We start from the raw sequence: 72,089 nt of genomic DNA, 5'->3' as shown, positions 1-72,089 counted from the left end.
CTTTCCTTTCACCTACTTCATCCCAAAAAAGAGGAGAACGACATCCCCTGTCATATAATGTCTCGTAAGGTGTCATGCCGATGCTAGCCTAATAACTATTACTATAAGCAAACTCAACTAATAGCATAAACTGAATCTAACTGCCTCCAAAATCAAGCACATAAGAACGAAGCATATCCTCTAGTGTCGGAATCGTCTTCTTAGTCTGACCATCTGTCTGGGGATGGAAAGGAGTACTAAAAGCTAACTGTGTACCCATAGCCTCCTAAAAATGTTTCCAAAATCGTGACATAAACCGAGGATCTCAGTCTAAGACTATGGATATCGACACAATATGGACGCGAACTATCTCCTGAACATAAATTTCTCTTAACCTGTCCATGGAATAACCAGCTTTAATAGGGATGAAATGAGTGGTCTTCGTCAAATGATCAACCACCACCCAAATTGCATTCAATCCCTGTTGCACTGGTGGTAACCCCATAACAAAATCCATAGAAATATGGTCCCACTTCCACTCTGGAATAAACAGCGGCCTGTAACTACCCTGCTGGCCTCTAGTGCTCAACTTTAACATGCTGACACGTCAAGCACTGCTGTACAAATTCATCTATTTCTCTCTTCATCCCACTCCACCAGAAGTATTCTTGTAGATCTCGGTACATTTTAGTGCTACTTGTATGTACGGCGTATAGGGACCTGTGAGCCTCCTCCAGTATAGTTCTTTTGATCTCAGTATTGGCAGGAACAAAAAGCCTAGTACAGAATCGTCGGGCTCCGTTATCTGATATGCTGAACTCTTCTCCTTGTCCACCCCGCACTCCAACTATCACCTCTGCAACCTTCGCATCATCACCCTAGGCTGCTTTAATCCTCTCGTATAGCGTTGGCTGAACCACTAGACTGGCAACAAACGCCTGAGGACTATCTTCAACCAATTCTATACTAAGTCTCTCTAAATCAATTAGAATTGAGTGCTAAAGCTTCATAACTGCTAGTATGGGTCCCCCTGATTTCCTACTCAGAGTATCTGCCATTACTTTCATTTTTCCTAGGTGGTAACAAATCGTATAATCATAGTCTTTAATAAGTTCTAGCCACCTTCTTTGCCTCATATTCAACTCTTTCTAGGTAAAGAAATAATTCAGGCTCTTGTGATCCGTGAAAATCTTGCACTTCCCACCATATAAGTAATGCCTCCAAATCTTAAGAGCATACACCACCGCAGCAAGCTCTAAGTCCTGGATAGGATAATTCTTCTCATATTCTTTAAGTTGTCTAGACGCATATGCAATAACCCTGTCATGCCGCATCAACACGCATCCAAGACCCTTCAAAGAGGCATCACTGTATATTACAAACCCATCCTCCCTTGATGGAATAGCTAACATCGGAGCTGATACTAACCGCCGCTTTAACTCTTGAAAACTCTGCTCACGGTCATCAGTCCATTCAAATTTTACATTTTTCCTCGTAAGTCGTGTTAATGGACCTGATAGCCTGAAGAAACCATCCACAAAGCGTCGATAATAACCTTCTATCTTACTCGGATCAACTGATATTCCTATTTCTGAGATCACATGGTCGAGAAAAGTAACCTTCCTTTGTAACGACCTCAAAAATATTAATATAAAATGAAATATACTAAGTAGAATAGTCAACCTGGACCCGTGGGTAATGGGGACACTTGTCAATCACAGCGGAAAGCAGTAAATATAAATCATATTCTCAAACCCATAGAATACATAATACCAGAGTCTACTGTAATTCCATATACTGTGTTTATATATAATCTCCAAAAATGCCAAAATAAACCTAGGATCATATAATAAAAATCTCCTGATCCTAGTACAAGACTTACCCTCCTAACGGGGTAACTCAATAAACTCAACGGCGGTCACGCCCGACCAGTCTCTCAAGGTCTCTTGAAAATTTTATTAAATTCGAGGGTGAGACACTTCTCAATAAAAGAAAATAAATTAAATACAGTTGTGTGGCAACATGAACATTTAAGGCAATTATACATGTACAGTACATTTCATATTTTTGTAAACGTTCATCATATCGTACTGAATAATCATATACTTTCATATTTGCTAATAAATCATATCATACATAAAACATCTATTATAACTGATAATACTAAAAACATATACAGTATTAATAGCTAGCCAATGTCATGTACTACCCCCCATGACGGGTTGTGCAGCCCGAAAGCAGGACCCGACAATGGCTGGCCGACCACTACCGAGTCAAAAATGTTTGTAAGTACGATGGACCCGCCACACCCTGGTCCGGACTTCCAGGTGGCTACTGAAAGCCACATCGACTATTCATCTCCCACCCCCTCGTGGGGTGGTTAGCACCAATCTGATCATAGATATCTGATCTATAAGCTACGGTACCGTGCTCCTAAACTGAACTAAACTAACATCCGGGTTTTGATAACATATAATACATGATTTTATAGCATTTTTCATCATTTCATAAATACTGCCTCCGCCAAAAATCATTTCATAAATATGGCCTTGCACCAAAATCTTTCCATATATATGGCCTCGCACCGAACATTTCATAAATACGGCCTCGCGCTGAACATTTCATATATATATCATTCTGAAAATAAATCAATTATCATGTATTTTCAACATCATTTGTACTGTAATATTTCATATTCCTGAAAACATGCTTCATTCGTAACAAAGTCACACCGTAATACATTTCACGTAAAATAATATTCATGCCACACATTTACTGTATAAATCCATACATTGTATTCTAAAAATCATAATTTCTAGCATCTCATACATATATATACATTTCAATATAATAGCAGTATCTTCCCAAACGTGCATTTCCTTTGTAATATTCAGATATAATACATGCTTTCCTGAAAATAAGTTTACTCATACATAATAATAAATTTGCATGAAAAATAACTGTTTTAATTTATTCCCTTACCTGGCTACTGAGAAAAGCCCCTATAAATTCTGGACTCACACCCCTAGGATTTCTTGATCAATACCCTGAAAATGAAAACTCACATTACTAAACTTCAGTATTTTCATGCGAATATCATTTCCTATAACTATAGTAGGATCAAATTCGGCATAAAAAGCCTTACCTCAACTCAGGGATGATTTCCAACGGAGCTCCACCGACGATCCGCTCTGGAAGATTTGGAGAGAACTTCCCCAGACGCGTCGTGGTGGCTTCAGTCCTCGAACCAGCAGAAATTCGGCCCGAAATCGAAGGGAGAAGAGGAGGGAGCCGAACGGAGAGAGAGAGAGTGAGAGATTTCTTAATTTTGAAGTTTATATCCAGGTTTTTGATATTTATAGGACTGGATTCGTTAACGAGACACGTTACCTCGTCGACGAGTCCTATAGAAAGTTCGTTGACAAACCTGCACCTTCGTCGATGAATTTTAGGCTTCCCAAAAACCCTCTCTCGGTATCTTCTCGTTGACGAGTCTTGTCTTGGTCAATGAGGTCCTCTTATACCCTCGTCGACAAATCCCCTGTGTTCGTCGACGAGGCCCTGATAATTTCCCTTGATTATTCCTTCCAAAGTGCAATGTCATCGACTTCCTCCTTCTGTTATTGTTTCCATTTCCCTTCCTCTTTATTATTTAAATCTCATTATTATTCGGGTTGTCACATTCTCTCCTCCTTATAAAATTTTGTCCTCGAAATTTACTTTTCATGTAATTCATCATCTCTTATTAGGCTAAATGGTTTACTTATTTTATTACTTACCCACATTTATGACGGAGGAATACCGTGGTTACATTTCAAGTGTTGGGAGATCACATATACCAAAAGAAAATTTCCCCCAAACTAAAATACCTCTTACTACTAGAATATTACATGTACCTGTAAAAGAAGCATTACATATTTACTCACATTTCTTAATCACATATGGACTTCTTGGAATAATTGCGGGTATTTCTGTCTGATCTGTTCCTCGAGCTCCCAAGAAGCCTCTTCTATTGCATGATTCCTCTATAGAACTTTTACCAATGGAATCTTCTTATTACGTAGTTCCTAATCCTTTCGGTCCATAATCTACACTGGTACCTCCTCATTGACTAGCGAATCACTGAGTTCTAACTCACCATAAGTGATAATATGAGAAGGATCTGGGACGTATATCCTCAACATAGATACGTGGAATACATCGTGCATCCTCGATAGTGTAGGTGGCAAAGCTAGCTTGTAGGCCACTAGTCCCACTTTCTTTAGAATCTCAAATGGACCGATAAACCTAGGGCTAAGTTTACTCTTCCTACCAAACCTCATAACTCCTTTTAATGGAGCTATCTTCAAAAATACATGATCACCTATATCAAACTTCAAATTCCTACGGCGATTGTTGACATAACTCTTCTTTCGGCTCTGAGCTGCACTGATTCTATCCCTGATGAGCCGAACTTTATCATATGTCTGTTATCCCAGCTCTGGCCCCATAACTCGCCGCTCACCCATCTCATCCCAATACAAAGGAGGTCGACATCTCCTACCGTACAAAGCCTCAAACGGTGTCATGCCAATACTGGACTGGTAACTGTTATTATACGCGAACTCTACCAGCGACATGAACTGAGTCTAACTACCCCCAAAGTCTAATACACATGCTCGGAGCATATCTTCTAGTATCTGTATCGTCCTCTCAGTCTGTCTGTCTGACTGAGGATGGAATACCGTGCTGAAAGATAGTTGAGACCCTAAAGCTTCCTGTAAGCTTCTCCAGAACCGTGATGTGAAACTCGGGTCTTGATCTGACACTATAGATACTGGCACCCCATGAGAACAAATTATCTCATGGATGTAAATCTCCGCTAAACGGCTGAGGGGATAGCTGATCTTGACAGGGAGAAAATGGGCGATCTTAGTCGACCGGTCTACTATCACCCAAATCGCATTCTGGCCATGCGATGTCGACGGCAGCCCTGAAACGAAGTCCATGGATATATGATCCCACTTCCACTTTGGGATAAATAACGGTTGCAACTAACCTACTGGCCTCTGGTGCTCAGCTTTTAGCTGCTGGCACGTCAAGCACTGGGCTACATATTCAGCAATCTCTCTCTTCATACCACTCCACCAATAAAACTCTTGCAGATCCCTGTACATTTTCGTACTGCCGAGATGAACCGTATACAAGGATCTGTGAGCCTTCTCTAAAATAGTCCTCCTAATGTCAGCATCAGCAGAAACACACAGTCTGGAATGGAACCGCAAAGCTCCGTCATCTAAAATACAGAATTCCTCTCCCTGACCACCTACACTCTGTCCATTACCTCTATCAATTCTGGATCTTCTTTCTGGGCTGCTTTAATTCTTTCCCATAGAGTAGGTTGTACCACTAGGCTGGCAATACATACTGGAGTATTACTCTCTATCAATTCAATGTGAAGAAATACTTCAAACTCTTGTGGTCAAAGAAAATCTTGCACTGCTCACCGTGCAGGTAATGCCTCTAAATTTTCAATGCATGTACCACTGTAGCCAATTCAAGATCATGGGTAGGGTAGTTCTTTTCATAATCTTTCAACTGTCTGAATGCATACGCCACCACCCTGTCATGCTGCATCATCACACAGCCAAGTCCTTTCAAGGACGCTTACTGTAGATAGTATAGCCCTTACCCTATAACGGGATGACTAATATTGGCGTTGTGACTAGCCTCTGCTTCAATTCCTGAAAACTTTGCTCACAACTATCGTCCCATTCAAATCTGGCATTCTTTCTAGTCAGTCGTGTCAGAGGCCCTGATAAAGTTGAGAATTCCTCGACAAAACGGCAGTAATATCCAGTTAACCCCAAGAAACTCCTGATCTCTTAGACATTCCTCGGTCTAGCTCAATTCACTACCGCCTTAATCTTACTAGGATCTACAAAAGTTCCGTCTCCTAAGATAACATACCCCAAAAACACAACTTTCTCGAGCCAGAAGTCACATTTGCTAAACTTGGCATACACTTTCTTTTCCCTGAGCATCTGCAAAACCTGCCTCAAATATATCTCGTGCTCCTCATAGCTCCTCGAATAGACCAGTACATCATCAATAAAAGCAATCACAAACTGATCTAAATATGGATGAAAAATCCTATTCATCAAATCCATAACTATCGCAGGAGCATTCATCAGACCAAATGGCCTAACAAGAAACTCGTAATACCCATATCTGGTTCTGAAAGTCGTCTTCAATACATCTTCTGCTTTCACCTTTACCTGATGATAATCTGACCTGAGGTCAATCTTAGAATATACCCGTATACCCTGGAGCTGGTCAAATAAGTTATCTATACGGGGTAGAGGATACTTGTTCATGATAGTCACTTTGTCAATCTCCCTATAATCTATGCACATCCTCACAGACTCGTCATTCTTCTTCACAAATAGCACTGGAGCTCCCCATGAAGATACACTAGGTCGTATGAAGCCCTTATCAAGAAAATCTTGCAACTAATCTTTCAATTCTACCAATTCTACTGGTACCATTTGGTATGGTGCTTTAGAGATCGGCGTTGTACCTGGAAGTAGATCAATAGGAAAATCTACCTCACGATCAGGTGGCAAACCTGGTAATTCATCTAGGAACACATTCGTAAATTCTTTCACCACAGGCGTATTGATAAGCTTCAAATCATTTTCTGACATTTCCTTCACAAAAGCCACGAATCCCTGACAGGCACTCTGGAGCAGTCTCCTCGCCTGAACAGATGAGACCATCTGAGGTAAAGATTGCACTCGTGACCCTATAAATCTGAATTCTGGTTTCCTTGGAGGTCTGAATATCACTTCCCTTACACGACAGTCTATAATAGTAGAATTAGCTGCTAGCCAATCTATGCCGAAGATGATGTCAAACCTGTGCATATCGAGCATCACCAAATCAGCAGATAAAATTCTCCCCTGAACATCAATTGGACAACCATGAAGCATCCTACTACATCTCACCGCTAACCCGGTCGATGTAGCCACTAATAACTCGACATCTAATGATTGTGTTTCAACCCCACATAATTTAACACACCTTAAGGACACAAACGAATGTGTGGCACCAGAATCAAAAAGTGCAATAACTTTATATGAAAACATATTAATCGTACCTGTCACCACGTCACCGGCTGCCTAAGCATCACCCGACGTCAAAGCGAAAGCCCTGGCTAGGGCCATATTCCTCTGCTGGCCTTCACGTGGCGCCTAATAGACTTCTTGAGCAGGTCTAGGAGCAGGAGCAGCACCAATCTGTGTCGGACACTCCCTCATCATATGTCCTAACTCTTTGCACCTGTAGCAAACACCTCGCCCGGCACGACACTCCGCCAGGTGTCTCTTCCCACAAGATTGGCAAGCTAAAGATGACTGCACACCCTGGAAACCGCGATTCCCGGTCTCTTGTCTCTAGTCTCTATAATAGCCACTTTTCTTCTACGAAGCACAGTCGATTCCCTGCTGGGAACCGGAAGGTGCGAATCTCTTCTTCTGCCTCTGCTCTTCAGCCTCCAACCACTCCCCAATCTTCGCTATAGTGGCCCTATCCACCACCTCTATAAAATAATGCAACTTCAATATCGATACTTGCTTATATATTTCTCTCCTCAAGCCTCTCTCAAACTGTCGTACCTTCTTTACTTCATCTGATATAATGTTCGAGGCGAAGCGAGATAATTCGATAAACCTCATCGCGTATCGTTGTACGGTTTGTTGTTCCTGCTTCAGATTCAGGAACTCCTCAATTTTAGCTTCCCTGGACGAGGCTGGAAAATTCCTGTCGAAGAATGCCTCCTTAAACCACTCCCATGTCATCTCCACAGGTACAGTCCTCTATTGCTCTAATAATCTCACCACCGACCACCATCTTTTAGCCTCCCCAGTTAATCTATAGGTGGCAAACAGCACCCTCTGCTCCTCTGAACACTGCAACACTGCAAATATTTTCTCTATCTCCTACACCTAGTTTTCAGCAACTACAGGATCCGTTCCCCCTGAGAAAGCTGGAGGATTCATCTTTATTAACTTGTCTATTAAACTACCATGGCCTACTAATGGACCACACTGTTCCTTCGAACTCCTGGCAATTTCTATCATAACTTGTTGTGCCACGCTGCGTAAGACAGCATCTAAATCACTACCCGCAGCACTTGAGGGTCCAGCACCCTCACTCCCACTAGCGTGGGTACTACTACCACCAGGGTCCATCCTGAAAAACAAAGAACTTAACTCAGAACCCCCTTCTCTATACATATCATCCAACTCATATAATATATTCTCCTAATTAATTTATCCCTCCTGATCTTAATTCAAGGTTCAATCCTACAACCTAGATACCCAACCCGGCGATAATTTACCATGAATTTCCTGATATCATCACCCCAGGAAAATCACACAAATTACAACGGAAGTCCTGCATCTAGGCTACAAAACCAGACCTCAAATCCCCTTATCCTATACTCTGGTATTATTACTGCTGCACTCTAAAGTTTAGGTAAAGAAATATTTCAGGCTCTAGTGATCCGGGAAAATATCGCACTTCCCACCATATAAGTAATGCCTCCAAATCTTAAGAGCATACACCACCGCAGCAAGCTCTAAGTCATGGACAGGATAATTCTTCTCATATTCTTTAAGTTGCCTATACGCATATGCAATAACCCTGCCATGCTGCATCAACACGCATCCAAGACCCTTCAAAGAGGCATCACTGTATATTACAAACCCATCCTCCCTTGATGGAATAGCTAACATCGGAGATGATACTAACCGCCGCTTTAACTCTTGAAAACTCTACTCACAGTCATCAGTCCATTCAGATTTTACATTTTTCCTCGTAAATCGTGTTAATGGACCTGATAGCCTCGAGAAACCATCCACAAAGCGCCGATAATAACCTTCTAATCCCAAAAAACTCCTGAGTTCTTGAATACTTCTCGGCCTTTCTCAACTCACCACAGCTTCTATCTTACTCGGATCAACTGATATTCTTGTTTCTGAGATCATATGGCCGAGAAAAGTAACCTTCCTTTGTAACGACCTCAAAAATATTAATATAAAATGAAACATACTAAATAGAATAGTCAACCCGGACCCGTGGGTAATAGGGATACCTGCCAATCACAGCGGAAACCTAAGCAGCAGTAAATATAAATCACATTCTCAAAGCCATAGAATACATAATACCAGAGTCTACTATAATTCCATATACTATGTTTATATTCAATCTCCAAAAATGCCAAAATAACCCTAGGATTATACAATAAAAATCTCCTGATCCTAGTACAAAACTTACCCTCCTAACGGGGTAAGTCAATAAACTCAACGACGGCCACGCCTCGCCAGTCTCTTAGGGTCTCCTGAAAATTTTATTAAATTCGAGGGTGAGACACTTCTCAGTAAGGGAAAATAAACTAAATACAGTTGTGTGGCAACATGAACATTTGAGGCAATTATACATGTACAGTACATTTCCTATTTCTGTAAATGTTCATCGTATTGTACTGAATAATCATATACTTTCATATTTACTAATAAATCATATCATACATAAAACATCTATTATAACTGATAATATTGAAAACATACCTAGGATGAATAGTTAGCTGATGTCATGTACTACCCCCAATGACGGGTTGTGCAGCCCGAAGGAAGGACCTGACAATGGCTGGCCGACCACTGCCGAATAAAAAATGTCTATAAGTACGATAGGCCCGCCACACCCTGATCCGGACTGTCAGGTGGCTACTGAAAGCCACATTGACTATCCATCTCCCACCCCTTCATGGGGTGGTTAGCAACAATCTAATTATAGATATCTGATCTATAAGCTACGGTACCGTGCTCCTGAACTGAACTAAACTAACATCCGGGTTTTGATTACATATAATACATGATATTATAGCATTTTTCATCATTTCATAAATATGGCCTCGCGCCGAAAATCATTTCATAAATATGGCCTTACGCCGAAATCTTTTCATGTATACGGCCTCATGCCGAACATTTCATAAATATGGCCTCGCGCCGAAATCGTTCCATATATACGGCCTCACGCCGAACATTTCATAAATACGGCCTCGCGCCAAAATCATTTCATATATACGGCCTTGCGCCGAACATTTCATACATATAGCATTCTGAAAATAAATCAATTATCATGTATTTTCAACATCATTTGTATTGTAACATTTCATATTCCTGAAAACATGCTTCATTCGTAACAAAGTCACATCGTAATACATTTCATGTAAAATAATATTTATGCCACACATTTACTGTATAAAGCCATACATTGTATTCTAAAAATCATAATTTCTGACATCTCATACATATATATATATTTCAATATAATAGCAGTATCTTCCCAAACGTGCATTTCCTTTGTAATATTCAGATATAATACATGTTTTCCTGAAAATAAGTTTACTCATACATAATAATAAATTTGCATGGAAAATAACTGCTTTATTCCTTTACCTGGCTACTGAGAAAAGCCCCTATAAATTCTGGACTCACACCCCTAGGATTTCCTTATCAATACCCTGAAAATGAAAACTCACAGTACTAAACTTCAGTATTTTCATGCGAATATCATTTCCTATAACTATAGTAGGATCAAATTCGACATAAAAAGTCTTACCTCAACTCAGGGATGATTTCCAATAAAGTTCCACCGATGATCCGCTCCAGTAGATTTGGAAAGAACTTCCCTAGGCACGTCGTGGTGGCTTCAAATCCTCGAACAGGCAGAAATTCAGCCCGAAATCGAAGGGAGAAGAAGAGGGAGCCGAAGAGAGAGAGAGTGAGAGATTTCTTAATTTTGAAGTTTAAATCTGGATTTTTGATATTTATAGGACTGGATTTGTCGACGAGACACGTCACCTCGTCAACGAGTCCTATAGAAAGTTCGTCGACGAACCTGCACCTTCATCGACAAACTTTAGGCATCCCCAAGACCCTCTCTTGGTATCTTCTCGTCGACGAATCTTGTCTTTGTCGACGAGGTCCTCTTATACCCTCGTCGACAAATCCCCTGTGTTCGTTGACAAGGCCCTGATAATTTCCCTTGATTATTCCTTCCAAAGTGCAATGTCGTCGACTTCCTCCTTCTGTTACTATTTCTATTTCCCTTCCTCTTTATTATTTAAATCTCATTATTATTCGGGTTGTCACAGCCTTAACCAGAACTTACATTTTTTGAATTTTGCATATAATTTCTTTTCCTTTAATACCTGCAACACCAGTCTCAAATGATGCTCGTGCTCCTCAAAACTCCTCAAATAGAACAATATATCATCAATAAACACAACCACAAACTTATTAAATACTAGTGAAACACCCGATTCATCAAATCCATGAATACTGCTGGCCAAATGGCATTCCTAAAAACTCGTAATGCCCATATCTGGTTTGAAATGCGGTCTTCGAAATGTCCTCTGTTCCAACTTTCACCTGATGGTAACCTGACCACAGGTCAATTTTAGAGTAAACCTGGGTCCCCTGGAGCTGATCAAATAAATCATCGATCCTAGGGAGAGGATATTTATTCTTGACTGTCAGTTTATTTATCTCCCTATAATCGATGCCCAACCTCATGGTTCCATCTTTCTTTTTTACGAACAGAACTGGTGCTCCCCAAGGCGACACATTGGGCCTGAAAAAACCCTTGTCCAGCAATTCATGTAGTTGATCTTTTAACTCTCTCAACTCAACTGGAGTCATACGGTATGGTGCTTTAGATCTGGCGCAGATCCCGATAAGAGGTCTATAGTGAACTCAATCTCATGATCAAGTGGAAAACTAGGTAATTCTTCTGGAAATACACCTGGAAACTCTTTCACTACTGGTATGTCAGCTTGTCTCAATTCTTTTCTTGGCAAATCTTTTTATGTATGCGACATACCCTCAGCAACCATCCTGTAGCAGTCTCCTCACCAGAATAACCGACACCAGCTGTGGTGAGGCACGCACGCGTGAACCCACAAATCTAAATTTTGGCTCACCCGAGGGTTTAAAAATCACTTCTTTTTTATGGCAATCAATGCTAGCATGATAAATAGCTAACCAGTCCATGCCTAGTATCACATCAAATCCCTGCATATTCAGAACCACAAGATCGGCTAAGACTCGGCTAATAACTCGAGGGCGTAGTCCTCTTCCTTGGACTCTATGTCTCTGTCTCTCTGGAAAAGCTTTCCTTTGCTATAATAGCCTTGACAACCCCCTCTCCAAGGGCCTCGGCTAGGACTCCACCTGATAACTCGAGGGCGCTGTCCTCTTCCTCTAACTCTGTGTCTCCGTCTCTCTAGGAAAACTTTCCTCTGCTATAATAGCCCTGACAACCAACTCTGAGAAGGCCTAGATCCTCAGTACTGCCACCTGCCGGTAAATATCACTCCTTAAGTTTCTCTCAAACATTCTACCCTTCTTCGCTTCTTCTAAGACAATATAAGGACAAAAACGCGATAGCTTGATAAATTTCGCGGCATACTGCTGGAAAGTCAATTACCCCTGGGACAGACTTAGAAACTCTTGTACTCAAGCATCTCTGACTGAAACAGGATAATATCTATCAAAGAACATGTCCCTGAATCAAGGCCAAGGTCATCGGCACTGGTATCACCCTCTGCTTCTCCAACAGTCTAGTGCCTAACCACCATCTCTCGGCCTCCCCCGCCAGCCTATATGTAGCATATAAGACCCTCTGTTCATCGGTGCAGTGAAGTACTATCAGAATCTTCTCCATCTCCTGTATCTAATTCTCAGCAACTGCAGGATCAGCCGCTTCAGAAAAGGTCGGCCGAGTCATCTTCACAAATTTCTCTATGGTAAATCCTTAAACTAGAGATGGACCTTCCTGCTCTCTAGAGCTCCGTGCTATCTCAGCCATAACTTGTTGAGCCACACTACGTAACACAACATCAGAATCTCCACCTCCTACCCCAGAAGGTCCAGCTCCATCATCCCCACTAGCATGAGCGCTACTGCCTTCTGGGTCAATCCTGTAAACATATAGAACACCGTTTTCATATTCCTATTTCCCACACAGATCTAGCTTATTTCCTTTAACTAAAACCTTAAATTCATTATCAACTTTTCCCCTTGATCCTATCCCACAATCTAATCCTGCAACTTAAACACATGACTCATCGATAGTTTACTATGATTTTCCTAGAATCGTCACTCCAGGAAAAACACAGAACAATCACGAAATCCCGTATCCAGATCAAAGAACAAAACCTTATCTTTTTACTATATTTTGGTATTGTTTTCGCTGCACTCTAGAGTCTACAGAACCTAACAACCTATGTTCTGATACAAAATTGTAACATCCTCAAACTTCTCACCATTTTTTTTTTATTTAATAACAAATTACTCCAATATTTGAATATAATGAGCACCCTTACGCAGCAGAAAACATAAATCACATAACCACATATACATACATATATATACAATACCAGAATTCAGTATTTTCAACCATAGCTACATAATACCTTTCTCTCTCTCCAATGTTAACTATCCCAAAATACAAAACCATACACCAAACTTACCCTATAACTAGGGTGACCAAGTGATCTCTATCCGCAAGCTTAATTTGCTCGCCTAACTGGCTCACTTGAAAAATGTTAAAGTAATGGGGTGAGTCAATGTTCAATAAGTGGAAATATGCTATTACTAGTGTGTGGCGACTAAGTTATAAAAATTATAACATTAAAATATATAAAACTGTATGATCTGGAAAATTTGCAAAACACATGTATCGTAGCTTAAAACATTTGCATCATCTGAACTTTTATCATTCATATTGCTATATCATACTATATACAACAAAAATGGTAAAATTGTATACATATAAATAACTGTACTCTTTCCCTGGGACTCTGTATGTCATGATTTGATCCCTCATGATAGGGTTGTGCGGCTCGTAGGCGGCACTTAACCTGGTCAACCCTCTAGGTAAGTCATTATACTATACACTACCTCACCTCAGCCAAACTACATACTCTCCTAAGCGTGAGACTAGCTACTACCTCGTCAAATCAGCCTCCTCAACCCAGCGAACTGGGGAGCTGCATACTTTCCGAGCACAGTTGACGTTACCCACACACTATCTGAGATATATGATTGCACTCTATCTGCATTAGCAACGGTACTATGCTTTGTATTCTATATCGGTACTGTATCTGTCTGTAATCTTTCCACAGGGATCTATACTATATATATACATACTATACTCTTTATACTATTTTCATTATATTTCAAAAATAACCATAACACTATATTGTTGTACTGTAATATCTGTAGCACCTTGATGCTATAACTAGGGGTGTACAAAATTTACCGAAAAACTATAAACCGGACCGAAATCGAACCGTTTGAATCTTCGGTTTGGTTTGTCGATTTCGATTTTGAATTTATAAAAAATAGATTTTCGGTTTCACTCAAAAACCAAACCGTAAAAACCGAAAACTGATTATAATTTTAAAATAGTTATTTTTAATACTACATATATATGTCTTGTAAAATATATTATTTTTTTAATTTAAATTGTTGCCTTCGTCTTGTACTTTCTCACGGAGGGCCGGGAGGGGGGAAGGATTTTATATAGGAGGCATGAGATTCATGCCTCCCATTTTGGCCATGTGGGATGACTGGATGAGTGTGGAAGAAGACTGAAGCGGCGAAGCCTGAAGAGACGCTCAATCCTCCTGGTTCCTAGTCTTGGAATCCTGGTAAGTGGTAACCTGTGAGCTGTGACTGCCATGCCCTCCGACGCTCATGCCCAGACCAACGCGAGTCGCCCAAACCGTCCGTCCTCGACTCCTCATAGCACCTCGCCACCTCCTGCTTCCTCCCAAGTCCCACCCCATGCTGATGCAGTGACGCTCATGCCCACGCCAGTCGCCAACGCCCACATCTCCACACTGACACAGTCACACACAGGCACACAGCAACGCAGCTCATCTCTGCAATGCAATCACATGCAGCTCATCTCTATCCTTCTTTCTTCACTTTTGGAAAACAAAATTAGCTTTATGAACCTATTTTAGCAACCACTATGCAATTCCTTAATCTGCCTCGTAAGAATGTTTGGGTGCCAAATAGCTCCTCAGTTCCAGAGTGTATACCAAAAAGTGAAGATGATGCTGAGAACACCAGAAATTGATCAAGCCATCAGTGCCTCAGGCCTCAATGAACAAGGAAAGGGTTAAGCATGCTGCCCCACACCAGAAATTGATCAAGCCATTGGCAACGCAGCTCACACCCACTGGTGCGAAATGTGTTTCTAGGCTTCTAGCCATCCCACATCGGTTGGAAATGGGAAGAAAAAAATCTCCCCACCCTATTTATTGAAGTTGGATCTGTTCCCCTTCCGTGCTGGGCTTTGGAGTCAAAGCCTTCGCCCAGTTAAAATAACATTGGAGGCTATGGGTTGTGGGCTGTGGCCTATGGCCTGACTTTAAATAATGTTTTTTTTTTTTGTTAATTTAAAATTTGGTAAAATCGAATCAACCGAACCGAACCGTAAAATAAACGGTTTGGTTTGGTTTGGTTGTAAACCGATGGTATACAGTTCAATTACGGTTCAGCAATTTTAAAAACCGAGAGGTTCTGTTCGGTTAACGGTTTTGGCAATAACCAAACCAAATCGAACCGTGTACACCCCTAGCTGTAACTGTGTAATATGTCTGTATTTTCTTTCTATATAATCTGTCTGTACTTCCTTCCTGTATAATCTAAGTGTTATGGCATTTAGGAAAACATAACTTTCTATATACATTGTATATACTATTCTGAATAAATATCTGTATACTGATATATATATATATATATATATATATATAATTGTCTATGTAATCATCTGAAATAAACTGTATATGTATACAAATTCTGTCTGTATAAAATCTGCAATTATCTAACTATATATGCATAACTTGAAATACTGAAAAACTACATAAAACTCCATATCAATATCATATACTCAGACCACACATGCTTTAAAAATTCATATCCTGTATAATATCTGGTATACATGCATACATATATAAAATTTCTGATAGCGTAAGTAAATCTCCTGGCATAGCATATTTCCCTTAGTTTATCTCTGAAAAGCCCCTACTGTACTCTAGCCTGATACCTACAGGGTTCTCCACTCAATACCCTGAAAATCAAATCCCCCAAAACAAAAGATCAGTATTTCTTTGTGTATTGTATTTCTCATTACTGAGGGAAAGACAAATACTGAATAAAATGTCTTACCCTACGATTGGGACGAAATCCAAACCAACGATCAGCACCAGCAGATTTGCGGAGAACTTCACCAGGAGCGTCGTGGTGGTTTCAGATCGTCGATCCGATGTAAAACGGACCCGAAATCGAAGAGAGAAGGGGTGGAAGACGTTTTAGAGAGAGAGGAGTTTCTTGAGCTGATTTTTCATCAAAATCCGGATTTTCACTATTTATAGAGTTGGATTCGTCGACGAGATACGTCACCTCGTCAATGATTCCTTTAATAATTTTGTCAACGAACTTCCCCCCTCGTTGATGAATTTCAGACTGTCCAAAAACCCTTCTCGGTATCTTCCCGTCGACGAGGTGTGGCTTCGTCGACGAGGTCCCCTTATGCACTCGTCGATGAATTCCCTGTGTTCGTCAACGAGGCCCTATGTAAGAATTCTGAGTTATTATCTCCAAAGTGCAATGTCATCAACGAACGCTTCGCGTTCTTCAACGAAGCTTACTATCTCCTTCTATTCCTTTTTCCATTTCCCTTTCTCTTTATTATTTAAATACCATTATTTTTCGAGTCGTTACATTCTCCCCTCCTTATAAAATTTCGTCCTCAAAATTTATTATCTATATCTCCATCTATACACTCCATCATCCCATATAGGAAAAGGGTCTCCCCTGCTTTAATCCTCTCGTATAGCATAGGCTGAACCACTAGACTGGCAACAAACGCCTGAGAACTATCTTCCACCAATTCTATACTAAGTCTCTCTAAATCCATTAAAATTGAGTACTGAATCTCCATAGCTACTAGTATGCGTCCCTCTGATTTCCTGCTCAGAGCATCTTCCACTACATTTGCTTTTCTTGGGCGGTAACTAATTGTGCAATCATAGTCTTTAATAAGTTCTAGCCACCTTCTTTGCCTCATATTCAACTCTTTCTGGGTAAAGAAATATTTTAGGCTCTTGTGATCCATGAAAATCTCACACTTTCCACCATAAAAGTAATGCCTACAAATCTTAAGAGCATACACCACCGCAACAAACTCTAAGTCATGGACAGGATAATTCTTCTCATATTCTTTAAGCTTCCTAAACGCATATGCAATGACCCTACCGTGCTGTATTAACATGCATCCAAGACCCTTCAAAGAGGCATCACTGTATATTACAAACTCGTCCTCCCCTGATGGAATAACTAACACCGGAACTAGTACTAACTGCCGCTTTAACTCTTGAAAACTCTGCTCACAGTCATCAGTTTATTCAAATTTTATATTTTTTCTCGTAAGTCGTGTTAATGGACCTGATAGCCTGGAGAAACCATTCACAAAGCGCCGGTAATATCCCTAATCCCAGGAAACTCCTGACTTCTTGAATACTTCTCGACCTTTCCTAACTCACCACAGCTTCTATCTTACTCGGATCAACTGATATTCCTGTTTCTGAGATCACATGGCCGAGAAAAGTAACCTGCCTTAACCAGAACTCACATTTCTTGAATTTTACAAATTTTTTCCTTTCTTTTAATGCCTGCAACACCAGTCCCAAATGATACTCATGCTCCTCAAAACTCCTCGAATAGACCAGTATATCATCAATAAATACAACCACAAACTGATCCAAATACTAATGAAACACTCGATTCATTAAATCCATGAATACTGTTGGCGCATTAGTCAACCCAAATGGCATCACTAAAAACTCGTAATGCCCATATCTAGTTCGAAATGTGGTTTTCGAAATGTTCTCTACTCTAACTTTCACCTGATGGTAACCCGACTGCAGGTCAATTTTAGAGTAAACCTAGGTCCCCTGGAGCTGATCAAATAAATCATCGATCATAGGAAAAAGGATATTTATTCTTGACTGTCAGTTTATTTATCTCCCTATAATCAATGCACAACCACATGGTTCCATATTTCTTTTTTACAAACAGAACTGGCGCTCCCCAGGGCGACACACTGGGTCTGATAAAACCATTGTCCAGCAATTCATGTAGCTGATCTTTTAATTCTCTCAACTTAACTGGAGCCATACGGTATGGTGCTTTAGATACTGGCGCAGACCCCGGTAAGAGGTCTATAGTGAACTCAATCTCATGATCAAATGGCAAACTAGGTAATTCTTTTGGAAATACATCTGGAAACTTTCTCACTACTGGTATGTCAGCTTGTCTCAATTCTTCTCTTGGAAAATCTTTTATGTTTGTGACATACCCCCGGTAACCACCCTGTAGCAGTCTCCTCACCTGAATAACAGACACTAGCTGTAGTGAGGCATGCACGCATGAACCCACAAATCTAAATTCTGACTCACCCGGTGGTCTGAAAATCACTTCTTTCTGATAATAATCAATGCTAGCGTCATAAATAGCTAACTAATCCATGCCCAGTATCACATCAAATCCTTATATATCTAGGACCACAAGATCGGCTAATAGCACTTTCTCCTAAATATTTACTGGAAAATTCCGAAGTACCCTCCTACATCTAACCACAGATCCTATCGGCGTACCCACTAACAGTTCTATATCTAATGGTTGTGTATCTATTCCAGTTTTTTTCACATATCTCACCGATATAAAAGAGTGGGTGACATTTGTATAAAAAAAAAAATCATTTTATATGGTAAAGCAGTAAGAGTACCTATGACCACGTCTCCAACCGTCTCAGCCTCTCCCAGTGTCAACGCATAGACCCTCGCCGGCGCAGTATTCTTCTGCTAACCATTGTGGGGCACCTGATATCCACCTCGAAATGGTCTAGGAGCCTTTGAATAATTTGACGGCATCTGACACGATCAAGCCATATGATTAGGCCTCTCGCATCAATAACAAACATTTTCTCCCAGTTAACACTCACCAGGATGTCTCCGCCCGCATCTAGGACAAATGGCAGGAAGCTGTCCGCCCTGAAATCCTTCATGCTCTACCATCTGTCTCTGGCCTCCGCCAAATCTACCCCCTCTCCAAAGGCCTCGACTAGGACCCGCCTGATAACTTGCAAGTGAAGTCCTCTAACTCTGTGTCTCTGTCTCTCTGGACAAACTTTCCTCTGCTATAATAGCCTTGACAACCAATTTTAAGAAGTCATGGATCCTCAGTACTGCCACCTGCTGGTAAATATCACACCTCAAGTTTCTCTCAAACTTTCTAGCCTTCTTCGCTTCGTCTGGGACAATATGGGAGCAGAAACGCGATAGTTTGATAAATTTCATGGCGTACTGCTAGACATTCAATGACCGCTGAGACAGACTCAGAAACTCCTTTACTCTAGCATCTCTGACTGAAACAGGATAATATCTATCAAAGAACATGTCCCTGAATCGGGCCCAGGTCATCGGCACTGGTATCGCCCTCTGCTCCTCCAACAGTCTAGTGGCTGACCACCATCTCTTGGCCTCCCCCGCTAGCCTATATGTAGCATATAAGACCCTATGCTCATCGGTGCAGTGAAGTACTGTCAGAATCTTCTTCATCTCCTGTATCCAATTCTTAGCAACTGTAGGATCAGCCGCTCCTGAAAAGGCCAGCGGATTCATCTTCACAAATTTCTCTATGGTACATCCCTAAACTAAATATGGACCTTCCTACTCTCTAGAGTTCCATGCTATCTCAGTTATAACCTGCTGAGCCATGCTACGTAGCACAGCATCAGAATCTCCACCTCCTGCGCTAGAAGGTCCAGCTCTATCATCCCCACTGGCATGAGCGCTACTGCCTCCTGGGTCCATCCTGCAAACATATAGAACACCATTTTCGAATTCCTATTTCCCACACAGATCTAGCTTATTTCCTTTAACTAAAACCTCAAATTCATTATCAACTTTTCCCCTTGATCTTATCCCACAATCCAATCCTGCAACCTAAACACATGACTCGTCAACAGTTTACTATGATTTTCCTGGAATCGTCATCCCAGGAAAAACATAGAAACAATCATGAAATCCCGTATCCAGATCACATAAAAAAACCTTAAATCTTTTTTCCTATATTCTGGTATTGTTTCCGCAGCACTCTAGAGTATACAGAACCTAACAACCTAGGCTTTGATAGCAAATTGTAACATCCACAAACTTCTCACCATATATATATAAAATAAAAAATTACTCAAATATTTGAATATAATGAGCACCCCTACGTAGCGGAAAACATAAATCACATAACCACATATACATATATATACAATACCAGAATTTAGTATTTTCAACCATAGCTACATAATGCCTCTCTCTCTCTCTCCAGTGTCAACTACCCCAAAATACAAAACCCTTGTAGTGACCTGAAGAATAATAATATTTTAATAATAAAGAGGAAAATGGAAAAAAAAACAGAAGGAGTCAATAGACTTCATCGACGAGGGTTCTTCAAGACCTCGTTGACGAGGTCCCGTCTTGTCGACGAGAAAATACTAAAAGAAGAATTTGGGCTACTATGAATTTCGTCGACGAAGGGTAAGGTTTGTCGACAAAATTACTTAAGGACTTGTCGACGAGATGATGTGGCTTGTCAACAAAGCCCGCAGTATAAATAGCCCTAGACTCATTTTAATCATAAAAAATCAGTGCCGCTCTCTTCTCTCTCTCTCTCTCTCTCTCTCTCTCTCTCTCTCTCTCTCTCTCTCTCTCTCTCTCTCCTATGGCCTCTCCCTTTTTTCTCTTTGATTCTGGCCTCGTCAGTCGCTAGATCGATGATCTGAGGCCACCACGACGCTCCTGGCGGAGTTCTCTTCAAGTCTGCCGAAGCGGATCGTTGGTAGGGCAAAGTTGGAATTCATCCTAATTCCAAGATAAGTTCTTTTATTCAAAATTTTGCTTTCTAGAAGTTATAGAAAATGTCGTAGATGTAGAAATAGTGACATTTTGTTCTGGCGAAAATTATTTTCAGGGTGTCGAGTAGGAAACCCTGCGAGTGTAGGACCCGTCTTAGTAGGGGATTTTAGCAGGAGTCAGGTAAGGGAAATATGCTATGCTAGGGTTTTAAGAATATTAACAGAGTTTTCATAGATACATATATACCAATTGTTATGCAGTTTTCACAAAACGAATGTTTTAATGTTGTGTGACCTGAATAGATATTTACCTGATGTAAAATTTATACAGTACTTTGGCATATCATGTTATATAGCATGTATATACAATTATCCATAGATGATTAACAGACAGATTTATATAGATTTTATTCAGTTCAGTATATCATAGTTTTTATAGATTGCTATGTTTTCCTGAATACCATAACACACAGTTTATAAAGACAGATTATACAGTTATAGCATCGAGATGCTACAGTTACTTAGATTTTACAGTATTTACAGCACAGAATTATAGAGTTATGATTATTTTGGAAACATAATGAAAACAGTAAAGGTATATATATATATATATATATATATATATATATATATATATATAGATGTACTTATATAGTATCAGATCCCTGTAGAGATATTACAGACAGATATAGTTTACAGAGTACGGTATCGTTGCTATATACAGATAGAGTGCAACCACATATCTCAGATAGTGTATGGGTACCGTCTAACCGTGCTCGGAGAGGATGCAGCTCCCCAATGCATTGGGTAGAGGGGGCCAGTTAGATGAGGTAGCAGTCAGTCCCATGCTTAGGAGTGGATGCAGTTTGACCAGGCTGAGGTAATGTAGAGTATGATGACTTACTTGGAGGGCCGACCAGGTTAAGTCTCGTCTATGGGCCGCACAATCCTGTCATGAGGGGTTAAATCATGACATACAGAGTACCAGGGATAGAACACAGTTATATATATATATATATATACAGATTTATAGTTTTTATTGTATGTAGTATGTTATAGCAGTATGAATGATAGAAAGCTCAGATGATACAAATGTTTTAAGCTGTTATACATATGGTTTATAGATTTTCCAAATCATGCAATTTTAAGTATTATTATTATAATTTTATGACTCAGTTGTCATACACTAGTAATAACATATTTCCACTTACTGAGCGTCGACTCACCCCATTACTTTAACATTTTTTCAGGTGAGCCAGTTAGACAAGCAGATCAGGCTCACGAATAGAGATCACTTGGTCACCCTAGTTATAAGGTAAGTCTTGTGTAAGGTTTTGTATTTTTGGGTAGTTGACATTGGAGAGAGAGATGTATTATGTAGCTATGGTTGAAAATACTGAATTCTGGTATTGTATATATACATGTCTAAGTGCTTATGTGATTTATGTTTTTTCGTTGCATAGGGGGGCCCATTACATGCAGGTATTGGAGAAATTTATTATAAATAAATAAAAACCAGTTAAATAACATGTCATTACAACCTTACACGAAACTTACCCTATAACTAGGGTGACTAAGTGATCTCTATCCGTGAGCTTGATCTGCTCGCCTAACTGACTCACTTGAAAAATGTTAAAGTAATGGGGTGAGTCAACGCTCAATAAGTGGAAATATGCTATTACTAGTGTGTGGCGACCGAGTTATAAAAATTATAACATTAAAATATATAAAACTGCATGATCTGGAAAATCTGCAAAACACATGTATAGTAGCTTAAAACATTTGCATCATCTGAACTTTTATCATTCATACTACTATATCATAATATATATATATATATATATATATATATATAAACGGTAAACTATATACATATAAATAACTGTGTTCTTTCCCTAGGACTACATGTCATGATTTGACCTCTCATGATAGGATTGTGCGGCCCGTGGGCGGGACTTAACCTAGTCGGCCCTCCAGGTAAGTCACTATACTCTACACTACCTCAGTCCGGCCAAACTGCATACTCTCCTAAACGCGAGACTGGCTACTACCTTGTCAAATCGGCCCCCTCAACCCAGCGAATTGGGGAGCTGCATACTTTTCGAGCACGGTTGATGGTACCCACACACTATCTGAAATATGTGGTTGCACTCTATCTATATTAGCAATGGTATCATGCTCTGTATTCTATATCTGCATTGTATCTGTCTGTGATTTTTCCACAGGGATCTGATACTATATATATACATACCATACTCTTTATACTGTTTTCATTATATTTCCAAAATAACCATAACACTATATTGTTGTACTATAAATACTGTAATATCTATAGCATCTTGATGCTATAACTGTGTAATCTGTCTGTACTTTTTTTTGTATAATTTTTCTGTACTTCCTTCTTATATAATTTAAGTGTTATGGCATTTAGGAAAACATAACTTTCTATATACACTATATACTATTCTGAATAAATATCTGTATGCTGATATATATATATATATATATATATATATAATTGTCTATGTAATCATCTGAAATAAACTGTATATATATACAAATTCTATCTGTATAAAATCTGCAATTATCTAACTATATCCGTATAACTTGAAATACTGAAAAACTACATAAAACTTCATATCAATATCATATACTCAGGCCACACATGCTTTAAAAATTCATATCCTATATAATATCTGGTATACATGCATACATATATAAAATTTCTGATAACGTAAGTAAATCTCCTAGCATAGCATATTTCCCTTACTTTATCTCTGAAAAGCCCTTACTGTACTCTAGCCTGATACCCGCAAGGTTCTCCACTCAACACCCTGGAAATCAAATCCCCCAGAACAAAAGATCAGTATTTCTTCGTGTATTGTATTTCTCATAACTAAGGGAAAGACAAATACTGAATAAAATGTCTTACCCTACGATTGGGACGAAATCCAAACCAACTCCACTAACAATCAACTCCAGCAGACTTGCGGAGAACTTCGCCAGGAGCGTCGTGGTGGCTTCAGTTCGTCGATCCGGTGTAAAATGGACCCGGAATCGAAGAAAGAAGGGGTAGAAGATGTTTTAAAGAGAGAGAAGGAGTTTCTTGCACTAATTTTTCATCAAAATTTGGGTTTTCACTATTTATAGATCCGAATTCATTGATGAGACACGTCGCCTTGTCGACGAGTCCTTTAATAATTTCATCGACGAACTTCCCCCCCCCCCCCAATCGACAAATTTCAGACTGTCCAAAAACCCTTCTCGGTATCTTCTCGTTGAGGAGGCGTGGCTTCATTGATGAGGTCCCCTTATGCACTCGTTGACGAATTCTCTGTGTTCGTCAATGAGGCCCTATGTAAGAATTCCGGGTTATTATCTCCAAAGTGCAATGTCATCGATGAACGCTTCGCGTTCGTTGACGAAGTTTACTACCTCCTTCTGTTCCTGTTTCCATTTCCCTCTCTTTTGATTATTTAAATACCATTATTTTTCAGGTCATTACAACTTTAGCCACACAGTTGAAACTTTGTAGTCACGGATGGCTGATATGGATGCAAAGGTGAATCTGATGGTTCTTCCTATGGAAAACTCCAACACTCCGGGAGTTAGCAAGACCAAGGTACCAAAACCCAGGACGAATGGGGGTGCCCGAGATTCCAAGGAGTTAGAGAACTTCTTGTTTGATGTTGAGTAGTACTTTTGCATTGTGAGGATGGCCTCAGAACAGCCAAAGGTGAATACTACGACCATGATGCCAAACTGTGGTGGCATACCAAGTACCAAGAGATTGAAAAAGGAAGCTGTGTAATCGATAGTTGGGTAGACTTGAAGAGAGAGCTTAAGGCCCAATTCTTTCTTGAGAATATTGAGCATAATGTACGGAGAAAACAGAGAGATCTCAAGAATATGGGGTCGATCAAGGAACATGTGAAATAATTTTCTGCTTTAATGTTGGATATTCGGGATATGTCGGAGAAGAAAAAGTTGATCTATTTTCTAGAGGGGGTGAAACCTTGAGCAAGAATTGAACTTCATAAGCAAAGGGTTCAAGACTTGTCAACTGCACAAGCTGCTGTAGAATGCTTGACTGACTACGCTGGTGATGATACCGCTTCATCCAAACGGTTTGGCGGAGAGGGAAACAGTGGAAAGTCTTCCAAGAAAGGCAAACCCAAGAGTGGGGGAGCTGACTCTAAATCATCAATCTCGAAAGAAGTTTCATCATTTCAAGGGTTCAACACACCCAATGGAAAGGGGAAGAGTAAAATTTCATGTTACTAGTGTGGTGGATCTCACAGAGTGAGTGAGTGTCAACACAAGGGATTGCTCAATGTCTTACAAGCTTCTACTACGGGAAAATGGGTGGAAATTGAGGAGGAAGAGGATCATGCCCCGAGGGTGGGTTCAGTGTGGCTAGTGAGCGCATTAGAAAAGCAAGCAAAAGTACCAAAAGTTACACGAGCAAAAGGGTTAATGTTTGTGGACTTGAGGATCAATGGGATGTGTACCAACGATATGGTGGATACAGGGGCTACTCACAATTTTGTTTCGCAGTTTGAAGTATGGAAACTCAACTTATCCTTAGAGAAGGATATAGGAGTGAAGGATACAGGACGCATGAAAGCAGTTAACTCTATAGCCTAGCCTACTCTGAGAGTAGCTAAGCAAGTGACTGTAAACTTTGGACAGTGGGAAGGTCATGCGAATTTCACAGCGGTGCCATTGGATGACTTTCCAGTCATTTTAGGAATGGAGTTCCTAAGGGGGACGAGGGCAATGCTGATGGCTTCGGCTAGTTTCCTATGTCTGATGGGAGATCACTCATGCATGGTGCAAGTCATTGCAATGAAAGGAGACGATGGGAAGTCCCTTTCAGCCATACAACTCAATGACGGATTGGATTAGGGTGAGCAGACACATCTAGTCACGGTGGTGGTAGACAAAGAAGTAGACCAAGAGTTGGGGCCTACGACCATCCAAGCGATCTTGGATAAGGATAAAGAGGTGTTACCGGATAAGCTGCCTTACAATTTGCCTTCACGACGGACTGTGGAGCATGAAATCGAGTTGTTATCAGGAGTGAAACCACCTGTTAAAGGGCCATGTGAAATTGTGCCTCCAGAGATAGTAAAGTTGGGAAAATAGCTTGATGAATTGGAAGTGGAATGTGTGTGCCCTTCCAAGGCACTGTTGGGAGCATCGGTATTGTTTTAGAGGAAACATGAAGAGCATCTATGGAAGGTATTCGATAGATTGAGGGTAAACAGTCTGTATGTGAAGAAAGGGAATTTCTCTTTCGCTTAGTGAAGAAACAAATTCCTTGGTCATGTGGTTGAACAAGGTCGTATCCGAAGGGGTATGGAAAAGGTAAGGATGCTTCAAAAACGGAAGATCCCCACGACTGTGAAGGAGTTGCGTTCCTTTCTTGGCCTTATTAGATATTGCAGGAAGTTCGCTGAGGGGTATTCGTGGAGAATGACTCCAATGAGAGAACTATTGGGAAGGTATTATTGGTCGCACACGCTGATGTGGTTGATTATACCAAAACTTGTCTCACTTGCCAACAAAGCAAGGGGGAGTGGAAGAAGTATGGTACTTTCATGGCCGCACCAAAAAACTGTTCGACAGGGGAGACGACACAATTGTTCCTTGTAACGTTTGTGAAACATTAAGGTGTTCCTCAAGTTATTGTTTGTAACTGAGACTTAATGTTCACTAACAACTTCTTGACAAAATTTTTCAAGATATTCAGGTCACACCTTGACATCTCTTTGAGTTATCACAGACGGACAAATGAAGAGATTTAGAGAGCTGCTAGATAAGTACTTTGCGCCATTTTGTCAACAACAACCAGAAGAATGACGTGTAACTACTTGATGTGGCTCCGTTCTGTGACAATGCCCAAAGGAGCTTAACAACCAACAAGAGCCTTTTTGAGCTTGTTATAGGCCAGCTGCCGTTGTTACCTCACACAGTGGGCGAGCCGTACAAACGAAAGAGTCCCAAGGCATACATCTTCATCAAAGAATGGAGACATAATGTAAAGTTTTCCTGAGCCTGTCTGGACAAAGATTCTAAGAAAATGAAGAAGTGGGCAGATCTAGGGAGAAGACCGCAGTTTCATGTCTGCTACCTCAAGCTTTTCAACTCCAACACCAATGACCTGAGCAGAAGTCAGTCCAATAGAGTAGAGTTGAAGACAGTGCAACCTGGCAGATGTTAAGTTTAAGAGATCCTTGCAAATGGAAAGTTCATATCCTCAAGGAAGAAGCGATAGAAGTTCCTAGTGAAGTGGAAATGCCTTGATGACAAAAAAATCAGTTGGATTTCTGCGGAAGATATTTAACCGTTCGTGGACAAACTTGAAGTGTACCTACCGCCAAAGTCTACGAGGACGTCGACCGCATAAATGGGGGAGAATGTCACGAGTTAAGCTTGTTCAGGGCATTATGTTTGCTTGTGACCGCTTATCTCATGTACTTGGGATGGGTTTCCATCATGTAAATATTAGTGTAGAATTATTTTCTACTAGTAGTGTCTTTGTATGCCAAAAAAGACATTATGACTCATCAGTCACTTTGATGTTTCTTAGTGTCGGAATGATAATTACATAAAAACCTCTTTGGGGGGAGGGTGAGTCTTCATCAATCATTATAAAATTTACTAGCTTAAAATTTAATTTAGGATTTATTGTTGCAATAATTTGATAATTATTATTTCTGAAATTGATGATGTCCAAATTTCGTAATATATGTATTAAATTTTCAAACTTTGGCTTAACATTCACTTCTCCATAGGAATTGTCAAACAAAATATAAATTTTCCTTTTGACATGTCACAATCATGGTTCCTATCGCAAGATTGATGTTCCTAGGTACCAATTGCTGTTCTCTGTCGTGCTCAGAAAGAAAGTAATCAATAAACGCTCCCTATTCGCCGCAATGAGTTAATTAATGGCGATTGGCGATCTGTCGAGTTTTTTCCCGTTTTATAATTAAAAGTATATAAAATATAAAATAATACTCTGAACAGGGAATTTTTTCCCAAAATAATGCTCACGTAATCTCGCAGCTTCATGCTGCGAGATTTAAACTGGTGGCCACTCCGCCATCGACGCGTGGCAAAGAACGAAGCAGGGGTAACGTGACGCGTGGCGACGGGTGAATAAATCTCGCAAGTCAAACCTGTGAGATTTCAGAAGGGAACGAACGGTGAGGCGACACGTGGTAAATCTCGTAGGTCGAACCTGCGAGATTTCAGAAGGGAGCGAACGGGGAGGCGACGCATGGCTGGTGATTCAGAAGGGAGCGAACGTTGAGGCGACACATGGTAAATCTCGCAGGTCGAACCTGCGAGATTTCAGAAGGGAGCGAACGGGGAGGCGACGCGTGGCTGGTGAATGACGTGCTACTTGACACGTGTTGAATCTCGCAGGTTGGACCTGCGAGATTTGTTTTGCGCGGTAAAATCTTCTTGAGGCTTCTCAGAACTCATTCAGGCAGAGGAGAAGAGAGGACCTGTTGCAGACGAAGCCTTCGATTGCAGACGACCATTGCGTGCTGCAGGTGACCGTTGGAGGTGCAGGTGACCGTTCGGGCTCAGGAGAAGGCGCGGCGAGACTATTTAAAAGCCGAAGATGGGGTATGTTATTTAATATTTTGAAAAATAACGTGAATATTTTATTTAGATTTACATGAGATAATTGTTTATGTTTTCTGTTGGTTTGATATCACACGCCGCGTTCTGATTGGTTTGAGATAATTGTATTCTTTTTTATAATGGTATAAAAAATAAGTTTTTTTTTTTTTAATAAATACCCCTAAAGCATAATCAAATAATTTTATAATTATTATTTTTTATTTGTAATAGTGATTATTAATAGTTTTATTATACATTTTTAGTACTGTTATTGATTTTTAATGAATTTATATTTAATATTATCCTTAAAATAATAATAATTTATTAGTTTCATTGAGATTTAAAAAATTCTAAGGACCTTTCCCGAGCTTTCAAGAATTATGATGACCTCCCTTGCGGTTTATTAAAAAAACATGTACCTCTTCTCGTCTTTTGTAAAAAAATAAGTCTTTTAAGGAAGATTTATCTATTTTTAGTAAATTTCAAGGGAGGTCTAACAATTTTGAAACCTTTAGGGCAAATAAATAGGATTTTGGAAACTTAGGGGAGCTCCTATCGGTTTGCCAAACCTCAAGGTAGGTTTGTTTCTTTTACCGTAATTGTTAGTATTACCTGTTTTTTTTTTTTTTAATAATAGTCCTAGTTGCAATTATGCACGTGTTACTTCATTTTATTTCAATAACTTGAGCATGCTTTGGATACGTTCACATTTAGACATTATATTTCTAAAGAAAAAATATGTCATCAATAACATACTATAAGAGATACATCATAACTCATGAAGAGTGTAGGGAAAATAAAAACAAATGTTCTATCCCATTTCTAACCATTAAAATTGTATTCAAAATTCATTTCTCTTACAATTTATTATGTGCATCAAATCCATTAAGTGTTTCCGCACATGGAGCACATTTTGTGAAAAAAATGCTATTATTTTGTATGAATTTAAAATTTTCACAAATTTTAAAATTTTGTAGCAAATTGTGTTATTTTATTGTAATTCATAATGACTACAAAAAACATGACTTTTAGTGACGAAAGTATTAGTGACGGTTCTAAATTTGTTACTACAAGCGCATATTAGACACGGTTTTTAAAAACCATAACTAGTAATGCACTTTTGGTGAAGATTTTCAAACTGTCACTAATACTGTCGTAACTAAAAACCAGTTTTCCTCCTCAAACCATTGTGGGAATTCAGGGTTTTGCACGAAAATTATCCCGCAAAAATATTGGCGACGTTTCTTGGTATATTAGACACGGTTTATTAACCGTCAGTAATAGCATCATATTAATAACGATTGCCTAAGCTGTTACTAATAATAATAGTTGACTAAGAAAAAGTCAACACGATTAGTATCGGTTCTAAGAAATCGTCACTAATACTACAATATTAGTCACAATTCTTCTAAACCGTCCCTATTAGTCTTGTACTAGTAACAGTTTATAAAACTGTCACTAAGAATGCATTTGTTGATACTAAAAAAGTCAAATCAATTAGTGACGATTTATGTAAATCGTCGCTTTTAGTCTATTATTAGCGACGAATTTATTAAACTGTCACTAATAGAGTTTTTTATTTAAAAAATATAAAGAATTTATTAACTATATTACTGACTTTTTAGAAAGACCGTCGCTAATAGTCTCTTATTAGGGACGATTTATTGAAACTGTGACTAATAGTCTATTATTAGCGATGAATTTACTAAACTGACACTACTAGTGTTTTTTATTTAAAAATATAAAAAAAAAAATTTAACTATATTAATCACAATTAATTAAGAGAATCTTGGCAAAATACTTTGAAACTGACCTAGTTAATGAGTTCGACTTCTCAAACTCCAAAGCGGAATGATCTATGTTTGGCCAATTCAAAACTGAGATTGTTCTTAATTAACATAGTGGATGAAAAAATTGGAAGAGATGTCATTTATATATAATAATATTACTGAATATTGGTTGAAAAGATTCTCTAAATTTAAACATTTTTAAGTTTATATCTTTTGGAATGACCATTTACAGACCAGGGAAGATGTGGTCAAGTTTTGGAATGATTAGGCTAATTTTTTAAATGCAAAAGAGTTTGAGAGATCTTTTGAAGTTGTTCATTATCACAATATTAGTAAGGAATAAGATGCATGAAATTAAGAACAATTGTTGATAATTTACGATGCCAACCCACGTGACTTAAAATGAGCCTCTGTTTTTATAATTTACGATGCAACGAGGACAAGTTACCCCTGTTCAGAGTCTTATTTTATATTTTATTTATTTTTATTTATAAAACGGGAAAAAGCTCCAAGTTCATTCCTTTGGTTCTCCGTACGGTCGCTCCTTAAATCTCGCAGGTTGGACCTGCGAGATTTACCATGTGGCACGATCTAAGTTCACTCCCTTCTTAAATCTCGCAGGTTGGACCTGCGAGATTCACCACGTGTCACGATTGCTTACCAGCCACGCGTCGCCTCCGTTCGCTCCCTTCTAAAATCTCGCAGGTTCGACCTGCGAGATTTATTCACCCGTCGCCACGCGTCACGTTACCCCTACTTCGTTCTTTGCCACGCGTCGATGGCGGAGTGGCCACCAGTTTAAATCTTGTAGCATGAAATTGCGAGATTACGTGAGCATTAAAAATTCCCTGTTCAGAGTATTATTTTATATTTTATATACTTTTAATTATAAAACGGGAAAAAACTCGCGATCTGTCTGATGTAATTCTGCGGTGCAGATAAGGATGATGACAAGAAATAAACGGACCCATTTCCTCGCATGGCCGTATTGCTCAAAATGGAATCCCAACACCGTAACTCTTCCGAGACATTAAACGCTTAACCAAATTCAAACGATCGCAGTTCGTAGCCCTTATGGCTGGATCTTCGCTGGAGAATCTGATTCTGGTGACCCGCGAGCCAGGCGGGATCGCCCACGTGACGATCAACCGGCCGGCGGCGCTGAACTCGCTGACGAGGGCGATGATGGCGGACATGGCGAGGGCGTTCAAGAGCCTGGATGGCGACGACCCGGTGAAGGTGATCGTGCTGTCCGGGTCGGGTCGGTCCTTCTGCTCGGGCGTGGATCTGACGACGGCGGAGGAGGTCTTCAAGGGGGACGTGAAGGACTTGGAGGCCGACCCGGTGGCCCAGATGGAACTCTGCCGGAAACCCATAATCGGTGCCATTGCTGGATTCGCCGTCACTGGCGGGTTTGAGATTGCCCTCGCTTGCGATGTATTGGTTGCCGCAAAAGGAGCCAAGTTCATCGACACCCATGTCAGGTTCTTCTTCAAACTCTCTCTCTTTCTCTTTTATTGAGCTTACAGTCTCGCACTCTGAAGATTTGACAATATGGCTAAAGTGCTAAACTGTTTTTGAAATCATTGAAGGTAGTCTGAGCAACATCCTTTTCCTCATTTATTCTACAGCCTGATTTATCCTTTGCTGTGTTTCATCGCCTGAAATTTGAACCTTACCCTGCGTTTGGGAGCTTTGATTCAAGTCTTGGATTTGGATTTCGGTGGGTTTAGACAAAACCTAATACAAAATTGTACTAAGGTTTTATCTAAATTCACATAAATTTGAACCCAAAATTCATGCTTCCAAATTATTATACTTAGAATTATATTTGGTTGACCAAATACTTAGTTTTAGGATGGATAGTGTGAATGTAATGAAAATTGTGTTAGTATGTAATAGGATAAATTTTGTGAATAGTTGCTGATTTTAGTAGTTGTAAATTAGTCATCAGACTTGTTATGCATTGAACTATAGACATTGTTTAGATGTTACTTTGCAACGCTGTCTCTTGTTACTGTCCAAAGTCATCTTGAGATCTCCAGCAACCATCTTAGTAAGCTGTGTCTCAGCCATAACCACACCCATTTATCACTCCGTTTGCTCATTTGCTGACTGCCGGGGTTAGAAATTTGTTTTAAAAACCTGGGGATCACAATATTTTGATGAATTTTTTATCGCATTTTACACCCGCTAGAGCAGATTGGGATGGTTGACTAGATGCTAATAGAGCATTCCTACAATTACAAGAGACAGACCATTGACATTGAAACTATCTGCAAAGTTCGATGTATGATATGCTACAAATTGAAATTGGTAACCAGTTTGGAACTACTATTACACTGTGTTCGGGACTACGAATTTTGGACTTTAGATTTGGATAAAGTTTTATGTAATTTTGTATTATATTTTATCTAAATTCATACAAATCCAAATTCAAGACCTCTCTAGGGTTAAAGTTCTGACAATACATGAAATTTAACTAGATGTAACAATTTAGAAAGAATTCATTCATGCAAGGTTTATGACATTTCATCCAACATAAAATAAGAAGGAAATATACATTGTTATGGTGAAATTTGAGAGTGGTTCATTGGTTATTCCTTGTTTATTACTTCTTATGGATTCATAAAAAATTTTACATTGTTATTCACATCATAGCAAATGATATGTTTTTTTCCTTTTTTGTGTATGGGGCGTAAACTGTCAAATTGTTCTATGATAACCATTCTATTCTTAGGAATAGATATTTCACAAACCAAAAGTAACCTTCAAATGTGGATTTACATAAAATGAAATGTAAAATTTTATTAAGCTCCTTCAAAATTTATATAAACTCGTACTCAAGACTCAAAATTCTTGCTCTAAAGCACAACCTAAATTTTTAAGATTTTATTCTTTTTCTTGTGTACAAGAATAGTGTGAAGCGTGAAACATATTTAGTGCTTGTTTGGAAGCCATTTCTCTTTACTTTCAAAAATTATGAAAACAAAAATCAGAAACAAAACCTAAAAATGAAAAATGTAAACCAAAAATTTGAAAATTGACTTCTGTTTGATTGATATTGCAAAAGTAAAAAAAAACAAAAACCTAATTCAAAGCATGTTCATTTTTGAAAGCATATTTTCTGCTTGTGTCTTTACTCTTCTGCAACTAAAACAGAAAATAAACTGAACAATAACATACTCCTGGAACAGTTCTCATTTCCAGTTTTTCTAAGAGTAACAAAATGCTATTACAAAATGCACCTTGCATCCTGTTTTTCTATTTTATTTGTTTATTTTTTGAAGTTTATAAAGAGAACTTGGAAAATAATAACAAGATGTTTCTGTACAAATGTTGGAAAATTGGAAAATAAGAATACGATTTTGTAATTTTTTTAAACTGAAAATGCAATATGAAAAAGCTGTTCTCTACAACTAAATAGACCCTTGATTAGTATTTCTGTGACCCCACATTTAATCCACTTCAATCAGGCCTTTGGGGCCCAGAAAATTTCCTCAGCTAGCAGCCATTTAAGATTGGTGAAAAGGCTAATAAGCTTAGCATTTTTGATATCACAGGCCGAATGGGTTTAGACTAGTAAAAGAGTGAATGTGTGAACCAATGCCAGTTTATTGATCTGGACAACTTTGGTAACCTGACAAACAAAAGACTTATTGAAATTGTTATCAATGAAAAAATTGACAGGGTGCTTGTTATGGCTAGCTGGTAACTATGCATCCTGAGTCTTCAGTTTTCAACCTCCTTTATACAGTTTTACTTGCAGAAATCATGTTCAGCATCCTTTTAGATTTGAAAGCGTGTGGCTAATGAACAATTCCAATTATTGAGATTTGAAGTTGTTAAGGAAACAACAACAACAACAACAACAATAAGTCTTAAGTCCCACCATGTGGGCATGGCTGTATGAATCCTTTTCATCAATTCAGGAGGGCATTTTCTTTAACTAACTTAAAAGCTATTAAATCTTTTCTCATTATCTTATTCTAAGTTATTTTAGGTCTACCCCTTCCTCTTCTAGTACCATGAAGGTTTACTTTGGCCCTTTTTGTGCCTTTTCAAAAGAACCTTGTAAAAAGTAGCTAATGAAAAGGAAGTTAATGATACTGTTTCAAAATGTTGGCCCCTTGTGAAAAAGGAGTTATTAGCCTAGTAGAAAGAAAATTTTGGCTGAGTGTTTGGTAAAAATGTTGCCAGTTGCATAAAAGTATTTAAAATGACTAAATTGGATATATATTTTTTAGGAAATATAATTGATGCTTTGATAATTTTGTAACATCTGAAAAAAATAAAGGAAAAAATGGAATAGAATAATTTATTAGAAAAAAAAGTTAACTTTTAGCTTTTAAAAGTTTCAAATCTATAACTTCTAACAGCTACCCAAAAAAGCTAAAAATTTACTTTTAAGAGTCTGAAAAACTGATTACTAAATGCATTAGATCCAAATTTTGCTTTTGAAAAAGGATTAGTTGGGGCAAAAGGTAAAGGTGGGGGTGGGTGTGGGGGTGGGGGATGGGGGAGGGGGAAGGGGAACCCATCCTAACAATGAATAGCTCGCTCCTCATTGGTGCACCACTTGGTCTTTGTTTCAAATACCCAGACCATCAAAAACCCCCCCGTCCCCTATCTTAATTATCTTCTAATTAAAAATGTTCTATGCCTAACTTGTTGTCAACATGTTCATTATTTAATTTGTCCTTTAATGTTATACCACTCATCCACCATAGCATGCCCATTTTGGCCACTTTTAATTTTTGAATATGTTGTTTTTTAACTGTCCAAAATTTTGATCCATAAAGTATGGTTCATTTTAATATTATTGGTATTCTGCAACTGCACAACACACTCGATGCACTTCTTCATTTTACCAAACTTTTTTTTAACTTTATGTACTACATCTTCTTTCATTTCTCCCTTCGATTTTGCATAATAGATTCAAGATATTGAAAACATATATATCTATTAGTGCGGTTGATTTCTTGATTATCAAGGTTAATCTTGTCTTTGATATCCTTACATAGCTGAAATTATTTTAATATATTTTATCTTATTTTTACTTATCCTTAAATCTCTAGACTCTAAAATTGTTCTCACTAAGATTTTACCCTACTCTTACTTTCATCAACCAAAACAATGTCATTTGCAAACAATATTCACCATGAGCTCTTGTTTTGGATATTCCTAACAAGTTTTTAAATCACTAAAGCAAACAAATAGGAGCTTAAAAAGAATCTTGATGCAGACCAATTGTGATTGGAAATTCTCTAGACTTATATGTAGTCCTAATGGTAGTTGTTACTCCATCATACATATGTTTAATGACATTAGTATATCTGCTGCAAACTCCCTTCTTTTTTTAAAACTCACCATTATCATACGCTTTCTCAAACTCAACAGAAACCATATGCAAGTCCCTTTCTTTTCGTTGAACTTTTCTACTAATCTTCTTAGTTCTTAGTACATAAATAGCTTTTGTAGTGGATCTTACAAGCCTATAATGAAATTGATTCTCTGAGACTCTTGTTTCTATTCATATTCTTTGTTCAATTATCCTATCTCATAGTTTCGTCGTGTGGCTCCTACGTTCGATTGTGTGATATTTATTACAAATTTGAATATCACCTTTGTTTTTGTAAATAGGTATTAATGTGCTTTTCCTCCATTTCTCATGTATTATTTTAATTTTTATAATTGTATTGAATAGATTAATTAACCATATACTTCCTTTATTCCCTAGTCATTTTCAAATTTCAAATGGAATGTTTTCTGGTCCTAGTTATTTCTCCCTTTTCATCTTATTTAAAGCCATTTTAACTCCAGTGACTATAATTTTGTGAATAAATCTCAATTTTCAGTCTTTTCTTCATTTGTCACTTCTAGGTTTAAACTTTCAATTTATTTTTCATTAAACAACTTCTTAAATAATTTCGAAACCTCTCTTCAAGACATTATTATTCTCATCCTTCATTTATTTTACATCCCCTAAATTTTTGCTATTGCTTTCTCTAGCTCTAGCTTGTTTATATATGTTTCTTTCCTTCCTTTTGTATCTACTTTAGCATAAATTATCATAAGTTTATGTTTAGCTTAACTAACTCTAAAGAGGAATTATCGGTTGTGGGTTCTTGATTATTTAGGGGAGTATACTTGCAAATCCTTTTTATGGTAGGATTTAGACCTATTTTAGGCTTCAATCATGGAAGCCTTGCTGCTCTCGCTCGTCGACCTTGGATGCCTTGCAGCTGACTTCCCTCGAAGCTCTCCCCCGTCACAGACCTTGGAAGCCACGTAGTCTTAATTTCGCCAAAACCCTTCTTCTCAGCCTCGAGTAGGAGCTTCGTCGGAACCCTAGAGCCTTTCACAACCACTTTCTTCCCCTCGCAGCTCTTAGTCATCAATCCTTGGATAAGCTTCACCGCTTTTTCTTGGAGCCCTGAGTCACTCGCGAAGCTCTCTCTCATCAACACTTCCCTCCCATTCAAAGCTCTCTCTTCTTGAACTTCGGAAGCTGCGCTTCTATCGTTAGAGCTCTTGAGTGACTCGCGAATTCTTTCTCCTCATTCCTCTCCCCAACCTCTGCCCTCTCCCCTACCTGGTTTCTCTCTCGAAGGTTGTAGCCTTGTCCTTGTTCAATTGCAATCCTTCTTGTGCACTCCCTCTTTCTACCATGTGATGCGATGGCAGGTTGGCCATCTTCATTGAAAGGAAGTCCTTCGACTTCGCTCTTGATGGAGAGAAGGTCGACCTCCTCAAGGTTATGAATCGCAAAGGCATGAGGGTCTCCATCTTTCTTGATGTGGGTGAAATTGAACGGCTCCTGTCTGCCCTAAATGATTTTTGGAGCTCCCTCAACGTCAAGACTTCCTCTTGGCTTTGACGTTGGAGGCCGAAGGAGAAGACATTGCTGCTACAACGTAAAGAAAATTGTTTTGTCAAGTTCCTTGCCCTAACTGAAATCAAGAAAGGAGGTTGGAGGGTCATAGCCATTTTGGAGGGTCCCAATTTGGAAGGTTGGTCTAAATTTTGCTCAGCTACTAGGGAGCTACGTTGTAGTATGACCCTAGCCTTCCAGCCCTTCCAAACGTGTCCTGGCCATTTCAGTCGAGTCTCCCTGCTGTTCCCAAAAGAGATGCATTTTTCTCTCTCCCTGAGGCTAAGTGTGTGTGCGCTCACTTCGGGGGTTCTATCAAGTTTTCCATCAACAAGTCTCAATCAAAGTTGGTGGAGAAGGTGTGTAAGGACACGCAATCTTGAGTTTTTTCTTGTTTTATCATTAAAATTAAATAAAATATTAAATAATACTCTTACTAAGAAAATATTTCTCAAAATGATGCTCACGTAATCTCGCAGCTTAGTGCTGCGAGATTTAAAAATCTAGCGAATAAAAAGCTGACATGTGGCACGGTGGTAGAGCAAATCTCGCAACATCATGTTGTGAGATTTAAATGGCCAGCGAGTGAAAAGCAGACACGTGGCAAATCTCGCAACATCATGCTGCGAGATTTAAGTGTCTTTATTTTCTTTCCCTTTTCTCCAATAAAATCCTTCTAAAAAGATAACATTAACATATTATATATTTATATATATATATATATATATATATATATATATATATATATAAAGAAGAAAAAAATGTCAAAAAATTATGAAACACTAAAGCTAGATTCAGATTCAAAAATAAAAAAAAATAAAAAAAATCAATATTTTAAATAATATTTTTAAAATTAAGACAAGTTAAAATTTTAATTGAATAAATGCTCATTTTTATCCTTCAATAAAAAAATAATCCTTAATATAACCCAAAAGATAAAAAAATAAAATTTTTAATAGAATATAAATTATTTAATTTCAAAACTTGCTTTTTAATTAGTGATATATGAACAATCTTATTGTACATGCACATTGACAAATAGAAAATATAATTTTTAAATGACTTTTTTTTTCAAATAATATATAATAATAAGTAATGATAAAAGGGGGATTTATTTATTTATTTATTGTAAAATTGCATCATGGTTAGGGGTGAGCATAATTCGGGTTTAACTGAATTAACCGATCGAGTTCAATTGGTTTGGTTCGGTTCTAGATTTAGATAATTTTGGGTATTCGATTTTCGGTTCAGGTATGGAAGTCTTTAATTTGGTTAATTGAATTACCCGAATTACTAATTAATTAATAATTAAATATAAATTAGTAATTTTAATATATGATATATGTTAAATTTTAAATGTTTAATCTTAAAAATATCTCTTTTATGAATAACTCCTTTTATTAATTAAGTTGGAATTAAATTTAATACAATAAGATTATCTATATATGTATTATTTTAAATCCTTATTTTTTATCTTTTGGGTTATATTAAAGATTATTTTTTTATTCAAGGATAAATATGAGTATTTATTCAATTAAAATTTTAACTTGTCTTAATTTTAAAGATATTATTTAAAATACTGATTTTATTTTATTTTATTTTTATTTTTGAATCTAGTTTTAGTGTTTCATAATTTTTTGACATTTTTTTTTCTTCTTTATATATATATATATATATATATATATAATATGTTAATGTTACCATTTTAGAAGGATTTTATTGGAGAAAAGGAAAGAAAATAAGGACACTTAAATCTCGCAGCATGATGCTGCGAGATTTGCCACGTGTCTGCTTTTCACTCGCTAGCCATTTAAATCTCACAGCTTGATGCTGTGAGATTTGTTCTACCACCGTGCCACATGTCAGTTTCTTATTCGTTAGATTTTTAAATCTCGCAGCAACAAGCTGCGAGATTACGTGAGCATCATTTTGGGAAATATTTTCCCAGTAAGAGTATTATTTAATATTTTATTTATCATTAATAATAAAATGGGAAAAAACTCGGGGGTTGAAACTGGGTGGGTTAGGGTGAGGAGTTTTTTCCCATTTTATTATTAATGATAAATAAAATATTAAATAATACTCTTACTGGGAAAATATTTTCCAAAATGATGCTCGCGTAATCTCGCAGCTTGGTGCTGCGAGATTTAAAAATCTAACGAATAAGAAACTGACATGTGGCACGGGGTAGAACAAATCTCGCAACACCAAGCTGCGAGATTTAAATGGCTAGCGAGTGAAAAGCAGACACGTGGCAAATCTCGCAGCATCATGCTGCGAGATTTAAGTGTCCTTATTTTCTTTCTTTTTCTCCAATAAAATCCTTCTAAAATGGTAACATTAACATATTATATATTTATATATATATATATATATAAAGAAGAAAAAAAAAATGTCAAAAAATTATGAAACACAAAAACTAGATTCAAAAATAAAAATAAAATAAAATAAAATCAGTATTTTAAATAATATTTTTAAAATTAAGACAAGTTAAAATTTTAATTGAATAAATACTCATATTTATCCTTGAATAAAAAAATAATCTTTAATATAACCCAAAAGATAAAAAATAAGGATTTAAAATAATACATATATAGATAATCTTATTGTATTAAATTTAATTCCAACTTAATTAATAAAAGGAGTTATTGATAAAAGAGATATTTTTAAGATTAAACGTTTATAATTTAACATATATCATATATTAAAATTACTAATTTATATTTAATTATTAATTAATTAGTAATTCGGGTAATTCAATTAACCAAATTAAAGACTCCCATACCTGAACCGAAAATCGAATACCCAAAATTATCTAAATCTAGAACCGAACCAAACCAATTGAACTCGATCGGTTAATTCAGTTAAACCCGAATTATGCTCACCCCTAACCATGATGCAATTTTACAATAAGTAAATAAATAAATCCCCCTTTTATCATCACTTATTATTATTATATATTATTTGAAAAAAAAAAAGTCATTTAAAAATTATATTTTCTATTTGTCAATGTGCATGTACAATAAGATTGTTCATATATCACTAATTAAAAAGCAAGTTTTGAAATTAAATAATTTATATTCTATTAAAAATTTTATTTTTTATTTTTTGGGTTATATTAAGGATTATTTTTTATTCAAGGATAAAAATGAGCATTTATTCGATTAAAATTTTAACTTGTCTTAATTTTAAAAATATTATTTAAAATATTGATTTTTTTTATTTTTTTTATTTTTGAATCTGAATCTAGTTTTAGTGTTTCATAATTTTTTGACATTTTTTTCTTCTTTATATATATATATATATATATATATATATATATAATATGTTAATGTTACCTTTTTAGAAGGATTTTATTAGAGAAAAGGGAAAGAAAATAAAGACACTTAAATCTCGCAGCATGATGTTGCGAGATTTGCCACGTGTCTGCTTTTCACTCGCTGGCCATTTAAATCTCGCAGCATGATGCTGCAAGATTTGCTCTACCACCATGCCACATGTCAGCTTCTTATTCGCTAGATTTTTAAATCTCGCAGCACCAAACTGCTAGATTACGTGAGCATCATTTTGTGAAATATTTTCTCAGTAAGAGTATTATTTAATATTTTATTTAATTTTAATAATAAAACGGGAAAAAACTCCGCAATCCTTTGCGTGTGTCCGTGTAGCTGCCGAGGTCCTTCAAGTTTTTTCCTATTTTTTTCTTTTGTATTAAAATATTAAATAAGGGTGGGATAGAAACTTTGTTTCCTATATTGAAGCGTCGCAAAATTCGTTGGATGGTCCAACGAGTTTTAAATAAGGAGGGCTGCCCACTAGTTGATGTGTGGTAGGCATCTTCTTCATAACGACATATTTGTTAGGTGTTTTCTTCCACTTCAATCACATGTTCACTAGGCATCTCCATCTGCCTATCATCGACGACACCAATTTGAAGTATGGTCTTCACATTTAACTGCACAGTTATATGTGTCGCGTCGGAGCTATATGAATCCAACATAATGTGTAGACTATAGTCATCTGTTGTAGGAATAGTCTCATGGAGTACTGTATCATTTAATCCCCGTATAGGGTATCTTGTGGTCGCCCGCGGTTGTGATCAATATGCAAATATTTGTATATTTTCGCATATAATTTGTTAAATTTAGTCCTATTGCCAACTCGAATTGCTCGAACAAGTTTAGTACTACAACTAACACCTTCTATTCCTGTGATAATTCCCCCCACCCTCCATATACACAGTCACCAGAATACTATTTGAGCTTCGACTAATCCTCAGGAAATAGTAAAGACCTACAAAAAACAAAAATGTATATATGAGCACATGGCATAACACGAAGTTATTATGTTTATTTAACACATCATTAATATTTATTTTTTAAATTTTTTATTGTGTTTGAACAAAATTTTATATTTCCTAATTTTTATATAAAGAAAAAATATAATAAAATTAATCTTTTTTTTTCTCAGATAAAATTGTTGATCCAAGTACTCAATTAGGGGTCAAAGTGAACCAACACTCCTAATGAATTGATCTATTAATTTTTTTTTCATTTTTAATTATGATTAGCATTTAGCACTCAATTAATTTCACATATATTAAAAATGATTTTAATTCGACTACTAATTTTAAAACTTCAAACTTAATAAACTAAAGTTTAGGTAGATTTGAAAAGTCAGGTGTACTCCCAACAGATGGGTTGAATTGAGTTTTTAAATTTTTCCTTGCAAACTCTTTAAGTATAACCCCTTCTTCAACTGAAGTTGATTCTAATCACACTCTCCAATCAACAAAAGATGATGTTGCTTATACAAATATATACATGAAGGACAATATTGATTTCATAAAATAATCGTAAGTGTCCTTGTAATTTTGTTTCAATCGAATGATTTATTAAACTCAGTTTTAATATTCAGCACTTCAATATTTGAATCCAATACTTCAATACATAACCAAATTTCAGAATCAATAATTCTTCTCAGTTATGAACAAATATAAAACTTCAATAATTACTTTAAATAAAGTAATATTGATTAACAATCAAGTATAACCAACAATCAATCCAAGTTCAGTTCTTGTATGATGTTCAAGATCAGGTTTGTAAATTCTGAGTATCAATATGTTTCTTGGTTGTGAAACAAATTCAATATTTCAACGAGTTTCAAAATTCGATATAATTTTTAAACAATTAACCAATCAATATAATATGTTGATTTTAAATATGGATCAAAATAAGAAACTTCAGCAACCCTTAAGATTCAACAAGTAATTAATGATCATACACACGGGTTATATGCTTGTTGAAAATTAAAGAAAGTAGGGAGAAGAGCTAAAGACCATATTTTGGACAAGGTTCGGTCAGCGGCCTACGTCCTTGCCCCAAGCAACCGCTATGAGGATATTCCTTTCCAACTTCTTTACCAAGCAAAGTTACAACCTCTCCTTATCAAGTGGAGATCTCTCTCTGACAAGAATACCCCTTTTCGTCAATCCAACGATTCAATAACCCTGAACCGTCAAAAAAACAAATCTCTTTCTAACAAGAATACCCCATCTCGTTAGCCAACGATTAAACAATCTTGAATCGTCAAACAATAAAAGAAACAAGAAACAACCTGCATACAAATAACACTCTCAATAAGAGCAGATTAGTACAATTTAAAATCAAAATACTTCAATCAATAATCATTATAGAAAGATGAAGCTCAGATGATTGTTACCATATTTCTAATTTAGAATTGAAATTCTTGGTACAAACAAATCAAAAAACTTGTGGCTTTGTTAGCAATAGCACAACAATAGGTTCAAAAATTTCAGCAATAGACTCTTGAATTTGTATTCTGTATGTGCTTGCTAGTTATAATTAATTCATGCGAATAACATGTATTTATAAAGTAATAAAGTAAATTTTCGTGTTGCCCAAGTTACTTAAATTATTTTCCAAGTTTCCTAAAAGTTTGGGGGTCAATCAATCAAATTTGGAAACTTTCCCTCGCTGTTATAAATTTAAAATCACGAAGGTCGGTCAATTAAAATATCGGGGTTAGTCGTCTGTGCCTTTTAAGTACAACATATTTTCAAACACAAAATGGGGTCTGTCGCTTGATTGTGAGGGGTCAGTTGCCTAATTCTATTCTATCTATTTAATTTTCATTAGCATAAAATGTCAGTCGCCTAGTGGTGAAGCATCAGTCGCCTGATGTGCCAAACATGTGCTTTTAAAAACTTTGTTTCCAAAAAGTCTTTTGCTTTTATACTTGTCATATTGAAATGATACTTTTGAAAATATTTTTCGGGATTTTTTTAAACATAAGTTTCTAAGTCAATAATGATTCCTAAGAGTTTTATGCATCCATATTGAAATCATTTGAAGTACTTACATGAGACTCTTTAAAAACTATAACTTTCTAAGTGCTAAGTCTTCATGTATTTGCTTTGCTCTCAATGTCGTCATGTATTTGCTTTGGTTCTTTATGTTTGTCTTAACTTCAATCTTCAATAGACTCTAAGTTTCATAAGATCTTGTAGCATTAAATTCGAGCTTTTAACAGTTTTGTCAAGCACTTGACATTGATCACTTGAGTCACTTGATCTTGATATAAAATACTTGCGTCACTTGAAACTTTTCTTAACCAAATATGTTAAGTTCCTTTGATTTGGTATCATCAAAATATGATTGTAAGTCTTGTTAGGCCAACAAGATTTACAACTGTAATTATAAAATAATAAAATAATAAAATTGCAAGAAAATTGTTAAAGTTTGACTAGATTTATTGGGTTTGCTTTCGTAGATTAAATTAGACTTTAGAATATAATCAAATAAAATGAAGCTACATCATTAAATTAAACAAATTTATGATATAATTTGATCATTGTTTACTCAGAATCAAATTACATGTAAATACAAAATAATTACACATGAAAATAGTAACAATTTCAAATAAAATAAATAGAAAAATATAATAAACTCTAACTTCAAATTAAGGGTTTCCAAATGATGCTTCCAATCATAAAATTTGATTCAATACAACCAAATTGAATGTATCAAAATCTAATCTATACCACAGACCAAAACAATTTTTGAATCAATCTAATGAATCTTAATGAAATAAGGATTTCAGCTTAAGTATAAAAATAAAAAATAAAAATACATACCTTATCTTTCCTTTATATACCTTCCTTCCCAACATTTTGCTTCACAACATTTGGCTCCCCTTTCACAATATTTGGCTTCCCCTTGAACGGTCGCCTACGCAACTATTAAGCATGGTTCGAAATCGCGGTCGCGGGTAACGTCGCGAAACGGTCGCGGGTGTCGCGGGTCGCGGGAGACGCGGGTGTTACGTAACGGGAAGCGGGCGTAACGGTCGTGAATTTTTTTCACACATGCACAACCATGCCAAATTTAAAAAATAAGCATGAAATCCATTAATACATGATTTTTAATGAATTTTGCAGGCTTTCATTCACTCTACAAATGCTTTTTAATAGGCATTATGATTTTTATATTAATTTTAGTGCGCTGTTTAAAAAAAAAATCATATTTTTTTATAGTTTACATTAGTTTAATGAGTAAAAAGATGTAGAAATGTAAGAATCAATTAATTAAAGTCATAAAGTTACTAAAAATGAATCAATACTCAATAGACTTAATACTCAATATACACATTACAGTGATTACATATACATGAATTTAAAAAGTGATTAATATCAAATATCAATAAATAGTTGAAAATACATGAATACAATATTACAAATTTATAACATAACTCATGTCACCACCAAAAAGAATGACGTGGAGGGTCTTCATAATTTGCATCTGTATCTTGAGATTGGGATGGGAAATTATCTCCCCATCCTTGTGGAAATACATAGTTAAATGAACCCAAGTTTGCGTCATTTTGTTGTTGCTCTTGAAAATGTACTGGTGATGAAAATTCTCCTGAATAATGTCTATAAGTTGGGGCAGGGGCTGGCTCTGGGTAGTGTGTAGAAGAAGACTCACTAGATCCTGAGATTCCTGATCCACTGGGATAAAAATGTGAGTCACGAGATGCATAATGTGGATATGCTGGATGAGATCCATATGATTGTGATGATGAACCATCTAAACCAAAGTCGCCAAAACTACGAACCACACCATATGAATCTTCAGTAGAATCGCTAGGGTCACCACGAGCACTCCTTCTCCTGGGTTGTGAAGATTGGTTCCCTGGAGGAATACCCAAGTCATAATTTTCAGGTATGTCATGTAGTCCATAAGGATCAGAAGGATATATATCCCTTCCAAATGATGTCCCTGTATCATATCCATAATTATATTCTACACCGCCGCCTCCACCACCACCACTGCCACCCCCCCCAACCCCAGCTCCAGCACCACTATTACCATCATCATCACTTGGTGGGCTCAAACCAAGATTGTCATCACTTTGTGTGCGTTCAGGACTTGAACTTGAATCATCATGCGCGTTTATTGGTGGTTGATCACCTCCTTCTGTAGTACCACCAACCTCTTCATTTAACCAATTTGAATTGTCCTGACCGTCGAGTAGTGGTGTCTCTCTCTCCTCTAACCATTGACTTAAAGGATCATCTTCTTCGAAAATGTAATCCAAATTGATAGGATTGAAACCCTCTTCAATTTCTCGTTGGCTTCTTCTCATTGTACGTCTTAACTTTAACCTCATGTTGTAATGTACGAAAACAAGTTTTTGTAGTCTCATGTACTTTAATCTATTTCTTGTTTTCGTATGGATGAGGCTAAAGGTGCTCCAATTACGCTCACAGTTCGAAGCTGATGTGGTCTGGCTAAGAACTCTAATTGCTATTCTTTGGAGCTCAGGAGCACACAAGCCATAATGAATCCACCATTCAGCTGCATGAATAATTAAAAAGAGTTTTATGTTAGTATAGCGTATTTCAAAAGTCAAATTTGAACACAAAGAGAGAAAATAGAGTAATTCTCTATTATTTAGCTATATAGCCATATTTACCAGGATTTGTTTGTTTTACTGCCCTTTGAGCCAACGGGGTTCCAAAAGTCTCTTGCCTATCTCGATATAGCAACAACTAAAAAAGGATGATTGTGAAATATAATTAATTAATTAGATATATTAATAATTATTCTTAAAAGTATTATTAAATACTAGAACAATTCATTATTCAATTTAATGGAACCAATACTTACTTGATTAATAGCCCGAATTTGAGTATCTATATCGGGTACCAACTTGGTTATCACTTTTTTAACTCCATCCATGACTTCTCTAGCAACTTCAGGAGAGGGTGGGGCACCATAAAGAAATTGTGGGTTCAAAAAATACCCTACAATTAAATTTAGAAACATATTAATCAATAGTTTTCTAATGCAACCATGCATAATTTAAAAGTTAAAATAATAAGAAATTGTATTTGATTTACACTTACCAGCAGCGTGCAAATCTTGGTGCAACTGAAAACTCCACCGGTTGTCAATAATTTTCCAATAGTCTTTGTAAAACCGGCAATCTTTTTGAATGGCCAACTTCGCCCTATCAATTGCCTCGTATATGAAGCCCATGGTTGGTTTTTCATCACCATCAACCAATTTAAGAACTTTCACCAAGGGTTCTTGCACTTTAATTATATCAGAGGCCTTTTGCCAAAACTCTTTGCCTAAGATAATTTTCTTCGAATCATATGCTGGGCCTGATTTTGCCATTCCAAACCTTGAGTTTTTCCAAGCATCAGATGTAAACATTTCCCTTAGTGCTTGTTTATGCCTGACAATAGTCTCCAAAGCAATGAAATTTGTGGCAAATCGAGTGATGGCAGGGCGAAGTAACTCTCTATTATTTGTGAATTTCTTCATGAAATTCACTGTCCATGTGTGGTTGTAAATAAATGAGGTTATTGTTCTTGCATCTTCTAAGACCTTCTTCACGTTACTTTTCTTACCAATATCTTCAAGAATAAGGTCTATGCAATGAGCTGCACATGCTGTCCAATAGAGATTGGGCCTCTTCTGCATTAATAATTTTCCTCCTGCCTTCATTGCAGCTTCATTATCAGTCACTACTTGGACAACATTCTCCTCTCCAATTTCTTCAACCACCTCATCCATTAATCTGAAATGAAATTATAAATTCAATAATTACTACTATTTAATTAAAAACATGCAAGTCCATAATACTATTTGCATATACAATTAAAATTAGAAAATTACCTGAAATAATATTCAGCTGTTCTGCTTGGCACATCAGAGGCATCAACTGATTTATGAAACACGGTGCCTCTATCGCAATAAACTAAAAAGTTTATAATGTGTTTTCTAGTTGGTCCTGACCAACCATCACACATAAGTGTTACACCTCTTTCCTTCCAAATTCCAGCAAAAGAAGCTATATAATTTTTCATTTCTTGATACTCTTGCTCCAAATAAATTTCAGATATCTCATAGGGTGATGGACCCTTCACCCCCTTTCCAACCTCTGCAGCAATATCAAGCATAGGCTGCATAAATGGAGAGTCAGCTACATTCGCTGGAATCCGATTATAAATTAGGAATTTTCCAACCGCTTTTCCTAATTTACTTCTTAAACCTTTCAGTAACTTTGTGTTGAGTTTTGGTTGTTTCGCACTCTTGCTTCTTTCTAAAATAGGATCCATTGCCTTTAGTCTAGCTTCAGGGGCATCAGGATTGATCCATTGTCGTCCACTACCTCCAGCTTCTCGACCACTATAAGATCGAGCTCCTGCTCTATTGAAACCACTGGTAGCACCACTGCCAGAGCCACCTCCCTCTTCATAAATATTACCCCTTCCAGTTGTTCTTGCTCGAAATCTTTGTCTCTCTTCCCATTGTTGTTGTGATCGCATGCTTTCTTGTCGAGCGAATCTCATACTTTCTTCTTCCAAGTCTTCTTCATCGCTGAAATTCTCAAAATCTCCTCTAATTTGGGCTTCTGCTTCTTCTTGCCTTTTTTGTTTATCTCTTTTCTTCTCAGCATACTGTTGTAGATGTTTCATCATTTGTTCTCTTACTTGTGTGGTCACATTTGAGCATCCAGCTACTTGACCCTTTTTATGTGCCAAGTGTTGTTTCAAGCGTGTAATGCCCCCTTTGATTATCTTCCCACATAACTTACACATAATAACATGTCTATTACCGTCTACCGCAGTACCAAAATGCCATCCAATATCTTCACTAGGTAAGTTTTCATTTCCTCTATCACGTGACATATTGATAGACTTAATTTGATGATCTCTACACAAAATATAAAGAAAATACAAAGTTACAACCTTCCTACAATGACAGGAATAATATAATTAGTAATTTAGTAAATATTAAATAATAAGTACTAAATAGTCCTAATTTTAAATACTTATTACGTAAAAATAAGTATAATATTTGATTAAAAATAATAAGTAATGTTTATTATTTTTATATATAAATAAACAAAATTATAAAATATTAGATATTTTATTACAAAAAAAATATATTCCTTTATCTTTAAAAAGATATTTTCATTATTTTTTATAGCTTGATTTTATTTTCATTTATAACTATAAGAAATTAACAGGTGAAAAAGATTTTTGCTCTACTTTCATATACATCATAGCATCACAAATAGAGATCCATACATTACAAATTGACTATTTAATTTTTTAAACATTTTCTCAGTATATGGATTAAAATATTAGATATTTTATTACAAAAAAATATATTCCTTTATCTTTAAAAAGGTATTTTCATTATTTTTTTAACTTGATTTTATTTTTATTTATAACTATAAGAAATTAACATTGTAATTTTAAAGGTGGAAAAAACTTGCTCTACTTTTATATACATCACAGCATCACTAATAGAGATCCATACAGTATAAATTTTCTATTTAATTTTTTAAGCATTTTCTCAATTTATGGATTAAAATAAAATTTTTCTACAAATTCCAGTAGTAAACTAGTAATTAGCAAAAATCTGAATTATTAATATATTAACTATTAGGTTAAAATGTTTTTTATTAAGTTATCAATTTTTACTTTATTTGATAACTGAAAAACAAAAAATAGATCATGTAACGATTTATTTTACCTAATTTTAAATTTAACGTCAAAATGATATTTTAAAACTTAAAAAATATTTATAAATAGGAAATATGTGATAAAACTAAATTTTCCTAATTACCTTTCAAAAAATATAAGACAATTAAAATATTTATAAATTAAGAAAATTTTATTTTACATAATTATTACTATTTTTTGATTTTTTACTCTATTAAATTACTCTTTTTTTAATTCAATTTAACAAACATAATTTACAACAAATTATAATTAAAAAAAAAACATAATAAAAAGTTTAAGATGTGGGAGATTTCTGATCTTTGAAAAGAAAAAAAAAACAAGAGCTGCATCTATAGGCAAGGCATAAGACTAGAAAAGAGTATTTTTTGTACTAATGTTGTATCTTGGAAGTCTGTAACCATAATACTATTAGTCTATTTCTAATGGTGTCAGCTTTCAAAAAATGTTAATGCGATACCATATAAATGAAATTGATATTGTATATGAATATAATAATTTACAACAAAAAAAAATGCTGTTAGGGGAAATAATTATGCAAAATGTTGTTTTACTCACAAATATAAAATTGCATAGAAATAGAACATGAGAAATTGTCCACTCCATATTTTTGGAATGCCATGTCATAGTCATTTATTTTAAAATAATATATATTTTATATGCAATGAAACCAAAAGGAAAGAAAGAATACGTAAAGAATGAATAAAAGTATGTTAATCAAAACAGAATATGACATGCTTGCATATTAAATGAATCTGAAATTTTAAAGCTTTTTACTCTATTAAATTACTCTTTTTTTTTTTAATTTAATTTAACAAACATTACTTACAATAAATTATAATTAAAAAAAAAACATAATAAAATATTTAAAATGTGGTTGTGGGTGTTGAGTGTTATTGAAATAAAGCTTATCTCATACGCGAGATGAGCAGAGGGCAGAGAGTCTGAGACTCTGAGTGAGACCGAGAGAGGGGAGGCGACTCGGAGGATGGAGGAGCCTCGAAGCCTCGAAGCTTCGTGCGACGACTGGCGGAGGGCTGGCTGGTGGCTGCGAGTGCGACGACGCCGACGACTGGTAGAGGGCTGGCTGGTGGCGGCGAGTGCGACGACTGGCGGTGGCGGATGAAGCTGCCTTCGTTCGGCCACTCTCAAGCTTCGAAGAACTTTGTTAGGTTCAGGATTCAGGAAACGAAGGCTGCGAAGATGAGTAACTCAGGCTTCAAAGGAGTGAAGGCGTGAAGCCATCTTATAGCTTCAGCGGCTCGGCCAACAAAACTGCAAGTAAGTATTTTTGTTTTTGAATGTTAGATTTAGGTAGATTGAATGGTAGATGGGTGCTTGGGACTCGGGAAAGGGGGAAAGGAACGCTGCGCAGCAGAAAGCAGATTCTGCAAGTTGTCGGTATGTAACGGTCCGTAACGGACTGTTACGGAGTGTAACGTAGGGGTAACGGCTGTTACGGACCGTTACGGAGCCGTAACGGCCGTTACGGCTGTGAATTTTTTCCGAACCGCATTATCGGCCCGGATCGGTTTCGGAGTCCTTGATTTACGTTACGTATCGGCCGTTACGTTACGTAACGGCCGTTATTTAAAACCATGCTATTAAGTACAATCGTCCTGGCCGCCTTGCTGCTATGCTCACTCCGACTCTGCAATTTCCATGGATCATCCAACGAGTTTTGTCATGCGTCAAACGCCGGTTGAGTTTCCTAAACAAGACTCGCTGGATGGTCCATCAAATCTTAACTGAAATGTTTGTCACGCGTCAAACTCAATTGAGTTTTCTAGACAAAAATTGTCGATGGTCAAACTAGATTTACTTAAAAATCGCTAAACTATCTAGTGATTTTTGGTTCCCATGATAAATAAAATTCCCACCCAACGGTTATTTAATATTTTAATATATAAAAAATCAAAAAAGTAAAAGACTCTTTCTTTGCTTTGAATCTTTTGTGCATGGCTCTGTTTGCATCTTATCTTGTGCAAGTTTCAAGGTGTTGGGGGCTTGTTTTCTTCCAGCCCCTCTTGTTCAAGCCCAGGTGGTTTCAACTTCACCCTCCCACTTTTTGGGCCCCGCTTCCCACCCTCCACCTGTTAGACCAGCGGTCTTCACCCCTTTCCCCTCAAGCTGTGACCCTTTCGGTTCTTTGGACTTACAGCAGGTCCTTTTCGGATCTTCTAACTCACAGCAGGTCAAGAAAAACCGGGCTGTTATGGACGGGAACCTTGCTTTTGGCAAGCCTCTCAATCCAGCCTCTGAGGTGGATAATTTGGCAATCATCCCTGCAGCAGCCGCAGCCTCTCTCTGCCTGGAAGGGAGTTAAAAGAGTTGGGACTTGACAGCACCGATTTTCAATCTGTAGGTGTCACAAATTGGGTGCTTCGCAAAATGAATTTGGTGAGTAAGACTATTGGGGTTTCTTTCAAAGGCTTCGACGAAAGAGTAAGGCAGTTATCTGAGGAAAATGAGAAAAGAAAAGAGAAGAGAAGAAGGCACAATTTTTGGGGAAAAATCTCAAGGTAGCAGCCGCTTAGAAGGCACAAGTAGAAAATTAAAGAGACTGGAATGCTTGGTGAACTATGACAAGCTGGGAGGGTACTTTGATGTGGTTAGAGACTGGAAACAGCCGAGTTGGAGATCTGATCCTATGTTGAGGAAGTTAATCTCTTAGAATGTGAAGGGACTAAATGATAAAACAAAATATCCATATCAGATTGTTCCTCATTGACTGGTAAGGGGATGCTATTTCTTTTCAAGAAACAAAGGTGAATTCCATAGATAACAAGTTGATTAACAGTTTATGGGGAATTAAGAATTGTAAATGAATTGTGTTGAATGCAACAATTAATGTGGGAGGCATTCACATTATTTGGAATGACATGGTTGTGGAATTTCTGGACCAATCCATCGATACCTTCTTGGTCACTTGTTGGTTCAAGAGTCTCGAGGATAATTTCATTTGGAACTTTACTGGGTGGGGTGTATGGGCCAGGTGAAGGGCCTTCTGGACATCTTTTATGGAAAAAGAACTTGCAGAAAATGAAGACAGATGGGATAATCTGTGGGTCATTGGGGGATGATTTCAACATGGTCCTTTATCCTCGTGAAAGGAATGGGTCTTTCTGTGTGTCCATTTGCACGAAAGAGTTAACATGATTTCGTCAATGCTTATGCTCTCTTTGGTGGCCCTTTCACATGGTCAAACTCAAGGTCACACTCAAGGATTGATAGATTCTTGAATATTACCCAATCCTTGCTTCCTCGCCCTATCTTAATCCACTTCCCAATCCTCATTGACAAAGGGGAGTCAAGTGGGGGCCAGTTCCTTTCCAATTTGAGAACATGTGGTTTAAACATGAAGAGTTTGATGAACAGGTCAAGAAATGGTGGCTTGAGCTGCAAGTTGAAGGGTAGGCCAGCTTTGTGGTTGCCACAAATCTGAAATTGCTCGAAATAAAATTGACATGGTGGAACAAAAATGTTTTTGGCGACAGCTCTGGGAAAATAGGGGTTTCTTGACTTGGAGGCAAAAACAGGTCTAAAAGGTTAGCTCTGAAAAGTGCCCATATCATCTCATTAGGAGAAATGACTTGGAGGCAAAAATCTAGGGCTCTTTGGTTGTAAGGATAGGGATAAAAATACCAGTTTCTTCCATCATGCAGCTAATGTGCACCATATATTTAATATGATAAACGGAGTAGAAATGGAGGGAGAGATGTTGGTGGGTGAGGTGGATATCAGGTTGCATTTGCAACTTCTTTAAAACTTTGTACACCAAACCAGAGTGTTGGAGATCAACAGTTGATGGTATTATGTTTAGAAACCTGAGCCTCCCCACAGCCCAGTGGCCGAGAGGCCTCATAAGAAAGAGGAAATTATTCGAACTCTTAAGAGTTGCAACGGAAATAAAACTCCCAGTCTGGATGGCTTTAATATGTCTTTCTTCCAAAGGATCTAGGATCATCTCATGTAGGACACCATTAAGGTTTTTGAGGACTTCCATAGAACCAGCAATTTTGTGTTAAGAGTGTCAACTCAACCTTTATCTCCTAGTCCTTGATTCCTAAGAAATCAAGGGCTTGCAACATCAAAGATTTTTCATCCGGTTAGCTTAGCCAGCTTAGCTAGCAGCTTATACAAAATTCTATCCGAAGTCCACGGGCATCAATGCCAAAAACAGGTCTAAAAGGTTAGCTCGAACAATGACTATGGAAATCATCCACATCCTTTTTGCAGATGACACTATCATCTTCTGGGAGGATGAGCCAGAGCAAAGTCTTAATCTCTGATACATCCTCCTTGATTTGGAAGTAGTTTCAGCTTTAAAATGTGAAATTGTGCAAAAGTGAAATCATTCCAATGGGTACTTGTGGTTGTGGTCTTTTGCTTGCAAGTATCCTTGGTTGCAAACTCAAGCCTTCCCTATTACCTATCTCCGCCCCACTTTGGGAGCGAAGTTTAAGGATAAGGGTATTGGGATCCCATTATTGATAGGTTTGAAAAGAAACTCGCTGATTGGAGAATGAACTTTTTGTCAAAAGATGGTAGTCTATAAGTCTCATTGTTAGGCTATTTCTGATGAACCCAAATGGGTTTTGAGGAAAGATGGGAACTCCAATGTCAGCTCTTTCTACGAACACCTTACTTTTCCTTGGTTGGGAGCAGCACTAAGTTCCCTCAGAAGCTGATTCGGAAAACAACAGCCCCTGTAAAGGTTGCCTTTTTCACATGGGAAGCTATTCATGGAAAAATCCTTAGTATAGACTATCTTTAGAAAAAAAAAAAAAGGGGGGGGTTTTCCTCTTGTCAATAGATGCTTTTTATGCTGAAGCAGGAGGAATTGGGTTGATCACATCCTTTTGCAATGTTCATGGACCAAGAAATTATGGAACTTAGCCATCTCCATTGTAAATCAGAAGTAGGTCACTACAGCTACAGTGAGAGATAAATTTTGGGCTTGGAAAAGGCTTAGATCAAATAAGGAAGGGAAAAGATCTCTCTCCCTCATCCCCTTCGCTATTTTTTGGGCTGTGTGGAGAGAAAGGAACATAAGAGCCTTTGAAGGAATTATCTTTCCTATCCAGGCTATCATGGACCATTGGTTTCCTATGATCTCTAGCAGTCATTATGGGCTGGTAGAAAGGGACCCCTTTGTAATCCTTGATTTTCTTGATAGTTTTCAGTAAGAAATGTTTCTTTCTTGTTGTTTCTTTTGTACTTGGGTGGCACCCCCTTGATGCTTCTTTTAATATAATTTCTCTTTGTTGATAAAAAAAAAAATGTTTAACTTCACTAATGACCTTTTTTTTGTCTCTTTTCTTGCCTCTTTATACCTTTCAAAGTTTTTTATATTTCTACACTTTGTCATGTTTTACACGAAATTCTTTGTCTTTATTGCTTTTTGGACATCTTGATTCCACGACTAGCTTTCTTTGTTTTACGAGACTCTTTCGTTGGATTCATCTAAAATCTCTTTTGCTGTCTTTTTAGTATGATTAGTCATTCTATTCCACAAAGTGTTCGCATAATCGCATCTATTTTAGCTCCTATTGTACAATCGCCCTCTTTGATAATTTTATTTTCAAATTTTGCTATATTTTCTCCTTTAGACTCCACCACCGAATCCTTTTGCATTGATCTATGTTGCCTTTTTTCTTCCATTTCTTTGTACTAATGTCTAATACTAAAACTCTTACGTTGTGAAGCCGGGCTTTTGTCTAAGATAAATTTGCAATCCTTACAAGATAAACAATCTCCTCTCCTAGTTAGGAGAAAATCTATTTGGCTTTTATTTTGTCCACTCTTGGAGGTCATTAAGTGTTCTTTTCATTTCCTTAAGTAGGTATTCACTGTAACAAGATCGTATGACATGACAAAATCTAAAAATATATCCTTAGGCTCATTTTTATTCCCATATCCATAGTCTTCATGCATCATCTCATACTCTTATTATCCTTTCTAATGTGTTCATTCAAAAAACTCTTATGAATGTTTTTTTAGATTCTGTATCCCGTGCATAAGACAATTCATATCTTTCCAAAATTGTCTTTTAAGGTTTTTTGTTGATTATAATTGGGGAGCATACACACTAATGATATTTATTTTCTCTTGGCCTACAACTATCTTGATTTTATGATCTTATCCCTTATTCTTTTAACATTTACCACATTATCTTTTAGGCCTTTGTCTACAATGATTCCCATCTCATTTTTATATTTTTCTTTTCTAAGGTACCAAAGTTTAGGTCCTGATTTTCTGATATCTCAAGCTTTCTCCCCTACTCACTTAGTCTCTTGGAGGCATATTACGTTAATTTTTTTTCTAATCATCGAATAAACTAACTCCATGTTTTTCTCATTAGTGTCCCCATGTTCCAAGTTGCTAATCTAACCCTAATACAACAATTAGCTAGCAAACACAAAGAATTCAAATACTTCTCTTGCTTTTGAAAGCTAAAATTAGCCTAATTTTTGCTTTCACTATCATGAGAAGTACTGGAAGAGGCCTAACTCAACAATAATCAATGGCATCATTAACTAAATGCATTTCAATTTTCACTTGATCAGATGGATCACGTTCTCATCGGGAATGAGATTAGCAGAGCCTAGTGCTGAAAACATTAGCAAATGCTTCAAATCATTTATTACCATGTTTATTGATTTTCTGTATCCTTGTTATTGAGATGAACCAAAAAAAAAACCAGTTATGTGCACGTTATAAGTAAAATCCAATGTGGTTCAAGCTTCTGTTCGTTTGTGCTTTGTTTAGCATGTTTTGTGAGAATTCATCTAATGGTATACTGCTCCTCCTTCCAAACACTTTATTCAATTTGAATCTGCCTTCAGCACAGACGTATGCTATTAATTTATTTGCCCTCTAAAACCATACTGTGTCATTGCATTTTGCCATGAACACACTGCAAATGTTTTCCTGCAGGTTCGGAATATTTCCTTCATGGGGTCTTTCTCAGAAGCTTTCGCGGATTATAGGAGCCAACAGAGCTCGAGAAGTGTCTCTAACTTCCATGCCTGTAACTGCAGAACAAGCTGAGAAGTGGGGCTTGGTGAATTATGTTGTTGAAGGAAGTGAATTGTTGAAAAAAGCCCGAGAAGTTGCAGAGGCCATAATGAAAAATAATCAAGACTTGGTTTTGAGGTATAAGTCAATTATAAACGACGGCCTCAAGCTAGACCTGGGTCATGCCCTCACACTAGAAAAGGCAAGTCTTAACTTTTATTTCAGTTGCCTTCTCCTTCATGTTGCATTTGGGAGCAGGGATTTCAGATGTTGGATTTTTAGATTTGGGTAGATTTGGATAAATTTCAGTATAATTTTATATTACATTTTATCTAAATTCAATACAAATTCAAATCCAAGGCCTCTCCAAACATAGAGTCAATATGTCTGCCTTTATACTACTTTGGTTGAGGTTCAAAGTAACTTTGATCATGTGATGATGGTACTTTTAGGAACCAGGTTAATTTAACTTTCCACCTCTTGCGTCTCCCCTTTCTACCGCAAATGTATATGCCACTTTTTGCATATGACATTTTCTTACAAAGTTTATATTTCTATGCAATTACCACTTTTCCATGGCCACAGCCAGGCTGTGCGAGTGCTTTTGTTTCGTAGTAGAAGGTTAGCAATCAAGATGGGATGAGAAAGCGTCATGGGTGGAATTTTATCTTCTTTTTTATTTTTATGCTGAGTCTGCCTTGGCCTGAGCTGGCTGGCTGGGGCCTCATAGCTAGCTCTGGCCATTGCAAATTGGGGATTAAGAAGTCCTTTTTAGCCAATATTGTACTTTTATTGCACCAAACATGGATGCAGGGTTGCTTAGCCTGCTAGTCTTAGCCCATGAAACTAATTCGCCATAGCACAAAATCAAAAGCTGTTGGTAACACTTTTGCTGCAGAGTACACATACTTTCAGACAAACTTTTTAAAATTATTTTTGCAAGTGCAAATGAGGTGACTCAATCCCTTCTTTTTTTTTTTTGGCTTGTTTTGTAATTGGCATTTTTTTGGTGGGGTATTTCAGGAGAGGGGGCATGAGTACTACAATGGAATGACGAAGGAGCAGTTCAAGAAAATGCAGGAATTCTTAGCTGCTCGAAGAAGCTCGAGCAAGCCTTCTGCCAAGTTGTAAATTACCCATTAACTTTTTCATTCAACTTTTGGTGTGAAATTTCAAAAAACCCAAGTTATGGGGATAGTTGCTCAATAAATTTACCTTGCTTGTTCATAATAAAGATGATGATGAGTTCGTTACCTTGGTTCCCAATTCGGTCTTATCAATCCTTTTGACGGTGGTTAAGGTTAAATGCACAAACTTCGCATGTTAAACTATAGTAAACTCGAGTGTAAAGGGATTGAGCTGACAATTTGACTAGGCAAGAGGCATAGATAAGACGAGTCTCCCATAAACTCGTCCGAGCAATTATCAATGGAGTTTCAAGGCATAGTTAAGATGAGTGTTCTAAAACCTCAGCCAAAGTAGAAGTTACCAATATCAAGACATCATTAGGTCGAGATAAGGATCAAATTGTGGGTTGAGGAGTCCAATGGGCGAAGAATTTGATTAGAGTAAAAGCATATCATGCTAATGGCCTTGAAGGCACTAATTTTCAAAAAATATGAGATAAGAGATAGGTTATTTCTTATTACGTGTTTGGTCTTTAAGAAAAAAAATATTTTTTTTGTAAATTCAATATGCAAAAATAATTTATTTGGATGCTATTGCCCAACTCCAATCCATTTCATGTTTTTCGTTTTTAATGCTTTCCACTCCCCTCCCACCTACAAAAGCTCTGCCTTTTTTTTTTTTTTTTTTTTGGCGCAGCACTTGTTCTTTAATAAATGAGAATTATTTCAAAATGACATTGTTCTTAAAGTTTTTGTCAATATAGAGGAGTCAAATCTTTGTCATTTCATTATAGTATAATGAAAAAATAAATGGCGACATGATGTTTTTCTATGTCGTTGATTTTTATAAATTAAATTATTCTCTAATTCTTATAAAATAAAATAATTTTTTCTAAGATTTTTAAATTTTAAAAAGTAAGAAAAATCATCCAAAATATATTTCTCCATTTTCTTATGAAAGTATTTTTTTTTTTAAATTACATTTTATATATTTGACCCAAAAAAAAAATAGAAATGAACACACATTCAATCTAAGTTTCAAATTATTACTTTTAGAAAACATTAAACAAAATGTTATGAAATATATGTGGATGTTCTTCATGTCAACTATGAACCTACCCCATATATCTACATTAATTCATGTAATTCATGTCTCATGTGAACCTACCACATATGTTTGTACTTATAAAGTATATGTCACCCCATCTTCCATCCCTTTGATTTTCCCCCTAATAAATGCTTAGGTATCCATATTGCCCTATAAAAGGGCACCCTCCCCTTCTCATTTGAGACACATTTGATGCTTCCATGTAAGTAAACATATAGTGAGGATAAAAGAAGATGAGAAATAAAGTGAAAAAAGGATAAAGAGGAAATAGAGATATCTTGTACAAGGTCGGTTTCATACCCTATTGTAATTCCTCCCGTGATAGTGAAGTTTTGATCATATCTGCCCATGGAGTAGGCATAGCCGAACCACATAAAATTTATGTCTCGTATCTATTTATTTTCTACATTTTTATAACACGTTATTAGCATGAGACTCTAACCAGCTGACATATTTTTATTACTCAATTTGATATTGTAAATTGGAATCATACTCCTAAAGAGTACAAATTGAGAAAAAAAAATATTCCTAAAGAAACATATTTAAGTACCCTAGAATGGTGAAAATACTATTATATTATTATCTCATTTTTATTTTAGTTTTGACATTTTGTTTTCTAAATTGTTTTATTATTGTTAATTTATTCAGAGGTCGAACCTAAGCAAAGTTGAATTTGTTCCCCTTGATATCAAAGGCAACAATTATTTATCATGAATTCTTAATGATGATGTTCATCTAAATGCAATGAACTTGAGAGATATTATTTTAGATGAAAATACCGCATCCCTGTAGGATCACGCAAAAGTTATGATTTTCCTCCGTCATCATTTAGATGAAGAATTAAAGATTGAATATTTCACCATTAAAGACACACTTATCTTATGAGAAAATTTAAAGGATAGATTTGACTACCAGAAAATTGTGATTTTACCAAAAGCTTGATATGAATGATTGTAAATGAGGTTGTAAGATTTTAAAACAATCAGTAAATATAACTCAGCCCTACATATGGATATGAATTTCTTTATGGAAAAACTGTTATATCCTGAAGATCAATAAAGCAAACAATTACAATAACATCCTCCAATCATTCTGAAATATTAGCTATCCATGAAGTTAGTAGAGAATGCGTGTGACTTAGATCAATAATTTTTCATATCCAAGCAAATTGTGGTCTTCAATCAATCAAGAATTCTAGTAGTTTTATATGAAGACAACGCTGCATGTATAGTTAACTAAGAGGAGGATATATAAAGGGTGACAAAACAAAACATATGTAACATCCTCAAAATTCTCACCATTTATATATATATATATATATATATATATATATATATATATATATATATATAATCATATCTACGTAGCAGATATACAAGTCATACAATCATATATACTAAACAATATCGGAATTCAGTACATTCAGACCATAGCCATGTACAATAACTCCCTCCAGTATCATCTACCCCAAAAATACAAAACTCTATCACAAACTTACCCTACAACCAAGATAACCAAGTCAACTCTCTATCCGCAAGCCTAATCTGCTCGCCTAATTGGCTCACTTGAAAAGTAGTAAAGTAATAGGGTGAGAGGACGCTCAGTAAGTGGAAATATGCTATTACTAGTGTGTGGCGACCGAGTCGTAAAGTAATAATAATAGTATTTAAAACTGCATGATCTGTCAAATCTGTAAAACACATGTGTAGTAGCTTAAAACATTTGTATCATCTGAATTGTCTATCATTCATACTATTATATCATACTATATAGGACAAAAGCTGTAAAAATGTATACATATACATATACATATACATAACTGTGCTTTTTCCCTGGGACTATGTATGTCATGATTTGACTCCTTATGACAGGGTTGTGCGGCCCATAGGCAGGACTTATGTAACGCCCCAACCTAGGTCTACCAGAGAGCACTGCGTCTCTCCTCCTCCACCTGGACCAAACAACAGTGGGGCGGGCCTTATCAGATTAATGACTAACCCCACAAACCAACACGTATCCTTTCAGTGTATTTTTGTCCTCACTCACACATTTCTTGAGAAAATTTCACAGGTGGTCACCCATCCCAAGATTACTCCAAGCCAAGCATGCTTAACTATGGAGTTCTTATGGGAAAGCTCCTGAAAAGAAATGTGCACCTTATTGACATGAGTAGTAACATCTAGTCTTTAAAGTTTTTCATCCATAGGGTATCACAACTTAACTTTGGTCGGCCCTCCAGGTAAGTCATCATACTCTACACTACCTCAGCCCGGCCAAATTGCATCCACTCCTAAGCTTGGGACTGGCTACTACCTCGTCAAACTGGCCCCCTCAACCCAGTAAACTGGGGAGTTGCATCCTCTCCAAGCACAATTTGATGGTACCCACACACTATCTGAGATATGTGGTTGCACTCTATTCTGTATATAGCAACGGTATTGTGCTCTGTAACTGTATCTGTCTATAATCTTTTCACAAGGATCTGATACTATATAAATATATACTATACTCTTTTTACTGTTTTCATTATGTTTCCAAAATAACCACAACATAATTTGTAATGACTCCGACCAGCCACGTGGGCCTAGAGTGCTACTTTAGTGACGTCAGTATACTACCTTATCCATCAAATATAAAACATACATACGCTGCGAAAATAAAATATAATATCCTCAAAGTACATTACCAGAGTTCTAACTATTTTTATACACAAATATATCCATTTTCACATAATTACATCCCACAAAACTAAATAAAAATAAAACCTCTATCTACACGCTACCTACATAAATTTACACCTCTAGCCCGGCTCCTCTAACCTGCTAGACCCGATCTCTAGGATTTCCTAAATACATAGTTTGTAAAGTAGGGGTGAGGCACAGTTCAATAAGGGAAAGACTAAGTTAATGTCAATGTGTGGCCAACATGCATTTAATGTACAGAAAATAACCAGTTCTCTAAGCAGATAAACACTTTTATGAAAACATTCTTATTTTACACCCACACACACAATTAGCCGAGGATAGGGAAGATTATCCGCCAGTACAAGTAGTTTCCCTCTGCTCTAGTACCATTACTGCTACCAGGGCACTCATATTTCTCAGTAAGCCCTTAAAGTTATCTTATTAATTAACCGTATTCACATAAATTAACAGATATGCATATAAGACATTCCATGTGACAAATACGCCATTTACATCCCCATGGCACGGGTTGTGCGGCCCAAAAGCTAGACTAATGTCCTGGGGGATCCACCCAGACAGTAGTCATCTATACTCTCCGCTAACATACTCCGTGGGTACATGCAGCTCCAACTGCTAGTCCGATTGCCTTGACCCAAGGGTGCATTCTCCTCACGTTGGCAAATCGGACAAGGCCACCCTACACCTCTCAGCACAAGTGTGGACACACGCGACCATATAACAAATCTCTAGCAACGGTACCGTGCTCACACTACACTGGTCCCTAGGGTTCCTAAAGTATATCATGCAATTTAGATAATAGAAAATATCAATTAAAACATCATTTCATATATATTTCTTGTTATTCCAAAAACCCGACCCCCGGCCAAAATACAATTCGGTATATAGCCATCAATTAAAACTCAGCCCTCGGCCGTCAAATAATAATCCTGACCCTTGGCCAATCAAACAATATCCGGCCACTGGCCGTTAGTTCAAACCCCTGTATTTCATAAACAATTCTAGTATTTTCACAAGCATTTTCAGTATTTTTCACAATAATTTCAGTATTTCAAAATCTCAAATATAGATATACAATACCCCATACAAATTAAATCATATGCCACACAATTTTTCACATTTTAACATATCCATATAAATAAACAAGCTTTCCACCGTTCATTTTATTCAAAAATATTATACCATATATCCTACGTTTGTAAAACCCATTTTGAACGGTTGGTTTTCAAAATAGCATTTAAATTCCCAAATGAATAAATAAATATATATATATATATATATATATATAAATTTATATAAACATAATAGTTAAATGGATTCAAATTTCATAACATTATTGACTTAATTTAATCCCCTTACCTGATTCCTAAAAAAAGCCCGCTAATACCCCGGCCTACACCCCGAGCGTTAAAAAAAATTCCTGAGCCCTGAAATTTAAAATTCACTATATTATTCGTCACTCCTTAGAACAATTTTTCCTAAATTTTCCCTAGGTTCTGAATACCCTAAATAACCTAATAAAAGTTTAAATTATTAAACTTATCCCTGATTTTGGATTGGTATCCCGGAACTTCAATTCGAAAACTCACTCCGACTAGATTGTAGAGAATCTTCTCACGAGTCTCCTAGAAATTTCCGTTTGTTAATGGGGTTTATAATTTAAGAGAAATTGAGGTAAATTTGAGATTTGGCCTTACCCCAGGAGATATGCTTATGCCGCCGCTTCTACGACATATCCGCTCCAGTAGAAATGTTGGTGCCGGTGAGCAGAGTCCAACGGTATTTTTGGATTTTTGATGGGCCGAATAACGGAGATAAGATGGAGGAGAGTGGGAGAGAGGAGCAGAGGACTGCACAGGTACAGGAGGGGGGGTTTGCGGCCTCTGTTGTTTCAATCTGAGATTTCAATCTCAGATTGAATCTTATCCTAATATATATATATATATATATATATATATATATATATATATAATATATATTTTTATAATATTATATTATTATTATATTATATAATTTAATTTTTTGAAATTAATTTTTTTAATTAATTAATTAATTAAATTTTTTTTTTTTTTAGGATTACTACATTCTTCCATCTTTACAAAAATTTTGTCCTCGAAATTTGTTAACTATTACCAATTATCTCTTTAATTCACGATCCTTATCTATAGAAGAGTCAATAGCCACTCACATAGCGGTCCCGTCCCACGTTTATTAACTGCCCTCACTTATGGCGGAGGAATATTGTGGTTACAATACTGCCTTTGGGAAATTATAATATCCATAACAAATTTTCCCAAAGACTATCTATAATTAAAACTATACAAAACTAACCATACAACCTACTCTAATCTCTCTACATACAACTATACCCTTACCCGTCTGGCACCAGCCCTCACTGAATAGCTATGGGTACTTCTGGCGTATTTCCGTTTGTAACTCCCAAGAAGCCTCCTCAACTGCATGATTTCGCCATAGCACCTTCACAACAGTATATCGTTAGTACATAGTTCCTATATTTTTCGATCCAAAATCTGAACTAGTACCTTCACATATGTCAGAGTATCCCCGATCTCCAATAATTCATAACTGATCACATGCGAGGGGTTTGGAACGTACCTCCTCAACATGGACACATGAAACACGTCGTGTATCCTGGACAGCGCCAGGAGTAGTGCTATCATGTATGCCGCTGAACTAATCCTCTCCAGAATCTCGAACGGTCCAATATATCTAAGGCTCAGCTTGCCCTTCTTTCCATACCTCATCACTCCCTTCATCGGAGCAATCCTCAATAATATCATATCCCCTATTTCGAATTCTAGCTCCCGTCAGTGAGTATCCGCATAACTCTTCTGCCGACTCTGGGCTGCCTTGATCCTTTCCCTGATAAGTTCAACCTTTGTAGAGGCCTACTGAACAAGTTCTGGTTCCAAAATCTGCCACTCGCCTACTTCATCCCAGTACAATGGAGATCCGCACCGGCGACCATACAAAGCCTCATATGGTGTCATTCCAATGCTGGCCTGATGACTGTTATTGTATGTAAACTCAACCAACGGCAGATATCAAATCCAACTGCCCCCAAAATCTAATACACATGCCCGTAGCATATCCTCGAGAATCTGAATGGTTCGTTTGGACTGTCCATCAGTCTGAGGATGAAATGCAGTACTGAAAGTGAGTTGAGAACCCAATGCTCCCTACAAACTCTTCCAGAAACGGGAAGTGAATCGCGGATCCCGATCTGAAACGATGGACACGGGCATGCCATGTATTTTAACTATCTCCTGAACATAGAATTCTGCTAGCTTATCCATGGAATAACTGGTTCTAACCGGAATGAAATGGGTAGTCTTCGTCAATCTGTCAACCACTACCCATATGGCATTCTGCCCATGCAATGCTAAAGGCAATCCTGATACAAAGTCCATCGAGATATGCTCCCACTTCCACGTAGGGATGTCCAGTGGTTGAAGTGGTCCCGCTGGCCTCTGGTGTTCTATCTTCACCTGCTGACATGTCAAGCACCGACCCACAAATTTAGCAATTTCCCTCTTCATGTTACTCCACCAGAATGTTTCACGCAAGTCTCTATACATCTTCGTGCTACCTGGGTGAACAGTATAGAGAGAACAGTGAGCTTCCCCTAGAATCGTCCTCTTTATCTCTGCGTCATCTGGCACACACAATCGAGTGTGAAATCTGAGAACTCCATCCCCAGTAACATTAAAGTCTGTGTGTTGCTCATCCTATATCTTCTCTACAATCTCCATCAACTCTACATCTTTCAACTGAACTGTTCTAATTCTTTCCCGTAAATTCGGTTGAACTACCAGACTAGAAATGAGCGCCTGATGATTCCTTTCTACCAATTCTACACCCAACCCCTCCAGGTCTGTCACGATATGATGAGAAGCCATATTTGCTGAGGTTGACGTACCTCCAGATTTTCGGCTCAATGCATCGGCTACCACGTTCGCCTTTCCTGGGTGATAGCAGTCGTAATCCTTTATCAACTCGAGCCATCTGCACTGCCTCATATTCAACTCCTTCTGGGTGAAAAGTACTTGAGACTCTTATGATCAATAAAAATCTCGCACCTTACACTATAATGGTAGTGTCGCCAGATCTTCAATGCAAACACAACTGCTGCAAGCTCCAAGTCGTGCGTAGGATAGTTCTTTTCGTACTCTTTCAACTGGCGAGACGCATATGCAATGACTGTTCCATGCTGTATTAAAACACAACCAAGTCCCTTTTGTGATGCATCATTGTAAATTACAAATCCACCCTCACCTGATGGAAGGGTCAACATTGGGGCAGTGACTAGACGCTGCTTCAACACCTGGAAGCTCTGCTTGTACTTGTCGGTCCAGTCAAATTTCATATTCTTCCTCTTGAGTCGTGTCAAAGACCCTGATAATCTAGAAAACCCCTTGAAAAATCAATGGTAGTATCCGGCAAGACCTAGAAAACTTCTGACTTTCTGCACATTCTTCGGCCTTGCCCAGTCAACTACAGCCTCCACTTTGCTCAGATCCATTGAAATCCCTTCCTTGGATGCCACATGACCCAGAAATGCAACTTGCTCCAGCCAGAATTCACATTTCTTAAGTTTAGCAAATAACTTCTTTTCCCTGAGTACCTGAAGTACTAGTCTCAAATGAGCTTCATGCTCCTCAAGACTCCTCGAGTAAACCAAAATATCATCTATGAACACAATAACAAACTGGTTTAAGTACTCGTGGAATACCATGTTCATCAAATTCATAAATACCGTTGGAGCATTCATCAACCCGAACGGCATAACCAAGAACTCGTAATGGCCATACCGAGTTCAAAAAGCAGTCTTCGATACATCATTTGATCCAACCTTCACCTGATGATATCCAAATCGTAGATCGATTTTAGAAAAAATTTGCGTACCTTAAAGCTGATTAAACAGGTTATTAATTTGGGGTAATGGATACTTGTTCTTCACTGTTACCTTATTAATCTCTCAGTAGTCGATGCACATCATCATCGACCCATCCTTCTTCTTCACAAACAACACCGGTGCACCCCAGGGCGATACACTCAGTATGATAGACCCCCCTGTCTAGAAGCTCTTGTAGTTGCTCTTTTAACTTCTTTAATTTAGCTGGAGCCATTCTGTATGGGGCTTTAGAGATTGGTGTTGTCCCTGGGATCAGATCAATTGCAAATTCCACCTCACAATCAGGAGGAAACCCTAGTAAATCCTTTGGAAAAACATCAGAGAACTCCCTTATCACTGGATATCTTCCAACTTGAGCTCCTCCTTTGGTGCTTCCTTCACAATTGCAAGGTAACCTTGACATACCCCCCCAAAAGTAAACTCTTCGCTTTAAGGATCTGTGGTGCCGAATGCACACACTACCCAACAAATACAAACTCCTGCTCCCCAGGAGGTATGAATACCACCTCCTTCCTGCGACAGTCAATACTCGCATAGCTGATGCTAGCTAGACCATGCCCAGAATAATGTCAAAATCATACAAATCAAGGACTATCAAACTAGCAGGCAACACTCTCCCATGAATCTCTACCAGCTAATCCCTTATCACCTTACTACATATTAACACTAACCCTGTCAGTGTGCCCACTACTAACTCAGTTTCTAATAGTTGAGCTTCTAATCCACACAGTTTAACAAATCCACGAGACACAAACGAGTAGGTTGCACCTAAATCAAATAATACATTGGCAGTATCTGGCAGTATGTAAATATGATATAACCCAACTTAGAAATTTTACCTCAACATAATTATTGCAAATATGGAATAATGGAATTGATATAATATACGGATTCTAATTTAATAATTCATATTCCAATTCTATCAAAAAACCATTGAGATAAAAATCTCCACCCTAAAGTTAACTTCACATATATACCCACTCATCCTAATATTCCAACCTAAATTTTCTGAGTTCATGTTCCTCAACCTAAAAACGAAATCATTGATGGATTTACCATGATTTTCTGAAACTCGCGACTGATTCAGAAAATCACAGAAGTCCGTTAATAGATTTCTACCTCCAAGCTTCCAGACCAAAACTCATCTTAACCTACCCAATCCTATCCCTATCTTATCTTAACCTATAATCTGGTAATTATCAATCCTCAAAGTCTACAAAACCTAACAAACCTAAGCTCTGATACCACCTGTAATGACCCCGACCCTCCACGTGGGCCCCAGAGTGCTACTTTAGTGACATCAGTGTACCTAATACTTTATCCATCAAATATAAAACACACATATGCAGCGGAAATAAAATATAAAATTCTCAAAGCACATTACCAGAGTTCTAACTATCTTTATACACAAATATATCCATTTTCACATAATTATATCTCATAAAACTAAACAAAAATAAAATCTCTATCTACACGCTACCTACATAACTTTACACCTCTCGCCCGCTAGACCCGATCTCTAGGATTTCCTGAAAAGATAGTTTGTAAAGTAGGGGTGAGGCATAGCTCAGTAAGGGAAAGATAAAGTTAATGTCAGTGTGTGGCCAGCATGCATTTAGTGTACAGAAAATAATCAGTTCTCTAAGCAGATAAACACTTTTATGAAAACATTCTTATTTTACGCCCACACACACTAGGGGTGAGCAAACGGTCGGTTCAGCCAAATTCGGTTAATTAACCAAATTAATCAAAAATTTTGGTTAATAAATTATGTTAACTGAACTGACCGAACAAGGAGAGCTACCCGACCGAATTCCTTTTCGGGTAATTCGGTTAATCGAATCTAACCGAAATAATTAAAATTAATTATTAAAGAATGGGATATGTATCGGAGTCACTGAATCGATCCATCCAGCTACTGGAAGAGGGATTTGGGATCAGGATCGGGACGAGAATAGAGAACTGGGAAGTGGGAAGAGGGGCTTAGCCGCTGGCGCTTAGGGCCTGAGCCTCAAGCAAAGCAACGAAGATTGAAGAGACGATTTGCGAAGAGGGAGAAGGAGAAGTGGAGAAGGACTGCCTGCTAAGTTTGGCAGAGGGAAACAGAAGAAGGACTGAAATCTGAAGGAGAAGGAGAACTGAGGTCCGAGACCGAGAGGGGAGACTGGAGAGGCTGCGGCGTAGAGGAGACTTTGAAGGAGAACTGGAGAAGGAAAACTAAGGTTCCGAGATGCTGAGACGGAGTCATCGAGAAGGCAGAAGCTGCGTCATAGATGAGACTTGAGAGGACATGAACAGTTGGCCAGACGGGGCCATCTGGCACAGAGGAAACTGGAGAGGACCTAACATATATATCTATTTTATATTTAAATTTTAATTAATTCTTAATTTGGGTAATTTGGTTAACCGAATTAAATTTTTTCATAACCAACCCGATAACCGATTACCCTAAATTTAGCGAACCCATAACTGAACCGACCGACCCCTATTTGTTAACCGAACCGAACCGACTGAAATCGATTGGTTAATTCAGTTAATTTGGGTTTCCCCGAATTATGCTTACCCCTAACACACACAATTAGCCGAGGATAAGGAAGATTATCCGCCCATACAAGTAGCTTCCCTCTGCTCTAGTACCATTACTACTACCAGGGCACTCACCTTTCTCAGTAAGCCCTCAAAGTTATCTTATTAATTAACCGTATTCACATAAATTAACAGATATGCATATAAGACACTCCATGTGACAAACACGCCATTTACATCCCTATGGCACGGGTTGTGGAGCCCGAAGGCTGGACTAATGTCCTGGGGGATCCACCCAGACAGTAGTCATCTATGCTCTCCGCTAACATACTCCGCGGGTACATGCAGCTCCAACTGCTGGTTTGATTGCCCTCACCCAAGGGTGCATTCTCCTCACGTAAGCAAATCGGACAAGGCCACCCTACACCTCTCAGCATAGGTGTGGGCGCACACAGTCACATAACAAATCTCTAGCAACGGTACCATGCTCACACTACACTAGTCTTCAAAGTTCCTAAAGCATATCATGCAATTTAGATAATAAAAAATACCATTTAAAACATCATTTCACATATATTTCTTATTATTCCAGAAACTCGGCCCCTAGCCAAAAATACAATCCAGTATATAGCCATCAATTAAAACTTGGCCCTCGGCCGTCAAATAATAATCCTGGTCCTTGGCCAATCAAACAATACCCGACCACTGGCCGTTAGTTCAAACCCCTGCATTTCATAAATAGTTCCAATATTTTCATAAGCATTTCCAGTATTTTTCACAACAATTCCAGTATTACAAAATCTCAAATACAAATATACAATACCCCATACAAATTAAATCATCTGCCACACAATTTTTCACATTTTAACATATCCACATAAATAAACAAGCTTTCCACCGTTCATTTTATTCAAAAATATTATATCATATATCCTACATTTGTAAAACTCATTTCGAATGGTTAGTTTTCAAAATAGCCTTTATATAAACATAATAGTTAAATGAATTCAAATTCATAAAATTACTGACTTAACTTAATCCCCTTACTTGATTGCTCCTACGCCCCAGGCGTTAAAAAAAACTCCTGAGCCCTGAAATTTAAAATTCACTATATTATTCGTCACAATCCTTAGAACAATTTTTTCTAAATTTTCCCTAGGTTCTGAATACCCTAAATAGCCTAATAAAAGCCTAAATTATTAAACTTACCCCCGATTTAGGATTGGTACCCCAGAACTTCAATTCGAAAACTCGCTCCGCCTAGATTGTAGAGAATCTCCTCACAAGTTTCCTAACAATTTTCCGTTTGTTAATGGGGTTTATAATTTAAGAGAAATTGAGGTAAGTTTGAGATTTGGCCTTACCCCAGGAGATATGCTTTTGCCACTCCTACGACATATCCGCTCCAGTAGAAATGTTGGTGGCGGCGAGCAGAGTCCAACGGTATTTTTGATGGGCTGAATAACGGAGATGAGATGGAGGAGAATGGGAGAGAGGAGCGGAGGACTGCACAGGTACAGGAGGGGGGGTTTGCGGCCTCTGTTGATTCAATCTAAGATATATTTTTATAATATTATATTATTATTATATTATATAATTTAATTAATATTAATTAATTAATTAAATTATTTTTAAAAATTTTAATTTTAATTTTAATTTAATTTGTTTAATAATCATTTTTAAAAAATTAATTTTTTTAATTAATTAATTAATTAATTATTATTTTTTTTAAGGATTACTACACAATTAATCTGAACTGTAAATACTATAATATCTGTAGCATCCTGATGTTATAACTATATAAACTGTCTGTACTTTCTATCTGTGTAATATGTCTGTATACTTTGAGTGTTCTGGCATTTAGGAAAACATAACATTCTGTTAATATTATGTATACTGATATGAATAAATATTTGTGTACATATATATATATATATATATATATATATATGTGAAGCTATATGAATAAAAATTATATATGTACTTATATCTGTCTATATAATATCGGTGAATATTCGGCTATATCTGTATATTCTGTATAACATCATATACTGAAAAAACTGTATAAAATTCTACATTAAATAATATCTACTCAAGCCACACATACTTTAAAATCTCATATTCTATAAGAGTTACATAATAACTGGAATACATGCACATATGTAAAATTCCTGTTAATATAATCAAATCTCCTAACATAGCATGTTTCCTTTACCTAGTTTCTGAAAAGCCCTCATTGAACTCTGGCCCTACACCCGCAGGGTTCTCCACTTAACACCCTGAAAACGACATCCCCCAAAACAAAACATCAATATTTTCCTGCATACAACATTTTTTCTAACTATAGGGAAAACATATTCTGAATAAAACACTTTATTCTGAATTTAGGATGAATTTCAAACCACTTCCACCAACGATAACCTCCAGCAGTCTTGCAGAGAATTTCACCAGGAGCGTCGTGGTGGTTTCAAATTTTCAATCCAGGGAGAAACGGGGCCAAAATCGAAGAGAGAATGAGGGAGAGGCGTTTAGAGAAAGAGAGGAAGATTTATGCCATTTTTTTGCAAATTAACCCGGGATTTTACTATTTATAGGCCCAGATTCGTTGACAAGAAGACGAACCTTACTTCCTTGTCGACGAATTTCAGACTGCCCAAAACTCCTCTATGTATCTTCTCGTCGACGAGACATGGTTTCGTCGATGAAGTCTCCTTATACGCTGGTCGACGAACTCCCTGTGTTCGTCGACGAGACCCTGTGTAAATATTTTGGGTTATTACATCCAAAGTACAACATCATCGACGAAGCTTACTATCTCCTTTTGTTTCTGTTTCTGTTTCCATTTCCCTCCCTCTTTAATATTTAAATATCATTATTCTTCGGGTCATTGCAACATATCTCTCCAAAATTCTTCTATACGCATGAACTCCAAAAGAATAGTGATATAGATGTTCAACAGATCTGATCAAGTGATGATCTGGCAGATTTGTTCACCAAAACTTTGCCTACTACAACATTCAAGAAATTGGTTCATCTTATCGGAATGAAACACCTTAAAGATCTTAATAGAAGGAGTTAATATATGAGTGACCTCCAAGGAGAGTGTTATGAAATAGGTGAATGTCTCTCATGTCAATTATGAACCTACCCTATATATCTACACTAATTCATGTCTCATGTGAACCTACCACATATATTTGTACTTATAAAGTGTATGTCACCTTATCTTCCATCCCTTTGATTTTTCCCCTAATAAATATTCAACTATCCATATTGCCCCTATAAAAGG

General features: G+C 37.1%; 2 protein-coding genes across 2 annotated transcripts; one reads left to right on the top strand and one right to left on the bottom strand.

Moving 5' to 3' along the window:
* The first annotated feature begins 31,338 nt into the window (after window positions 1-31,338).
* LOC131150562 (probable enoyl-CoA hydratase 1, peroxisomal) lies at window positions 31,339-57,654 on the top strand. The gene is made up of 3 exons (XM_058101362.1): window positions 31,339-31,927; window positions 56,321-56,603; window positions 57,425-57,654. The coding sequence occupies exons 1-3, from the start codon at window positions 31,518-31,520 to the stop codon at window positions 57,530-57,532; spliced, it is 801 nt and encodes a 266-aa protein (XP_057957345.1). The 5' UTR covers window positions 31,339-31,517; the 3' UTR covers window positions 57,533-57,654.
* Window positions 44,934-50,113, bottom strand: LOC131150561 (uncharacterized). Its single transcript, XM_058101361.1, has 5 exons — window positions 47,526-50,113; window positions 46,748-47,427; window positions 46,509-46,645; window positions 46,315-46,390; window positions 44,934-46,196 (listed from the first exon to the last, which is right to left on the bottom strand). The coding sequence occupies exons 1-5, from the start codon at window positions 48,539-48,541 to the stop codon at window positions 45,094-45,096; spliced, it is 3,012 nt and encodes a 1,003-aa protein (XP_057957344.1). The 5' UTR covers window positions 48,542-50,113; the 3' UTR covers window positions 44,934-45,093.
* Window positions 57,655-72,089: the final 14,435 nt, after the last annotated feature.

Source organism: Malania oleifera, chromosome 3 (assembly GCF_029873635.1).
Source record: "Malania oleifera isolate guangnan ecotype guangnan chromosome 3, ASM2987363v1, whole genome shotgun sequence".
NCBI classification, from domain to species: Eukaryota; Viridiplantae; Streptophyta; class Magnoliopsida; order Santalales; family Ximeniaceae; genus Malania; species Malania oleifera.
This window is presented reverse-complemented; position numbering and strand designations above follow the sequence as displayed.

Excerpts from the sequence above, each read along its gene's own strand:
- LOC131150561 (XM_058101361.1), bottom strand. The coding sequence starts at position 48,541 with ATGTCACGTGATAGAGGAAATGAAAACTTACCTAGTGAAGATATTGGA. Across the intron at positions 46,391-46,508 it reads AAATTCGGGCTATTAATCAA|TTGTTGCTATATCGAGATAG; the intron begins GTAAGTATTGGT and ends ATCCTTTTTTAG. Across the intron at positions 46,197-46,314 it reads AGTAAAACAAACAAATCCTG|CTGAATGGTGGATTCATTAT; the intron begins GTAAATATGGCT and ends TTATTCATGCAG.
- LOC131150562 (XM_058101362.1), top strand. The coding sequence starts at position 31,518 with ATGGCTGGATCTTCGCTGGAGAATCTGATTCTGGTGACCCGCGAGCCA. Across the intron at positions 31,928-56,320 it reads TTCATCGACACCCATGTCAG|GTTCGGAATATTTCCTTCAT; the intron begins GTTCTTCTTCAA and ends GTTTTCCTGCAG. Across the intron at positions 56,604-57,424 it reads ATGCCCTCACACTAGAAAAG|GAGAGGGGGCATGAGTACTA; the intron begins GCAAGTCTTAAC and ends GGGGTATTTCAG.